Genomic DNA, 60,948 nt, shown 5'->3' on the forward strand with positions numbered 1-60,948 from the left:
CTCACCCCACTTCTGCCGCCTTCTTCCTGCAGCAGGGCTATAAGACGCACCCTAATTTTCCTCCCAAATTTGGCTGAAAAAAAAAAGTGCGTCCGAAAAATACGGTAAATACTAATGAGGACAGGAAAGAAATTGTCAGTGAGATCCTTCTCCGCACAGCCCCTCATCACCACCACCCCTTCTCCGCACAGTCCCTCATCACCACCACCCCTTCTCCGCACAGCCCCTCATCACCCCCCCCCTTCTCCACACAGCTCATCACCACCACCCCTTCTCCGCACAGCCGCTCATCACCACCCTCCTTCTCCGCACAGCCCCTCACCACCCTCCCTTCTCCGCACAGCCCCTCATCACCTCCCCCCCTTCTCCGCACAGCCCCTCATCACCTCCCCCCCTTCTCCGCACAGCCCCTCATCACCACCCCCCCTTCTCCGCACAGCCCCTCATCACCACCCTCCCTTCTCCGCACAGCCCCTCATCACCACCCTCCCTTCTCCGCACAGCCCCTCATCACCACCCTCCCTTCTCCGCACAGCCCCTCATCACCACCCTCCCTTCTCCGCACAGCCTATAATCACCACCCCCCTTCTCCGCACAGCCCCTCATCACCACTCCCCTTCTCCGCAAAGCCCCTCATCACAACCCCCCCTCTCCGCACAGCCCCTCATCACCACCCCCCTTCTCCGCACAGCCCCTCATCACAACCCCCCCTTCTCCGCACAGCCCCTCACCACCACCCCCCTTCTCCGCACAGCCCCTCATCACCACCCCCCTTCTCCGCACAGCCCCTCATCACCACCCCCCTTCTCCGCACAGGCCTTCATCACCACCCCCCCTTCTCCGCACAGCCCCTCATCACCACCCCCCCTTCTCCGCACAGCCCCTCATCACAACCCCCCCTTCTCCGCACAGCCCCTCATCACCACCCCCCTTCTCCGCACAGGCCTTCATCACCACCCCCCCTTCTCCGCACAGCCCCTCATCACCACCCTCCCTTCTCCGCACAGCCCCTCATCACCACCCCCCTTCTCCGCACAGCCCCTCATCACCACCCCCCCTTCTCCGCACAGACCCTGATCACCACCCCCCTTCTCCGCACAGCCCCTCATCACCACCCCCCTTCTCCGCACAGCCCCTCATCACCTCCCCCCTTCTCCGCACAGCCCCTCATCACCACCCCTTCTCCGCACAGACCCTGATCACCACCCCCCTTCTCCGCACAGACCCTCATCACCACCCCCCTCCTCCGCACAGCCCCTCATCACCACCCCCCCTTCTCCGCACAGCCTCTCATCACCACCACCCCTTCTCCGCACAACCCCTCATCGCCACCCCCTTCTCCGCACAGCCCCTCATCACCTCCCCCCTTCTCCGCACAGACCCTCATCACCACCCCCCCTTCTCCGCACAGACCCTCATCACCTCCCCCCCTTCTCCGCACAGCCCCTCATCACCACCCTCCCTTCTCTGCACAGCCCCTCATCGCCACCCCCCTTCTCCGCACAGTCCCTCATCACCACCACCCTTCTCAACACAGCCACTCATCACCACCCTCCCTTCTCCGCACAGCCCCTCATCACCACCCTCCCTTCTCCGCACAGCCCCTCATCACCTCCGCCCCTTCTCCGCACAGCCCCTCATCACCTCCGCCCCTTCTCCGCACAGCCCCTCATCACCTCCCCCCCTTCTCCGCACAACCCCTCATCACCACCCTCCCTTCTCCGTACAGCCCCTCATCACCTCCGCCCCTTCTCCGCACAGCCCCTCATCACCTCCGCCCCTTCTCCGCACAGCCCCTCATCACCTCCGCCCCTTCTCCGCACAGCCCCTCATCACCTCCCCCCCTTCTCCGCACAGCCCCTCATCACCCCCCCCTTCTCCGCACAGCCCCTCATCACCTCCGCCCCTTCTCCGCACAGCCCCTCATCACCTCCCCCCCTTCTCCGCACAGCCCCTCATCACCACCCTCCCTTCTCCGCACAGCCCCTCATCACCTCCCCCCCTTCTCCGCACAGCCCCTCATCACCTCCCCCCTTCTCCGCACAGCCCCTCATCACCTCCCCCCTTCTCCGCACAGCCCCTCATCACCACCCTCCCTTCTCCGCACAGCCCCTCATCACTACCCCACCTTCTCCGCACAGCCCCTCATCACCACCCCCCCTTCTCCGCACAGCCCCTCATCACCACCCTCCCTTCTCCGCACAGCCCCTCATCACCTCCGCCCCTTCTCCGCACAGCCCCTCATCACCTCCGCCCCTTCTCCGCACAGCCCCTCATCACCACCCTCCCTTCTCCGCACAGCCCCTCATCACTACCCCACCTTCTCCGCACAGCCCCTCATCACCTCCGCCCCTTCTCCGCACAGCCCCTCATCACCTCTGCCCCTTCTCCGCACAGCCCCTCATCACCACCCCACCTTCTCCGCACAGCCCCTCATCACCACCCTCCCTTCTCCGCACAGCCCCTCATCACTACCCCACCTTCTCCGCACAGCCCCTCATCACCTCCGCCCCTTCTCCGCACAGCCCCTCATCACCTCCCCACCTTCTCCGCACAGCCCCTCATCACAACCCCCCCACCTTCTCCGCACAGCCCCTCATCACCTCCGCCCCTTCTCCGCACAGCCCCTCATCACCACCCTCCCTTCTCCGCACAGCCCCTCATCACCACCCTCCCTTCTCCGCACAGCCCCTCATCACCACCCTCCCTTCTCTGCACAGCCCCTCATCACTACCCCACCTTCTCCGCACAGCCCCTCATCACCACCCTCCCTTCTCCGCACAGCCCCTCATCACCACCCCACCTTCTCCGCACAGCCCCTCATCACCACCATCCCTTCTCCGCACAGCCCCTCATCACCTCCGCCCCTTCTCCGCACAGCCCCTCATCACCACCCCACCTTCTCCGCACAGCCCCTCATCACCACCCTCCCTTCTCCGCACAGCCCCTCATCACAACCCCCCCTTCTCCGCACAGCCCCTCATCACCACCCCCCCTCATCAACTTCCCCATGCAGCCCCACTCAAATAACATAAACCCTTAATAACATAAACCCTTTTCCTGTGAAAGCCCCCCTCCCACCCCCACCCCCACCCCTAAGCAGCATACACAAGTAGCAGCGGCCATTTGCCTGTGCTACCCTCCAGCAGGCAGCCCCCATACAGCACCATCATCCACACTTCTGTGCCCCCACAATTCCTCCTCAGCCCGGCCCTCACACTGAGTCCTGTGTCCTCAGCCCATCTGCACACAGCTCCATCCAGCAGCCTCTCCCGTGACGGTAGCGTCTAGATTGGAGTTGATTTCTTGAGGGGGAGGAGTGATTTCATTCTATCATGACGTCACCAGAAGGGGCGGGGCATTCTCAGTCCAGTGGACACTATTCCACCTGCTGCTGCAGCAGTGCGCACATTGTGCCGGGACAGGAGGACTGGTAATGAGGAGCTCGTGTTCAGCGTTGTGCTGTGAGGACTGACATGGGGAGAACTGACCATGTGAATAAATGCTGTGGAGGCATAAAGGGGGCTGCCTGGCTGGTGTGAGGGGGCATGGGGTGTGTAGAGGGACATCCAGGGGGCTGTGTGGCTGGTGTGAGGAGGCATGGGGTATGTAGAGGGGTATCCAGGGGGCTGTGTGGCTGGTGTGAGGGGGCATGGGGTATGTAGAGGGGCATCCAGGGGGCTGGTGTGAGGGGGCATGGGGTATGTGGAGGGGTATCCAGGGGGCTGCGTGGCTGGTGTGAGTAGGCATGGGATATGTAGAGGGGTATCTGACTCGCCCCCTGGGCCGTGGGACACTCGGATCCGGGCAACTGGGCAATAATGGGGGTAGTAGTAGCAACCCGGTCCTTGGCTCAGGGTGGTCAGACCAGTGGCAGTCTTCTATATGTTTTGCAATGTCCGACTACGCCACCCGTGGATTGCGGTCAGGGCTAACCGCCGCTGTAGTGCAGACCGCTGGGGCAGATGTAAATGTGCAGCACTGAATAGTACAACTCCCCACGGGAGGAGTATGGCCCCAGGGCAGTATATAGATGGATGATGGAGGGGATGATTCCGACCGCAATAGCCAGGAAACGGAGGCCTCTTAAACAGTTTAGGGTCTTTATTAGAACAGGCGCGACGACCCAAAAACAGTCCCGGCTAGGAGGGGGCCTGGATGTCTGAGAACAAGTGGGAAGCTGGCCCTGATCACGGTGAGGGTGTAGGCCTACCGTGCTCTCTGCGCTCTTTCTGGCTATTTCCCTCCTCGTGGTGTAATAGCCCACGTTCCTGAGCTCGCCGTGTCTTCTCGCCCGTATGGCTTGCAACTTGGGTCCCTTTCTACTCCCGGCCTGGTACGGCTTTGCTGGTCCCTTCTGCTGTGGCGGAACCTCCGGGCTTCTTAGGCCAAGGAACATACAATCCCCTGCGGACTGGTTATTTGCTGTAGGACTTGGAATCCTCACAGCCTCAGACACCAAAGTCCGGTGGATTCGTTTCTCTATCTGCCAGGACAGGCTTGCTTCGCCTCTTGCCCCTGGCTAGTGGCTCTCCTACTGCCACACGGCCTCTTAGGCTGCAACACAACTGTCTGTCCCTGCTCTGGGACACCTCTTTTTTCAGAGACACGTTGTCCAATTCTCACTAACCCTGCCCCCAGTTCCAGCTTTTATAGGGGCAGCCTGCTCCCCCTACTGGCCTGGGACAGGAGGTACTGCATGCTAATGGTCCTTGACCAGAGAACCTCCCCCTTGCTCTCAGACACTGCTTTATTATACATTTGTGGCACCCAGGCCAGGGTGACACATATCCAAGGGGCTGCGTGGGTGGTGTGAGTAGGCATGGGATATGTAGAGGGGTATCCAGGAGGCTGCGTGGCTGGTGTGAGGAGGCATGGGTTATGTAGAGGGGCATCCAGGGGTTGGTGTGAGGAGGCATGGGGTATGTAGAGGGGTATCCAGGGGGCTGTGTGGCTGGTGTGAGTAGGCATGGGATATGTAGAGGGGTATCCAGGGGGCTGCGTGGGTGGTGTGAGTAGGCATGGGATATGTAGAGGGGTATCCAGGAGGCTGCGTGGCTGGTGTGAGGAGGCATGGGTTATGTAGAGGGGCATCCAGGGGCTGGTGTGAGGAGGCATGGGTTATGTAGAGGGGCATCCAGGGGCTGGTGTGAGGAGGCATGGGGTATGTAGAGGGGCATCCAGGGGCTGGTGTGAGGAGGCATGGGGTATGTAGAGGGGCATCCAGGGGGCTGCATGCCTGGTGTGAGGGGCATGGGGTATGTAGAGGGGCATCTAGGGGGCTGTGTGGCTGGTGTGAGGGGCATGGGGTATGTAGAGGGGCATCCAAGGGCTGGTGTGAGGAGGCATGGGGTATGTAGAGGGGCATCCAGGGGGCTGTGTGGCTGGTTTGAGGGGCATGGGGTATGTAGCAGGGTATCCAGGAGACTGCGTGGCTGGTGTGAGGGGGCATGGGGTATGTAGAGGGGCATCCAGGAGGCTGCGTGGCTGGTATGAGGGGGTATGTAGAGGGGCATCCAGTAGGCTGCGTGGCTGGTTTTAGGGGGCATGGGGTATGTAGAGGGGCATCCAGGGGGCTGTGTGGGTGGTGTAAGGGGGCATGGGGTATGTGGAGGGGCATCCAGGGGGCTCTTTGGCTGGTGTGAGGGGCATGGGGTATGTAGAGGGGTATCCAGGGGGCTCTGTGGCTGATGTGAGGGGCATGGGGTATGTAGAGGGGCATCCAGGGGGCTTCGTGGCTGGTATGAGGGGCATGGGGTATGTAGAGGGGTATCCAGGGGGCTGGTGTGAGGGGGCATGAGATATGTAGAGGGGCATCCAGGGGACTGGTGTGAGGGGGCATGGGGTATGTAGAGGGGCATCCAGGGGGCTGTGAGGGGGCATGGGGTATGTAGAGCAACATCCAGGGGGCTGGTATGAGGAGGCATGGGATATGTAGAGGGGCATCCAGGGGGCTGGTGTGAGGAGGCATGGGATATGTAGAGGGGCATCCAGGGGGCTGGTGTGAGGAGGCATGGGATATGTAGAGGGGCATCCAGGGGGGGGGCTGTGTGGGTGGTGTGAGGGGACATGGGATATGTAGAGGGGCATCCAGGGGGCTGTGTGGTTGGTGTGAGGAGGCATGGGATATGTAGAGTGGCATCCAGAGGGCTGGTGTGAGGGGGCATGAGGTATGTAGAGGGGCATCCAGGAGACTGCGTGGCTGGTGTGAGGGGGCATGGGGTATGTAGAGGGGCATCCAGGGGGCTGCGTGGCTGGTGTGAGCGGCCATGGGGAATGTAGAAGGGCATCTACGGGGCTGTGTGGCTGGTGTGAGGGGCTTGGGGTATGTAGAGGGGCATCCAGGGGGCTGGTGTGAGGTGGCATGGGGTATGAGGACGGTGGCCGACACAACTTCCTTAAAGACGATAGCACGTCATTTTAAAATCTGTCATGGGAGAAATCCTAAAACATTTATGGTATGTGGTATCGATGTCATCCATAGTGGCATTAGGGGTGGAAATGTAAAAAACTTCTGGCTCAAAGGGAAACCAAATGGATAGTGGAACTGGGAACAATGACGCCAAATGGCCTTAATGAGACCCTGAGCGTCACCTCATTTCTTTAATAGATATAATCTTTGTGGTATTTTTATACAATTGTATGTGTTGATTTTAATTTGTTTTCTTTGTCATTTGTAACTTTCTCCCTCCATAGTCTATATGTACCATCTGTATGGATCACCTACATATGGTAATCAATATGAGGATACTACGAGCAACAATTAAATTGGACCAAGAAAATTGATTTTTGTACTGACAGAATCGTGTTGCAATTATAGGAAAATGATACTGCTTACTCTAACACATTTTTGCATTATTACGTACTTCCGTTCTATACTTGTCTAAATGCATTGCTGTGTTGTTCTCTTTGGCGAGCACGTGGGTGCTGTGCCTCCCCTAGCCTCTGCGTCATGCACGGCATCTGCATGGTGTCTGCGCATGTTGGGGGGCCATGGCAACGTGTCCTGGTTCCCTGTCATGCGTGGTTCACCTTGATGGCTGTGCATGACGCATCTGGCTCGGGCGGTTCAGCGCGCATGCACTGATGGACCAGGAGATGATTGGCCCTTTCCGGTCACGTTTCCGCAGGCCCTAAAGTATATTTAAACAGACATGGAAGGTCCTATTAAACAATCCCCCCGAGGAAGCCATAGGATATACCACGCGAAACACGCATTGGGGTCCTTGTTTATTCTGGGTGCTGATCTAATATGGGTAAGAGTGCAATATAATTCTTTAGCATTTTTTCATAGGGCACTATAGGCCATATGGCACATGGTACATATCCATAGTGATGAAATATGCCATAATTTTGTACCAGTGCATAAATGACTTGAATACGAGCACTTCTTGCACTTTGTCCCAATAGATATTTAACATCTATTATTATGTTGTATATGTGTCACCCAGTTTGGTTGTCTGTCTGTCGTCCTTTTTAATCATGTATGTCTTTTCTGTATATTGTTTACAATAAAGTTTTTTGATTCTTTGCCATATACTCTGTATTTGGTTCGTTTTTGCTATATAACAGCAGAAACAAGTCCGGGGGCGCCTCCCGCCAGAGAAAATATAGAAATAGTCCTTGGATGATTTCAATGGATCCAGCAGATGAGGGACACAACACAATCCCACGTGGCAGCTTCTATCAATCCACACAAGCCACGAGGATCTGGCCGCAGCCTGAGACCCTCCAGCGTCAGGAGGCACCACGCAACTGACTGGGCCAAACATGAGTCTATTGTTCTGTCTACTGGGATCAGCCCTTGGATGGGGGAAGGGTTCACACCCTCTAGATGCAACAAGAGATGTTGACCTAGGCCTGATTACATTGCAGTCCATGAACACAGGCCGGGGGAGGGACACGCTGTTGGGCTGTGTGCCCACGATGCGTTTAAGCGTTTCCACACTGGCAAAAACGCTGCATAAACGCTTAAACGGATGGTAGAAGGCCTGCCATGTTCCCCAATGATAATCTGTGCTGTGCACATGCTGCGGAAATTTCCGCTGCGGATTATCATTCCGGAAAAATACGCAGCATGTCCATTAATTTTGCGGACACGCAGCGTAATTGCCGCCATTAAAAGACTTGCATTGAAACGCATATTATCTGTGTCAGCACATTTGCACACACGGATAATATGCGTTTCTATGTGCGGATGGTACCCGGGTGTGGAGGACAGGAGACTCTCCTCCAGACCCGGGTACCACAGTACCTGTTAAAAAAGAATAAAATAAAAAATATATATTATACTTACCTTCTGATGGCCCATGGTGTCTTGTCTTCACTTGCCGCAGATCGCGGTGGACTGAAGGACCTGCGCTGACGTCATAGTCATGTGACGGCAGGTCCTTCAGTGTACCGTGAGCTGCCAGCAAGTGAAGACAAGACACCATGGGCCATCAGAAGGTAAGTATAGATTTATTTTTTACCATTCTTTACGGTCACACTATATAAATCCATGCTGGTTGCATGGATTTATATAGTGTAACCAAGTTGTCAAGCACTTTCCAAGTGATGCTAAAATCGTTTGGAAAGCGCTTGTCAACCCGCATGCGGAAATGCATGTGAAGAACGCTTCACATCCGCATGTCCCTGGCAGGAAAACGCATGTACAATCCGCATGTACAATCCGCATGTACAATCCGCATGTACAATCCGTATGTACAATCCGCATGCGTTTTTTCTGCCAGGGAGATGCAGAAACTGAGCATTTCTGCATCGGGGGCCCATAGCCTTACACCCTTTACACTAAAGCAGGTTACATTACATAGAGTACATGAACACAGGCAGGAGAGGGACACACTGTTACAGTCATATTGGATAAAACATAACTTGCTGAGGTTAGGACCACCAGGGACCCCAATGTTACTTAGGAAAGACTATGTCCATGTTTAATAAAATAATTTTCACGTATGCATAGCACAGGTCTGTCCGTCCATTCATGGATTCTGTATGGGACTAATAAAAATAGGCCATCACAGCACTCGGCTATGTCATTTATGTACATAAATGCATACAAAATATTAACTACTCGAGCTAAATTGCTGCATTGTCACCTTAAAGAACTATGCACCTGATTAATGTCTTGATGAGAGGGTGGGGGTGAAGGACGCAGCTCCTGATTCATTAAGAGACATATTCATCAGAAGCGTCTGATGACTGGACAGTGCCTCCATGCTATGCCACTGACTGGAGTAGGACTTGTAGCGACCACCGCTGCTCATGATGAAGTTGCCAAACAGCAGTCATCACAACCCTGCCCACTTACCGATAAAAATGGCATTAGAAAGCAAAAAGTTGCAACATTTTTACATAGTCTTCAGTTGCATCCAAATTATACGATTGAGCATTTTATAACAGAATTCTGGAGTAAAAACTATGATGAATAGGGTCCTATGGGTTTTGTTCTGTTTAAGCTGAGTTGATTTAGGTCTGTGCTATGACGTCAATTCAAGTTAAGAAACCCTTTTATCTACAGGTGCATCTCACTAAATTAGAATATCATTAAAAAGTTACTTTGTCAGTTCTTCAATACAAAAAGTGAAACTCATATATAGAGTCATTACAAACAGAGTGATCTATTTCAAGTGTTTATTTTTGTTAATGTTGATTATGGCTTACAGCTAATGAAAACACGACAGTCATTATTTTAAAATCTGAAATGTTGTCCTACTGAAATGTCTGGTCAGTAAATGCCCTCAATACTTGGTCCGGCTCCTTTTGCATCAATTACTGCATCAATGCGGCAATGTGGCATGGAGGATCAGCCTGTGGCACTGCTGAGGTGTTATGGAAGCCCAGGTGGCTTTGATAGCAGCCTTCAGCTCATCTGTATTGTTGGGTCTGGGGTCTCTCATCTTCCTCTTGACAATACCCCATAGATTCTCTATAATAGATTCTCTATGGGGTTAAGGTCAGGCGAGTTTGCTACCAATCAAGCACAGTGATACTGTTGTGTGTAAACCAGGTATTGGTACTTTTGGCCGTGTGGACAGGGGCCAAGTCCTGCTGGAGAATGACATTTCCATCTCCAAAAAGCTTGTCGGCAGAGGGAAGCATGAAGTGCTCTAAAATGTCCTGGTAGACGGCTGCGCTGACTTTGGTCTTGATAAAACACAGTGGACCTACACCAGCAGATGACATGGCTCCCCAAACCATCACTGATTGTGGAGACTTCACACTAGACCTCCAGTGGCTTGGATTGTGGCCTCTCCACTCTTCCTCCAGACTCTGGAACCTTGTGGAGTGTGTCAATAACTGCCTTCTGGACATCTGTCAAGTCAGCAGTCTTCCCCATGATTGTGGAGCCTACTGAAACAGACTAAGGGACCTTGTTAAATGCTTAGGAAGCCTTTGCAGGTGTTTTTTGTTAATTATTCTAATTTACTGAGATAATGACTTTTGTGTTTTCATTGGCTGTAAGTCATAATCATCAACATTAACAGAAATAAACACATGAAATAGATCACTCTGTCTGTAATGACTCTATATGAGTTTCACTTTTTGTATTGAAGAACTGAAATAAATTAACTTTTTGATGATATTCTAATTTAGTGAGATGCACCTGTATTATTAGAAGTATCACACCAGTACACCTGTTTTCTCATTTGCAAGATTTAAGTAAACCTTGTATGATATCTTTTTCATTTGTGAATGTCCTTATACTTTCAAGCAGAACCTAGACACCCCACAATGCAATAACCCATCGATCACTACAAGCCCTCCGTTTTCCATGGATATCCATATTATGGACTGTGTATACGTTTCTTATGCCTGAACTGTGCACCCCTCGGTGAAGACAGTGAGTTTTTTGGGGGCAGCTTATGGTCGTCTCAGGATATGAACACCCCCGGATCTGCTTGAAAATATAACAAATAAAATGTTGAGAAAAAATTTCAAATATCACGTTGACCCTTCAAGTCACTGTCTTGTAAATCTTTATCAGTTCTCCACAGAATAAGTGATTGGTCTGAAATCACTCAGGGGGTAAAGAGACTCTGTCATCACAGAATAACTAATCAAACCAATCGCAGCCCCTCAGTGTATCATGGCACCCTGTATTTTGATTGGCAGATATAGCTTTATAGACTCGAGCGGGGGTCTCAAACATTTGGCCACAGAGGCTGCTTCATGCAGGAAGCAGGCACCGTACACCTTGAGGATTGTGGCACGTCAGCACTTTTTCAGTGGAACATATTGCAGGCGCCGTGCACAGACAAGCTCTTTGCTCAGCTATACCAATGCCAACTGTGGGTCAATCACAGGCCAGCAGCTAATGTCCGCAGGGGACCAGGATGGGAACAGTACTAGAAGATGAGGATCAGGATCTTGACATTACTGCAAAGAGACCTTACTACAAAAAGGGGACCAGGAAGGGACACGTTACTGTGAGATAGGGAGCCGAATGGTGAGATTGCTACAAGAAGGGGACCAGGTTGGAGGATATTTCTACAAGATGGCCATGATAGGGGACAATAAAACAAGATGAGGACGATGATGGGGGACATAAGCACAAGATAGGGACCATGATGGGGACATTACTACAAGATATTGGCCAAAATTACTATATAGCGCTAATAGATCGGATTACAAAAAGGGGCTAAAATGTAAAAGAAAACAAAAAAAATTCTAATTATTGGCTTAAATTTTTTAGTGCCAATAAAAATGTTTTTTTATAAATAAACTAAAATAAAGCCAACAAAGTGCACACTTGTTATCGGTCATCTATAATGACCCAAGCTATAAAATTATTATACCCCATAACAGCAAATAAATAAATCTGCAAAAAATATTATAAATCTACATCAGGGTTCCCCAACTCCAGTCCTCAAGGCCCACCAACAGGTCATGTTTTCAGGATTTCCTTAGTATTGCACAGGTGATAATTCCATCATCAGCACAGGCAATAGTTACATCACCTGTGCAATACTAAGGAAATCCTGAAAACATGACCTGTTGGTGGGCCTTGAGGACTGGAGTTGGGGAACCCTGATCTACATCACACAAAAAGAGAGAAAGAAGGAAGCCCTCAAAATAAGAGAGCTTATACGACCAGAGTTTTTTAAAGAAAATTGCTGCTTTATTTAGACATTATTACATAGTTAAAAACATCATGGTGCTGCATAAAGAGGACACTGCTGACTCTGATTGTAATCCAACTTTATAAGAGTGCATAAAGATATCAAGGGTACATGATTATTACATACAATTTATGTCTTAGCAATAATACCAACTCAAATCATTATTCCTCCATCTCATTTAGATTAAAGTGACCAGTGCATAGAGCATAGTGCAAACATAGTTTCTTCATTGGGTTCATATAATCCCCATTGATTTTGGATCAAAATTTATATATCCATGAAACCAGCACCCGGCCCATCTAGTGATTTAGTCTTTGACTAGACCCCACCTGATATTAAGCCTCTCTCAAAGTTGATCTACATAAACTCCGCAATATCCCATGATAGTATATATTGGTCATCAGTACTTACTGGCGGGAATGTCAGAGTGCTGCCCGTGTCCTCACGCCCTTACGCGCGTTTCGCCCTCGCTTCATCGGGGGGCGTGTGTTTTGAATATTATAAACCAGTGATCAAAAAATATTATAAACAAGTGATCAAAAGGTGTATACAACCCCTATCAAAAATTATGGAATCACTGGGCTCAGAGGATGTTCATTCAGTTGTTTAATGTTGAAAAAAAGCAGATCACACACATGGCACAAAACTAAAGTCATTTCAAATGGCAACTTTAGGGCTTTAAGAAACACTAAAAGAAATCAAGATTAAAAATGTGGTACTCAGTAAGGGTAATTTTTTTCAGACCAAGCAGAGGGAAAAAATTATGGAATCACTCAATTCTGAGGAAAAAATTATGGAATCATGAAAAACAAACACACAAAAGAACACTCCAATACATCACTAGTATTTTGTTGCACCACCTCTGGCTTTAATAACAGCTTGCAGTCTCTGAGGCATGGACTTAATGAGTGACAAACAGTACTCGTCATCAATCTGGCTCCAACTTTCTCTGATTGCTGTTGCCAGATCAGCTTTGCAGGTTGGAGCCTTGTCATGGACCATTTTCTTCAACTTCCACCAAAGATTTTCAATTGGATTGAGATCCGGACTATTTGCAGGCCATGACATTGACTTTATGTGTCTTCTTTCAAGGAATGTTTTCAGTTTTTGCTCTATGGCAGGATGCATTATCATCTTGAAAAATGATGTCATCATCCCCAAACATCCTTTCAATTGATGGGATAAGAAAACTGTCCAAAATATCAATGTAAACTTGGGCATTTATTGAAGATGTAATGACAGCCATCTCCCCAGTGCCTTTACCTGACATGTAGCCCCATATCATCAATGACTGTGGAAATTTGCATGTTCTCTTCATGCAGTCATCTTTATAAATCTCATAGGAACGGCACCAAACAAAAGTTCCAGCATCATCACCTTGCCCAATGCAGATTCGCGATTCATCACTGAATATGAGTTTCATCCAGTCATCCACAGTCCACAATTGCTTTTCCTTAGCCCATTGTAACCTTGTTTTTTTCTGTTTAGGTGTTAATGATGGCTTATGTTTAGCTTTTCTGTAAGTAAATCCCATTTCCTTTAGGCGGTTTCTTACAGTTCGGTCACAGACATTGACTCCAGTTTCCTCCCATTCGTTCCTCATTTGTTTTGTTGTGCATTTCCTGTTTTGGAGACATATTGCTTTAAGTTTCCGGTCTTGACGCTTTGATATCTTCCTTGGTCTACCAGTATGTTTGCTTTTAACAACCTTTCCATGTTGTTTGTATTTGGTTCAGATTTTAGACACAGCTGACTGTTAACAACCAACATCTTTTGCAACATTGCATGACGATTTACCTTCTTTTAAGAGTTTGATAATCCTCTCCTTTGTTTCAATTGACATCTCTCGTGTTGGAGCCATGATTCATGTCAGTCTACTTGGTGAAACAGCTCTCCAAGGTGTGATCACTCCTTTTTAGATGCAGACTAACGAGCAGATCTAATTTGATGCAGGTGTTAGTTTTGGAAATGAAAATTTACAGGGTGATTCCATAATTTTTTCCTCAGAATTGAGTGATTCCATAATTTTCTCTCTCTGCTTGGTCTGAAAAAAATTACCCTTACTGAGTACCACATTTTTTTTCTTGATTTCTTTTAGTGTTTCTTAAAGCCCTAAAGTTGCTATTTCAAATGACTTTAGTTTTGTGCCATGTCTGTGATCTGCTGTTTTTTCAACAACATTAAACAACTGAATGAACATCCTCCGAGGCCGGTGATTCCATAATTTTTGCCAGGGGTTGTAGAATGGAGTTTCTGGACAGAGGACGTCCTTATACACAGTACATTGTGCCCACAAATCATGGACCTCAGTGCAGCAGTTCAATCTTGTCATCTCTGTACTGAGACATATAGATTGGAGTTGCTGCAGGGTGTTTTATTATTTCTTGGCAGACATTATACAAGATTACAGCCACAATTCATGAAGAAACAAATTTTGCATGCCAGTATTAATAAAAGGTGAGAGGTAGAAAGACACTTCTTTTTTGTTAAATTAAAAAATTAGTTTTTTTTTATATTATCACTTTTCATAGTTTAAAAACTTACACAAAGCTCTGATTGTTCATGTTTGACAAAATTTAACTTTTCTTGTCTGTCCACCAGTCCTGGCCAGCACCAGCATTTTGAAGAGTGGGTGGACATTATCATAATTTACATCACAAAAGTGGCAAAAATGATCACACAAATGTTGTCTAGCTCGGCCCACTGTTCAGAAATGTCGGTGCTGTGGCTGGGACTGGTGGAAATACAGTAAAAGTCAAATTCGGGCAAAACTGAACAATCAGTGCTGTGTGTAATTATGTATGTCACAAAAAGTGACAATACATCCATCCATTTATAAATCCTATGTCACTAGATTGGAATTTATGAGGAGCTCCTGGAATTAACTCCATTCTGGAGGTTTCAGTCATGAGCCGTCTAGATTGGATTTGATCCTATGAGGACATCGCTCCTGCAACTCCATTCTTGTCAGGTCAGCAATGAACTGTACAGAATAGAAGCTACATGGAGATCATCTAAAAACCCACTCCGATCTAGACGGCTCACTAGTGAATCAGATAGAATGGAGTTGATTGTTTGAGAACCACAAAAAATCAACTCCAAACTAGACACAACACTCCCGTGACGGTTGCGTCTAGTTTGGAGTTGATTATTTGTGGTTCTCAAACTATCAACTCCATTCTAGTTGATTCACCAGTGAGCCGTCTAGATCGGAGTTGATTTTTTGAGGCCTCATTTTATCAACTCCACTCTATCGGCTCAGCACTGAAGTGACTGGATCGGAGTGGATATTTTGTGGTCCTCATTCCAGCAACTCCACTCTAGACGGTTCACTGGTGAGGTGACTAGATCGGAGTTGAATTTTTGAGGCCTCACTGTAGTCACATGTTTTTGAGGACCTCATTTTAGCAATTCCACTCTAGCTGATTCACTGGTGAGGTGACTGGATTGGAGTTGATCTTTTGATGATCTCTCTGCAGCTTCTCCATTCTAGACAGTTCAGTTTCTACAGTGATGTTCCTCAAAAAATCACCTCCAATATCCAGGATGGAGCAGATTCCTGGATCCTCAGAGCCTGCAATGTAGTGGAATTGGAATGTACACACATTGTAGATATATATCAGCTTTATAATTGTAATGATTTCATGTTTTTATTTTTTAGGTACTTGCTGAAACTGTTATATTTATTATGTATTTCCAAAGGGCAAAATTTTATTTTTTTTATGATTAATCAAACTTGCATTTTATTATCGCTTTTTATAATATAATCACACACAGCGCTCATTGTTCAGTTTTACGCGGGGAATAACGTAACAGAGCGCAGCGACAGACTCCTCATAATTTACAACAGTGGATCGGAATGGATTTTTTGAGGACCTCATTTGAGCAACTCCATTCTAGCTGATTCACTAGTGAGCCATCTAGATCGGAGTGGGTATTTTGAGGATCTCCCTGTAGCCTCCAAACTGTACAGTTTGGTGCTGAGGTGACTGGAATTGAGTTTTTAAAAAAGTGGCTGAGCATCGCAGGGATAGACGTAACAGAGCGCAGCCAAGAGAGTCCTCATAATTTACCACATTGGATTGGAGTGGATTTTTTGAGGACCTCAAGGAGCCTCTGTGGCCAAATGTTTGAGACCCCCACTCGAGTCTATAAAGCTACAGCTGCCAATCAAAATACAGGGTGCCATGATACACTGAGGGGCTGCGATTGGTTTGATTAGTTATTCTGTGATGACAGAGTCTCTTTACCCCCTGAGTGATTTCAGACCAATCACTTATTCTGTGGAGAAGTGATAAAGATTTACAAGACAGTGACTTGGAGGGTCAACTTGATATTTGAATTTTTTTCTCAACATTTTATTTCAGTTATATTTTCAAGCAGATCCGGGGGTGTTCATATCCTGAGACGACCATAAGCTGCCCCAAAAAAACTCAGTCTTCACCGAGGGGTGCGCAGTTCAGGCATAAGAAACGTATACACAGTCCATAATATGGATATCCATGGAAAACGGAGGGCTTGTAGTGATCGATGGGTTATTGCATTGTGGGGTGTCTAGGTTCTGCTTGAAAGTATAAGGACATTCACAAATGAAAAAGATATCATACAAGGTTTACTTAAATCTTGCAAATGAGAAAACAGGTGTACTGGTGTGATAATTCTAATAATACAGGTGCATCTCACTAAATTAGTATATCATCAAAAAGTTAATTTATTTCAGTTCTTCAATACAAAAAGTGAAACTCATATAGAGTCATTACAGACAGTCATCTATTTCAAGTGTTTATTTCTGTTAATGTTGATGATTATGGCTTATAGCCAATGAAAACACAAAAGGCATTATCTCAGTAAATTAGAATAATTAACAAAATACACCTGCAAAGGCTTCCTAAGCATTTAACAAGGTCCCTTAGTCTGTTTCAGTAGGCTCCACAATCATGGGGAAGACTGCTGACTTGACAGATGTCTGGAAGGCAGTCATTGACACACTCCACAAGGTTCCAGAGTCTGGAGGAAGAGTGGAGAGGCCACAATCCAAGCTGCTTGAGGTCTAGTGTGAAGTCTCCACAATCGGTGATGGTTTGGGGAGCCATGTCATCTGCTGGTGTAGGTCCACTGTGTTTTATCAAGACCAAAGTCAGCGCAGCCGTCTACCAGGAGATTTTACAGCCCTTCACGCTTCCCTCTGCCGACAAGCTTTTTGGAGATGGAAATGTCATTCTCCAGCAGGACTTGGCCCCTGTCCACACGGCCAAAAGTACCAATACCTGGTTTACACACAACAGTATCACTGTGCTTGATTGGCAGCAAACTCGCCTGACCTTAATTAACCCCATAGAGAATCTATTATAGAGAATCTATTATAGAGATAGAGAATCTATTATAGAGAATCTATCGGGTATTGTCAAGAGGAAGATGAGACCCCAGACCCAACAATGCAGACGAGCTGAAGGCTGCTATCAAAGCCATCTGGGCTTCCATAACACCTCAGCAGAGCCTTAGGCTGATCGCCTCCATGCCGCATTGATGCAGTAATTGATGCACAAGGAGCCCGACCAAGTACTGAGTGCATTTACTGAACAGACATTTCTGTAGGACAACATTTCGGTTTTAAAATAATTTTTCAAGCTGTTATAAAAGTATTCTAATTTACTGAGATAATGACTGTCGTGTTTTCATTAGCTGTAAGCCATAATCAACATTAACAAAAATAAACACTTGAAATAGATCACTCTGTGTGCAATGACTCTATATATGAGGTTCACTTTTTGTATTGAAGAACTGACAAAGTAACTTTTTAATGATATTCTAATTTAGTGAGATGCACCTGTAACTTGAATTGACGTCATAGCACAGATCTGCAGCAACTCAGCTTGAACAAAACCCATAGGACCCTATTCATCATAGTCTTTACTCCAGAATTCTGTAATAAAATGCTCAATCGTATAATTTGGATGCAACTGAAGGCTATGTAAAAATGTTGCAACTTTTTGCTTTCTAATGCCATTTTTATCGGTAAGTGGGCAGGGTTGTGATGACTGCTGTTTGGCAACTCCATCATGAGCAGCGGTGGTCGCTACAAGTCCTACTCCAGTCAGTGGCATAGCATGGAGGCGCTGCCCAGCCATCAGACGCTTCTGATGAATATGTCTCTTAATGAATCAGGAGCTGCGTCCTTCACCACCACCCTCTCATCAAGACATTAATCAGGTGCATAGTTCTTTAAGGTGACAATGCAGCAATTTAGCTCGAGTAGTTAATATTTTGTATGCATTTATGTACATAAACATGGACAGTCTTTCCTAAGTAACATTGGGGTCCCTGGTGGTCCTAACCTCAGCAACTTGTTTTATCCAATATGACTGTAACAGTGTGTCCCTCCCCTGCCTGTGTTCATGTACTCTATGTAATGTAACCTGCTTTAGTGTAAGGGGTGTAAGGCTATGGGCCCACCATGCAGAAATGCTCGGTTTCCGCATCTCCCTGGCAGAAAAAATGCATGCGGATTGTACATGTGGATTGTACATGCGTTTTTCCTGCCAGGGACATGCGGATGTGAAGCGTTCTTCACATGCATTTCCGCATGCGGGTTGACAAGCGCTTTCCAAGCGATTTTAGCATCACTTGGAAAGTGCTTGACAACTTGGTCACACTATATAAATCCATGCAAACGGCATGGATTTATATAGTGTGACCGGAAAAGAATGGTTAAAAATAAAAAAATAAATCTATACTTACCCTCTGATGGCCCCCGGTGTCTTGCTTTGCTCCGTTCTGGCTGCCGGCAGATCGCGGTACACTGAAGGACCTGCTGTCAGCGTCGCGAGACCGGTCACATGACTATGACGTCAGCGCAGGTCCTTCAGTCCATCGCGATCTGCTGGCACGGGAGGACGAGCGCAGCGGGAGCCGCCAGAAGGTAAATAACAATTATTTTATTCTTTTTTTCAGTGTCTATGGTACCCAGGTCCGGAGGAGAGTCTTCTTTCCTCTAGACCTGAGTACCATCCGCACATTGAACGCTTGTATTCCACATGTGCTTATCTAGTGAAGCGGAATGCATGCGTTCTAATGCAAGTCACTGGTGGCGAAAACACAGCGCTTCCGCAAAATAACAGGTAGTGCTGCATTTTTTTCCGCAGCTCGCGGTACACTGACGGACCTGCCGTCACATGACTAAATGACGTCAGCGTAGGTCCTTCAGTCCACAGCACGCTGCCGGCAAGTGAAGACAAGGAGAGCGGGGTCCATCAGAAGGTAAGTATAATATTTATCTTTTATTTTATTCTTTTTTTTTACAGGTACTGTGGTACCCGGGTCTGGAGGAGAGTCTCCTGTCCCCCACACCCGGGTACCATCCGCACATAGAAACGCATATTATCCGTGTGTGCAAATGTGCTGACACAGATAATATGCGTTTCAATGCAAGTCAATTACGGCAATTACGCTGCGTGTCTGCAAAACTAATGGACATGCTGCGCATTTTTCCGCAATGATAATGCACAGCGGAAATTTCCACAGCATGTGCACAGCACAGATTATCATTGGGGAACATGGCAGGCCTTCTACCATCCGTTTAAGCGTTTATGCAGCGTTTTTGCCAGTGTGGAAACGCTTAAACGCATCGTGGGCACACAGCCCAACAGCGTGTCCCTCCCCCGGCCTGTGTTCATGGACTGCAATGTAATCAGGCCTAGGTCAACATCTCTTGTTGCATCTAGAGGGTGTGAACCCTTCCCCCATCCAAGGGCTGATCCCAGTAGACAGAACAATAGACTCATGTTTGGCCCAGTCAGTTGCGTGGTGCCTCCTGACGCTGGAGGGTCTCAGGCTGCGGCCAGATCCTCGTGGCTTGTGTGGATTGATAGAAGCTGCCACGTGGGATTGTGTTGTGGCCCTCATCTGCTGGATCCATTGAAATCATCCAAGGACTATTTCTATATTTTCCCTGGCGGGAGGCGCCCCCGGACTTGTTTCTGCTGTTATATAGCAAAAACGAACCAAATACAGAGTATATGGCAAAGAATCAAAAAACTTTATTGTAAACAATATACAGAAAAGACATACATGATTAAAAAGGACGACACACAGACAACCAAACTGGGTGACACATATACAACATAATAATAGATGTTAAATATCTATTGGGACAAAGTGCAAGAAGTGCTCGTATTCAAGTCATTTATGCACTGGTACAAAATTATGGCATATTTCATCACTATGGATATGTACCATGTGCCATATGGCCTATAGTGCCCTATGAAAAAATGCTAAAGAATTATATTGCACTCTTACCCATATTAGATCAGCACCCAGAATAAACAAGGACCCCAATGCGTGTTTCGCGTGGTATATCCTATGGCTTCCTCGGGGGGATTGTTTAATAGGACCTTCCATGTCTGTTTAAATATACTTTAGGGCCTGCGGTCACGTGACCACAAAGGACTAATTATCTCCTGTACCATCAGCGCATGCACGCTGAACCGCCGGAGCCAGATGCGTCATGCACGGCCATCAAGGTGAACCACGAATGACAGGGAACCAGTACACGTTGCCATGGCCCCCCAACATGCGCAGACACCATGCAGATGCCGTGCATGACGCAGAGGCTAGGGGAGGCACAGCACCCACGTACTCACCAAAGAGAACAACACAGCAACGCATTTAGACAAGTATAGTAACGCAACTACTTAATGCAAAAATGTGTTAGAGTAAGCAGTATCATTTTCCTATAATTGCAACACGATTCTGTCAGTAAGAAATCCAATTTTCTAGGTCCAATTTAATTGTTGCTCGTAGTATCCTCATATTGATTAACCATATGTAGGTGATCCATACAGATGGTACATATAGACTATGGAGGGAGAAAGTTACAAATGACAAAGAAAACAAATTAAAATCAACACATACAATTGTATAAAAATACCACAAAGATTATATCTATTAACCCCTTTGCAACCCATGACGTCTTAGTACGCACATTTTGCATCCCCCAGTTCAGTGAGGGCTGCTGCACTGAGCCCGCACTGAACCGAGTACATGTCAGCTGATTCTTACAGCTGACATGTGCCCGCAACAGCCCCGGGTGGAATCGCGATCCACCCGCGGCTGTTAACATGTTAAATGCCGCTGTCAATCTCCGACAGCAGCATTTAACGCGCGCTTCCGGGTAGCGCGTCATAAGCCCCGCCCATCGGCGACCCCGTCACGTGATCGCGGGTCACCGATGGGTGGGCATGACAACCCAGGGTCTGCAGCAGACGCCTGTGGTTGTCATGATCTGGTCGCTATGAGCGCCACCTAGTGGTCGGCGCTCATAGCACAGGACCATTTCTGCTGCATGCAGGGGATCTGCTCGTCCCCTGTATACAGCAGAGCCGATCAAATGAGTGCTGCTTCTAGTCTCCTATGGAGACTATTGAAGCAAGCAACAAGTTTTTAAAAATATTAAAAAAAATAAAAAAATAGAAGTTTAAATCACCCCCCTTTTGCCCCATTCAAAATAAAATATATAAAAAAAAACCCTACATATTTGGTGTCGCCGCGTTCAGAATCCCCCGATCTATCAATATAAAAAAAGAATTAATCTGAACGGTAAACAGCGTAACGAGAAAAAAATTCTAAACGCCAGAATTACGTTTTTTGGTTGCCGCAAAATTGCAATAAAATGCAATAACAGGAGATCAAAACATCGGATCTACCCCAAATGTTATCAATAAAAACGTCAGCTCGGTGCGCAAAAAATAAGCCCTCACCTGGCCCCAGATCCCGAAAAATGGAGATGCTACAGGTCTTAGAAAATGGCGCCATTTTTTTTTTAATCAAATTTTGGAATTTTTTTTCACCACTTAAATATAAAAGCACCTATACATGTTTGGTGTCTACGAACTCGTAATGACCTGTAGAATAAGAATGGCAGGTCAGTTTTAGCATTCAGTGAACCTGGTAAAAAAAGTAAATAAAAAACAACTGTGATATTGCACTTTTTTTTGCAATTTTACCGCACTTGGAATTTTTTTCCCGTTTTCCCGTACACGATATGGTAAAACTAGTAATGGCGTTGAAAAGTACAACTCGTCCCGCAAAAAATAAGCCCTCACATGGCCATATTGACCAAAAAATAAAAACGCTATGGCTCTGGGACCAAAAAACGAAAAAGCAAAAACGACAAAACCCAAGGTTGCAAAGGGGTTAAAGAAATGAGGTGACGCTCAGGGTCTCATTAAGGCCATTTGGCGTCATTGTTCCCAGTTCCACTATCCATTTGGTTTCCCTTTGAGCCAAAGTTTTTTTTACATTTCCACCCCTAATGCCACTATGGATGACATCGATACCACGTACCATAAATGTTTTAGGATTTCTCCCATGACAGATTTTAAAATCGTGTGCTATCGTCTTTAAGGGGGTTGTGTCGGCCACCGTCCTCATACCCTTTGCCCCCTCACACCAGACACCCAGCCCTCTGGATGCCCCTATACCCTCTCACACCAGCCACGCAGTCTCCAGGACGCCCCTCTACATACACCAGCCCTCTGAATGCCCCTCAATATACCCCATGCCCCCTCACACCAGCCCTCTGGATGCCCATCAACATACCCCATGCCCCCTCACACCAGCCACGCATTCTCCTGGATACCCTTCTACGTACCCCCTCACACCAGCCATGCAGCCTCCTGGAGGCCTCTACAACATTTATTCACATGGTCAGCTCTCCCCACCTCAGTCCACTCTGGATCCGCAGCAGTCCTCACAGCAGAACACTGAACACGAGCTCCTGAGCAGAGCCATAGCCAGGGCACAGGATGTTGCACACAGCTCAGTACAGGAACCTCAGCAGAGTCCTGGAGTCCTCTCCACAGCACAACTGCAGGAGCTCCTCATCACCAGTCCTCCCGTCCCCGCACAATGTGCGCACGGCTAATTTCATGAAATCACTCCTCCCCTCAAGAAATCAACTCCAGACTAGACGCTACCCTCCCGTGAGGTAGCGTCTAGTTTGGAGTTGATTTCTTGAGGGGGAGGAGTGATATCATGAAATCATGACGTCACCGGAAGGGGCGGAGCCTTCTCAGCCCAGTGGAAATTAGCAGTGCAGCCGCAGCAGTGCGCATGTTGTGCGGGGACGGGAGGACTGGTGATGAGGAGCTCCTGTAGTTGTTTCTGTAGTTGCTCCTGAGTTGTGCTGTGGAGAGGACTCCAGGACTCTGCTGAGGTTCCTGTACTGAGTTGTGTAACAACCTGTGCTCTGGCGAGGACTCTGCTCAGGAACTCGTGTTTTGCTGTGAGGACTGATGCGGATCCGGAGTGGACTGAGGTGGGGAGAACTGACCATGTGAATAAATGTTGTAGAGGCCTCCAGGGGGCTGCGTGGCTGGTGTGAGGGGGCATGGGGTATGTAGAGGGGCGTCCAGGGGGCTGTGTGGCTGGTGTGAGGGGGCATGGGGTATGTAGAGGGGCGTCCAGGGGGCTGTGTGGCTGGTGTGAGGGGGCATGGGTCATGTAGAGGGGCTTCCAGAGGGCTGCGTGGCTGGTGTGAGGAGGCATGGGGTATGTAGAGGGGCGTCCAGGGGGCTGCGTGGCTGGTGTGAGGGGGCATGGGTCATGTAGAGGGGCGTCCAGAGGGCTGCGTGGCTGGTGTGAGGAGGCATGGGGTATGTAGAGGGGCGTCCAGGGGGCTGCGTGGCTGGTGTGAGGGGGCATGGGTCATGTAGAGGGGCGTCCAGGGGGCTGCGTGGCTGGTGTGAGGGGGCATGGGGCATCCAGGGGGCTGCGTGGCTGGTGTGAGGGGGCATGGGTCATGTAGAGTGGCGTCCAGGGGGCTGCGTGGCTGGTGTGAGGGGGCATGGGTCATGTAGAGGGGCGTCCAGGGGGCTGCGTGGCTGGTGTGAGGGGGCATGGGTCATGTAGAGGGGAGTCCAGGGGGCTGCGTGGCTGGTGTGAGGGGGCATGGGTCATGTAGAGGGGAGTCCAGGGGGCTGCGTGGCTGGTGTGAGGGGGCATGGGTCATGTAGAGGGGCGTCCAGGGGGCTGCGTGGCTGGTGTGAGGGGGCATGGGTCATGTAGAGGGGCGTCCAGGGGGCTGCGTGGTTGGTGTGAGGGCGCATGGGTCATGTAGAGGGGCGTCCAGGGGGCTGCGTGGTTGGTGTGAGGGCGCATGGGTCATGTAGAGGGGCGTCCAGGGGGCTGCGTGGCTGGCGTGAGGGGGCATGGGGCATGTAGGGGGGTGTCCAGGGGGCTGCGTGGCTGGCGTGAGGGGGCATGGGGCATGTAGAGGGGCGTCCAGGGGGCTGCGTGGCTGGCGTGAGGGGGCATGGGGCATGTAGAGGGGCGTCCAGGGGGCTGCGTGGCTGGCGTGAGGGGGCATGGGGCATGTAGAGGGGCGTCCAGGGGGCTGCGTGGCTGGTGTGAGGGGGCATGGGGCATCCAGGGGGCTGCGTGGCTGGTGTGAGGGGGCATGGGTCATGTAGAGTGGCGTCCAGGGGGCTGCGTGGCTGGTGTGAGGGGGCATGGGTCATGTAGAGGGGCGTCCAGGGGGCTGCGTGGCTGGTGTGAGGGGGCATGGGTCATGTAGAGGGGAGTCCAGGGGGCTGCGTGGCTGGTGTGAGGGGGCATGGGTCATGTAGAGGGGAGTCCAGGGGGCTGCGTGGCTGGTGTGAGGGGGCATGGGTCATGTAGAGGGGCGTCCAGGGGGCTGCGTGGCTGGTGTGAGGGGGCATGGGTCATGTAGAGGGGCGTCCAGGGGGCTGCGTGGTTGGTGTGAGGGCGCATGGGTCATGTAGAGGGGCGTCCAGGGGGCTGCGTGGTTGGTGTGAGGGCGCATGGGTCATGTAGAGGGGCGTCCAGGGGGCTGCGTGGCTGGCGTGAGGGGGCATGGGGCATGTAGAGGGGCGTCCAGGGGCCTGCGTGGCTGGCGTGAGGGGGCATGGGTCATGTAGAGGGGCGTCCAGAGGCCTGCGTGGCTGGCGTGAGGGGGCATGGGTCATGTAGAGGGGCGTCCAGGGGGCTGTGTGGCTGGCGTGAGGGGGCATGGGTCATGTAGAGGGGCATCCAGGGGGCTGCGTGGCTGGTGTGAGGCGGCATGGGTCATGTAGCGGGGCGTCCAGGGGCCTGCGTGGCTGGCGTGAGGGGGCATGGGTCATGTTCATTGTCTTCCACAGGAAAAGGGGTGATGGTGCATACACAGGGCTGCTTCTTGGGTGTGCTTGCACAGTGAAGGGGGTTATGCAGGTATGTTGCTGCATGTTGTTGGCGGTTGCACAGGGAATTTGCTGATGTTGCCTGCACAGGACTGCTTGCAGTGTGTTTTGCATAGTCATGATGGCGCTGCATGTTGGGGATTGCACTGGGAAAGAGGTCATGTTGCAAAAGGTTAGTCTAAAAAAGGGGGTGATGTATGGTATTTATCTTACAGTTAGATTGTGCTGATGATACATGCATAGGGCTGCACTTAGGGGGGCTTTCACAAGGAAGGTGGTGGTACATATAAATGTCTGTGTGTAGGGGGGAGGATTGTGTGATGACTCAGCATCTGGCCGTTTGTGTAGTGTGAACTGTTCTTGATTAGGCCAGTCTACAAATATTGTTCCTTTGGTAAATCAAGATAAGTTAGCCATTGTTTCATGTCACAGGACCGGAGTCCTAATTTGTGTGTAACTTTGTAGATTGTCTGACACGTGGATTTCCTCAATCCCTCTCCCTACATAATTCAGAATAAAATTATGAAAACTGTGGTATAAAAAGGAATTTGCTTCTGTTACTATCATACATTCTACAGGGCTTCAGCCTAGGATCCATGGATCCAGCTGGAAGATCATACAATAGTGAACAGTAAGTACACCTGGGTTAAACATATCTCACACAAGTGTAGTTGGGGATTTGTGTATCTCCTATCCCAGGGCTCCTTTCAGCAGGCCAGTGAATCTGTTCCACTTAAGGCCCCGTCACACTAAGCAATGCAGCAGCGATCCCGACAACGATACGACCTGTCAGGGATCGTTGCTGCATCGCTAATACATCGCTGGTGAGCTGTCAAACAGGTAGGCTCACCAGCGATCAGGGGAATCTTTCCACGATGCCCTGCTCCGGTTACCAGCCTGCTGCTGAAGCAGGAGCAGGCTCGTAACCATGGTAAACAGCGGGTTACTAAGTGCGCGCGTGCCCCTAGTAACCCGATGTTTACCATGGATACCACTCTGCTACGGTGCGCGGGAGGTTACCGTTCACCTTAGCAGAGTCGTATCCATGATAAACATCGGGTTACTAGGGGCACGCGCACTTAGTTACTAAGTTACTTAGTTACTAAGTGCGCGCGTGCCCCTAGTAACCCGATGTTTACCATGGATACCAGCCTGATCGTTGGTCCCGCTGGTCACACACAGCGATGTGTGCTGGCCAGCGGGAGGCCAACGACCAAAAAATGGTCCAGGACACCTTGCAGCGATCAGCGACCTCACAGCAGGGGCCTGATCACTGCAAAGTGTCACACATAGCGACATCGCTTGTGAGGTCGCTGTTGCGTCACCAAAACCGTGACACAGCAGCGATCTCGCTATGTGAGACGGGGGCTTTACTTCCGCAGCCCTTTGTAAGCAATGAATGAGTGGAGCTGTAGCGTTTCCAGTAGGGTTCTCCACTTCACGGAGGCTTACTCCCCCATGGTCACACTGCTTTGCAGTCTTGCCACGCTCCCTCTTCTTGCGGATTTTTTCCTTCTCTGCCTGCCAATCAGTTTACTTTTTTCTCTCAGCTAAAGTTTATACCGCGAGTGCTCCCACCCCAATTTTGGGGGAAAGTGTGTCTTTCAATCCAAAATATACTTTAATTTTTCAGCCACCTCTTGTGTTCTGAATGCTCCACGAGGTATTTCGGTTTTCCTTCCTGATGCACTCCGTCAGTGCAGATCGCATAGAAGATCCAAAGAGCAGACACCCTCCAGTTACTCTTCTGGTTCTCCCTGGACTTCCACATTTTCCAGGTTGACATCTGTCTATTGCTCTTCATCGTTCAAGCTGCAGGCTGTTCAGGCTTCTGACTAAGTTGGACTCTGATCTAGACTCTGACCGGGCCATCCAAGCTTCAGGATATGGTGAACAGTCTGATCTTAGTAGTCAACCAGACACTTAAGGTCAAGGAAGATGAAGTGCTTCCCACAGAGCCTTTGGTATCTTTCAAAAGGCAAATCATACCCCTCGGTTGTTTTCTTACCACAATGAGTTTGAAACTATTTTATCCAGGGAATGGGACCATCTGGAAAGGCATTTTCAAAGTAGGCGAATAGAAATCCTATTTCCCTACCTCCTAAAGGTCTAGGCCAGGGGTGGGCAACCTCTTTCCTGCCGTGGGCCATTTTATTATCATTCAGGGGCCTCACAAACTTATCACCTGTACACTTCCCCTACTATATTAAGTCAAACAATTAACTCCCCCCCCCCCCCCTCCCCCTACTTTGGTGGCTGGAGCTGCTTCTCTTTGGTTTGGCTGTGATGTTGGGTATTATTGATCTTGTTGTTTTGCACAACTGCTTTTCCAGGTTTGACAGCCTGGAGCGCAGTCACAGACAGCCCTGGGCTAGCCTACCTATGGATGTAAACAATTCTATTTATGTGTTGTAGTAACATGGTGGTTCAACAACACAAAAATATTGTTGTTGCGGCACTATTACTGCATTGTCCTTATTCCAGCCCAGGTTTTCTTATCTGGCTGCCCTCCGTAAACCTTCCTCTGAGAATCAATGCTTGGCTCCATCCATTGAATGACCAGTGACACCAGTGTGTTTGGGAGGCAGGGGACGCTCTCTGTACTTTTGCTGTGACAAGCTATTGCAGATACACAGCTGCAAGGACATGAAGTCAACCTAAACAAGTATAGATGACCTAAAGATTTAATGTAGATATTATTCTTTGCCAGATCTACCTATTTTTTTATTTTTCTTTAAATTCACTATAGGTACAATTGAAATGGCTGAAAACAGCTCTGGTTTGCAGTTGGGACAAGCTGTTGATTGTAAAGAAGTGGATGTAGACAACAAGAAGGTATTTTTTTTTTTTTTGCTTTGGGGGTGTTTTGCACCATCCCTTTTTTTTTTTTTTTTTTTGTTTTTTACACATCACTTTTCTTCTAGGAAGCAGTAATGACTGATAATCAGGTCAAGGTCTCTATTTCACCTGATGGAGTGGGTACCGAAGGAACTGACGTAGAAAATATTTCTAAGGAGACAGACAAAATCAAGGTATCATTTTATATTTTTAAAAAATTATTTTGTTCCTTATGTTAAAGGTAATCTGTCATATGACTCATGCTGCTCAAAACAGTCAGCATGAATTGCATTCTAGCTTGACGATTGTATCCAGGTTTACTTTTTCTTTGCAGTGTTTCAAAGCTTCACAGAAAATATACCATATTTTTTTGATTATAAGACACTTTTTTGTTTGAAAAATGGGGGTGCATTTTATAATCCAGATATAGCTTAGCGGGTGGTGTATCTGGGTCACAGGAGGCATGGTTTCTGCTGAAGGAAGTGAGCGAGTGCAACGTTGGGCAGTGCTGCAGGTAGGAGGGGGGGGTGTCGGGCGCACGAGGTTGGTGCCATTGATTTTCAGGCAGTCAAAGGAATGGTGTTAAGGAAAATGTCTGCAGAGGCAGTGCTCTCACAGATTGAGTTATCTGCTCTCTGCTGCCATTTTCATTAAGCCCGTCACTTCCACTGGTGGGCGATTAATGTCGCACGCCTCATGCCGGCGACATGCCCCATGCTTGAGCCTGCAGCGTTGTGCCCCCGCTAACTTCCTTCAGCATGGACCCTGCCTCCTGTGACGTCGCTCCATTGCGCCCCCCTCTCTCCTTGGTAAGCTACATTGACTATAAAATGGACATTGAGATTATAAGACAGTCCCCAAAAATATATATTTTATTTAAATTTGGGGTTCATTTTATAATCTGGTGCAGCTTAAAACCCTCAAAAATAGAATTATTCTTACCGTTAATTCAGTTTCTAGGAACCTTCCATGACAGCATATGGAGGTTGTCTCCACACCCTAATGGGGACAGGAAGCACAAAGAGGTTAAAAGCCCCTCAACAAAACAAAGCACTGGCAGTGTGCAGAGCTGTGGAGTTGGAGTCTGTATAAAACTGGACCGACTGACTCCTAGAATATATAATGAATTGGATAAATTTGTTTAATATAGAAAGAACATATCTATATTCAATCATAATTAAAAGCCTGATGTTCACATTGTACTATTGGCCATGACTAATTAGCCGTACTTTACTAGGTGTTTCGAGAGTCTTCAGAAATCCAAGTGATACAGACCTTTGAATCCTTAGATGCTGTAGCACAAGCTATTACTGATTTTGAAGAGAGCACAACATCAAATTTCATTGTTTTAGAAAAACAAAAAAACTTTGGAGATGAAGGTATGTGTTTTAAACTAAAATTACATAATTTATTAAATGAATTGTGTTAGTATGATGTTTGACGTTCATTTATGCACATTGCATATTTTTATTTTATGTAAACATAGTAAAGTTACTTAATTTTTAGGTTGTGTGGGTGGAAACACCTTTGCTATTTTCTTTTTATTTTTTTTTTTCCCTTTCTTTCAAAAACCATAAGTTATTTATTTTTATTTTTCCATCAATATAGCCAAATGAGGGCTTGCAGGACGAGTTGTAGTTTTGAATGACATCATTTATTTAACCATATAGTGTACAGAAAAACGTTAAATTTCCAAGTACGGTTAAATTGCCCAAAAAAGTCAATTTCACAACTTTTTTTTTTATTATAAAAATCTGTCTACAATCTTCACTATATGGTAAAACTGATGTGACTGTATGATGCCTCAGGTCGGTACGTGTTCGTAGATACCAAACGTTTACTTTATGTAAGTGGTGGTAAAAATACCAAAGTTTTTAACACAATCACAACCAAGGATGTATATATACGTCCTTGGCCATGTCCCGCCCCCTCACGCTCTCAGATGGCATCATCACCCACATCTCAGCTGATCTGATCAGCTAACATGTGTAGCTAACAGCACCGATCTGATCAGCGATCGGATTTGTGCTGTTAATCCTTTGGATCGTGTTGGCAATCACTGTCGGGGATCGCACCGTTCCCCATAGGCTGTTACCTCGACCAACTGGGGTCCTGTGATCTCCCCGGATGCTGTCTGCAATAGCTTCCTGCCAGCAAAGTCTGAGTGACGTTGCCGCCAGAAAAGGATAATTTCTCTTGTGTACAGACGTGCAGTAGCTAATCTGAACATAAGAGAAGCGATCGTAGTCTGCAACGCTGAGGTCCCCTAGGGGCCAGTGTAACAAAGAAAAAATCAAATTTTTTTACAGATATGAAAAAAAATAATAATTTCAAATGCCCCCCTTTTGCCCCATTGAAAATAAATATTAAATACACATTTTGGTCAGAAATGCCCGATCTATCAAAGTATAAAATCAATTCATCAGATCTGTAAACTGCGGAGCGGAAAAAAAAACGCCTAAACTTCCAGGGTTTTTTTTTGGTCACTTCAACATTGCAATACAATGCAATAATGGGCGATCAAAACATCGGATGTACTCAAAAATGGTATCGTTAGAAGCGTCAGCTCAAGCCGCAAAAAATAAGCAATCACCCTCATCCTGAAAAATGAGAACGCTACGGGTCACCGAAATTGGCGCAAAAGTGTAATTATTTTTCTTTAAAAACTTCATTTTTTTTCCACCACTTACATAACAGTAAAAGCAGGGGCGTGACGGGACCCGGATGTACAGGGGCCCGCCCAGCGCCCGCCGATCCCAGCTCCTGTTTAATTTTTTTTTCCCAGCCAAGACATTTTCCAAGTTTGCGTTCCGACACTCCGTATTTTTGAGGATGCGTTTTCACTGCAAAGCGGATCCTCAGAAAGAATGAACAATTATTTTTGCGCTTTTGAGGATGTGTTTTCCATTGCCCACATTGTAGTATGGGCTCAAAAAAAGCACATCCTGAATAGCGCACTGGTGTGAATGGTGATGTGTTTTTTTTTTTGTTTTTTTTTTTTTAGAAAAGCACATCTGTTTTGCGGATCCTCAAAAAAACGCAGCGCAAATGCAGCATGTGAATGTAGCCTTCGATTGCGCTGTCCTTGTTTGACGTCTTGATCTAAGGGGTTAAGAGGTGTGGGTTTATCTCCTATGCACCCACAACTGTTAGCTACACATATCAGCTGATCAGATCAGCCAGTATGTGCAGGGAATGATGTGAGCCAGCATAAAAGGGAGGGAGGCAACCTAGTATGTACCCAGTACGTCACAGGTCGTAGAGGTGTTAACAGAATATCTCCTTGGGTGTTTCATGTGTTTTGTGACTAGTTCCCATTGTTTCTTTTATTGTTACTACTGATCAGACTTGTGGAGGTTCAGGTTCTGGTGGCTCAGCTTGACTTCTTACGCACCTTTCGCATCAGCGTTTTGAGCCTTTTACGGCAGATCTGGCAGCTTTGTCGCATAATGGGTCACTTGTGGCAAGCCCCATTCATTCCCTATAGGACTTGCGGTTTTGCCGGGTCCGGCACTTGCAGCAATTAAAAACGCTGCTAGCGTTTTTGTTTTTAACTTGCCGCAAGTGCCGGATTTGCCGTATCTGGCAAAACTGCAATTGCCGCACCCGACCACAAGTCCCATAGGGAATGAATGGGGCTTGCCGCAAGTGACCTGTAATGCGGCAAGGCTGCCAGATCTGCTGCAAAAGGCTCAAAACGCTGATGTGAAATCAGCCTTACAAAGTTCTGTTCTGCAACCAAATTTGACCTGAACCTCATTGAAAGTCACTGATTGGGTCGTTCGGCTCTTTGCCCACACAAAGCCTGCCATAAGCGAAACACGGGGGGAGGGAGGGCAAGGCTTTGTAATTTTTTTATTTTTTTTTGGTACACACTACATCCGATCACTCTTATTTTACCCTCAAAGCAGCAGATCAAACACTGCAATTGGCTCGCACTGAGTGTACCCGCAGCAAGCGATGCCCACTCCTGTGATTTGCATACTTAAAGCACCGGAACTCTGAACACAGTACCAAACACAGACTTCCCCAAACTTTTCTAACACCAAACTATAAAAGTCCAGTTCACTCATCCCTAATTGTTCCCATTTCAAATTTCTCACTTTTTCAGATTAACTTGGTGCCAGTAGGCACGTGTATCCTTTTGAGAAGTAGCTGTTTTTTTCTTTTTTTTCTTTAAGTATATTTCTCAGTGTCAGCCTTGTAGATGGCAGAGCGTGGTTACTTGTCTCCCAATGACTGATTTTCCAGTAAGTTCACAAACTTATCCATATAAATGTTTTAAAACTTGTATTGTTTTAGCTTTTAGACCTTCTTCTAAAATCTCAATACATTGGCACGGTCCACGAGTTAAAAATGTGTCTCTACTTGAATATACCGGAGTACCTTTTGGCATTGCTGGAAGAAAAGTGTTATGCTGCCATCTTGGAAAGGATTTGGCTCTTCCACAAAAAAAGCGATATGTCCAGGCGACACATCAAAAACAGGTACAATTAAATTTGTATTATAAAGTAGTTCAACTTATTATATTGGCTCTTTACTAATCCTGATGATATACTGGTTAAAATTTCAGAGTGCACCTAGTTAGCAATATCCTAAATCTATCTGTTATATAGATATTATTGCACATTGTGCATCATAGGTGTGCGGGTTTCATAACACGGTCATGGAAATAAGACATTACAAATCTTGTCCTATAACTCCAGTACAAGTACCTGCCTTGTTACATAAATACTGTATCAATCCAAACTTCCTTTATAGTTATTGCCTCAGAACTAAACTTAGTATGTAAAAGCTGTATCTTAACCAAGCGCAATAACTAAATATCCTACCACAACAAAATTCTGAAAACATACAGAAGTCAGCTCCCCACTTCCATGAGTGCACGCATCATGCTGTGAGGCATGTTCCAGATGCAAATAGATATGTCTTTCCGCAACAAAACATCAGATTTTTTAAATCCTTTTTTGCTTGATGGATTGTGACTGAATTGTTGTAATTCAGCTCATGGCTTAAAGTTTTTTAGATTTTAATGGATCTACAATGCTGGATTTATCGTTATTTACAGCCCAATATTGTTCCCAAAATAAGTCTAATAGACAGATTACCAAGGTTCAGTTCTCAGAATAGGGAACAAAGTTCATTACCTAATTTCCTTCACAGAAGTTACCCTGATACAAAAAAAAATGGTGTACCCAAAAATGAGGTTAGGCCATAATTACGCTAGCATAAGCATTCACAGCTCATGAATATAGTGTTAGATCCATGGTCTGTGCAAATATGCAGCACCAAGGTGTGTGTTCTCATTTTATTATATATATTTTAGTATAATATATACAAATTTTTTTGACTTTCGATATAGATGTCTTCATTAGATTTTATATTTATGTACTAAAATAGATTATGTAATAAAAATGTAAATATAGTGTTACAATTTTATAGATGTATGTCTTTTTTAATGACTAAAAATGTTTAAAACACTACACACATATATTTGCCAGTCAACTTCCTATGAACGAGAAGAACCCTGACAGTCTGTCCAAAATCACTGAGAACTATGCATTGTCACGTGGTGGCTGTGTTTGTACCACAGTTGTGTGCGCTCCTGTACTGTGCAGATGCATATGACTAGGCCTGGATGAATGGACACAACACTCACCAGACCTTACCCAGATGCAGTTTCTTTTTTGGAGTTATCAAAGATTAGAGGTTGTCCAGTACCATAACTTTTTTTTTTTTGTTCAGAAATCTTGCTATTATGTGCCTCTCCATTATTTTATTTTAGCAATATTATCTTTTGATCATGCTCTAACAATACATCCTCATTGCTGATAAATCTCTGATGGGGTTAATTGACATCTTCCTCCCCTGACTTTCTGCTTCTATTACTACAATTTCCATCATGCATTGCACTGGCCTGTGAGGCAACTCACTCAAAACTCCACCGAAACCACTCCTTCCCGTATCTTCATCCTGCTGCATCTTAGTCCTGCTTCACATGTCTATGTATCCAGTACGTGTGGTGTCCATTTTCACAAGTTCTGGAGACACGTTCACACGCATACGAATTAAAATCAATGAGGATCTTCATAGCTGTATATTTTTACAGACCATGTCCCTGTTAACCATGCACGTGTCCATGTGATCCACACGGAGACAAGTCAGTTTTTTTTGCAACTAGCACAGATGACACACCGCACACAAATGTGATCCGTGTGACATCTGTCTGACACATAACGTAACAAATACATGATAAAGAAATGAATGGTTTGTGTAAAAGATGTGCAGAGATAGATAAATGATGATGTATAGAGATGTTCTGCTGTAGGAGGCCATCTGACATCCTATGGGCCTAATTTTGCTTAATTCTGTATAGAGTATCACATGCACAGCTACCCACGCTTATAGTCACACCAGTCCTACTCCGTGGATTATGGTACAGTGGCATAATCTATGGTAGCTAGACCCCTCTAGTCTTCATTTCAGGTGAATTAACAGCTTGGCGTTACCTTTATTTTTCATGTGTAAGCAGTGGTGCGGCCATTTTTCCAAAGTCTCCCAGGAGCAGTTTTTTACACATGACAAAGCCAGGCTTCATGTTCCTCAAACTAGTATGAGCAACCTGTGTGGCCTAAATATATTTGCGTCGCTGCCGGGTCCGTGGAGTCTTCTCGCGTCGCTGCCGGGTCCGTGGAGTCTTCTCGCGTCGCTGCCGGGTCCGTGGAGTCTTCTCGCGTCGCTGCCGGGTCCGTGGAGTCTTCTCGCGTCACTGCCGGGTCCGTGGAGTCTTCTCGCGTCACTGCCGGGTCTGTGGAGTCTTCTCGCGTCGCTGCCGGGTCCGTGGAGTCTTCTCGCGTCGCTGCCGGGTCCGTGGAGTCTTCTCGCGTCGCTGCCGGGTCCGTGGAGTCTTCTCGCGTCGCTGCCGGGTCCGTGGAGTCTTCTCGCGTCGCTGCCGGGTCCGTGGAGTCTTCTCGCGTCGCTGCCGGGTCCGTGGAGTCTTCTCGCGTCGCTGCCGGGTCCGTGGAGTCTTCTCGCGTCGCTGCCGGGTCCAGGTGGCAGAACCTTCCCAGATGACCATTTAAAGGGAACCTGTCAGGTCGTTTTTTACTCCCTAACCTATCACTACCTGTCCCTGCACCTTCCTTTTTCACAGCCAATATAGGGCAGTTTTAGGTCAGACGAAGATGGTTAGGGATGTGCTAGGAAGGTGCAGGGGACAGGTAGTGATAGGTTAGGGGGTAAAAACGACCTGACAGGTTCCTGTTAATAACCTTAGTGATGGCAGCTGAGGCTGTAAGAGCAGGGATGTCTGCACATGGTGTTCATACTCCATACTAAATAAATCAAGATGTTTTGATAGTTTCATTTTTTGCCAAATTTACATACTAGCAAGATGTCTATCATTCCACCACTTTTCTTCTTGGGTCTCATTCACAGTGATCTTTTTTGATCCGTTTTGTTTTGTTTTTTTTCCTCCTTGGAAAACTGCACCAAAAACGGATCAGTCACTGCGTCTGCCAGCAAAGTGAATGTGATTTTCAATTTGCCGTGCAGACGTCAGCGTTGTTGACTGCTGTATTAGTGGCGCAGAAAGTGCATCCACAAAATGAGCGTCAATTACTGCTCCATTTTTCTGCTGCGCTTTCTTCATTATACATAAAAAAAAAAAAAAAAAAAAAAAAAAAAACAACAACACAGATTGGTATTCACACAGTCCCTTTGATGTTTTTTTTTTTTTTATTTTATTTTTTTTTTTTTACTGCACTTTCCACGCGACAAACGTTCAGTGGACCTGGCCATGTGACTGTCAGGTGACCTGTTACTGTGCAAAACCTGGAAACAACTCATCGCTGGACACCGGACATTGGGGAAGGTAATAAAGTGTCTGCCTGTGTCCTCCCTGCCCTTTATGGATTAGTACTGCATTTTTGCTTTGAAAAAGCAAAAGTGCAGCATTAATAAAATGGAGCAAAAAAGCAACACAGACGCATGATGCATTTGATGCTTTTTTTCCAAAAATGATCTGTTTTTTGATGCAGAAACTGCACCAAAAACGGAGCACAAACGCTCTGTTTGAACTAATTCAAGGTTGCGTTTTGTATTTAACTACAACTCTCTAAAATGAACATTGTTAATATCACATTGTTAATATCACAAAATTAAAAAAAAAAATGGTACCAGGTGTCATCTTGTCTTGATTATTTTTTTTTTATTCTTATTTTTTCTTTCTCAAATTAGCTGTGAAACATGACAACTCCTTAATGTGATTCGTCTCTACAGATTTTGATATAAAGATGTTTTGGGCTCCTCTTAGTCTTTCGACTTACAAGACAAACTTTCCATTCAACTTCCTGCTTTGACATTGTAGAGCAAGAGCGAACCTGTCCACCCGCAATACTATGGCTACAACATACTTTAGAACAAATGACGTTTTAATCAACGCTTCATCTGTGGGCTTAGTCTCCTATATCAATGGCACACATTTGTAGAATGATTGAACTCTTGCTAGCCGGGTTGTTTTTTTAATTGAAAAAAACAATAAAACATGATGATCATCAGATTGTGCCGGAATAATGTTAATACATACATACACCACAGCAAAAATATGGAATCAGGGCAAAATGCTCCAGATCATAAACTCAATTTAGATAATCAGACTCCAAATTAAAACTACACCTTTATAAACAGATAACAGAATTATTAATGTATACTGACCACATAGTACACTTCAAAGTTCATAAATACTACACACCATGTCCAGAATAATACATGCCGACCCCTCATATACTCAGTACATTTGATATATAACATTAAACCTTTATAAATGATAAACAAGACACACAATCTGAACTTGCATCGTAGTTAAGTCTTCTTTGTCTCTGGTTCCGGATGGCAATATGTCTGACGTCCATGTTATGACCTGGTGTGCGGTGGGCAAGCTGTTCAATTACAGTGGAAACACCATTCACTCAGTCAAATCTGCTTGTCCTACATCTTCCTGCCCTCTTCCTACAAAGTTTCTTTGAGATGACCACACTACAATCAGCACAGTACATCAGATTGCACTACAATCAATTATGGATCCACTTAATATGAAGATGATATATAAAAAGGTAATGACATTTATAAGCATACTATTACTGTTTGTTATTTAAAGGTAAGCTGTCATCATGATTTCTAATGCTATTTACAGACCTGCAGGTTTGATGTGCAGTCAAATTGCGTTACAAGTCATGTGTTACCCATAATGCATCTACACATTAGCCTATTTACATCTATTACATACTGAAAATGTACTGCTCTAGATAAACATCCTATATGGGTACTTCCGTGTACGGTTTTAAAATTTATGCTTTTAGTTTATGTAACATTTATCATGGTTTTTCCAAAAATTATGAATTCACCCCCCCCCCTTTCCTCCTCCCTGAAGAATGCCTTACCTCCTAGTGGCCACCAACAATAACAAAAGGTCATGTATTCCCCCAATGTCACATGAGAGAATTTGGATATTTTGTCTTTGAAAATATTTTGGTTTTAATCTTTGTAAAATTTCCATGCTCTTCCTGCAGACTGGTGATCATGGTTACATAAAATGTAGAAAGCTAATCCAGGCCACTAAAAAAATGGATTGTCCTGCCAAAATATATGTATATCATATCATAAGATATCCGGATTTTCAGGTATGTAACAAAGTTGATGTGTAACCTCCTCCCAATAAACAAATTTTACATTGTGTTTTAATTAATTCCTTGCACCACATTTATAATTTGACATATTTGTGGCTGAGTGTGTCTTGTTTTCTCAAAGCTTTATTTTTTATAGTTACAATTTTGAGCCACATTTTAGTCCATTTATCTTTTTTTTTTTAATGCTGAGCACTGCTTGATGCCTCAACTATTAGTTTCTAATATGTGAATGTTCCTTTTAACTTTTTTATAAAATGGCTTAGTTTCACAAAATAGTCAAGAGAAAGGAAACTACATCTATGTATTTTTCTTTTTTTTTTTGTTTTTTTAGATCACAAGAAACACAGCTTGGCACAAAAGAATGGCATCTAAAAAAATGAATCAAGAGATTACAAAAGACAACAAAGTTTTACACTGTTATGTTGTTCAGTTTCCAAAACTGTCAGAGCATAGAAACCACCCTATAGCTGGAGAGGTAATGGATTGTGTTTCAAAACATGTTGACAATTGGAGGTTAGATCACCGATTCAACCCACCTTTATCAAAAAATGTCCATATTGTCTTTAAAAACTTTTTATATCATAATATGGATTATTATTCATAACTATCTAATGGGTGGTTCCCTTTCACCAATTTGGTCGCCATTTACTATAGTACCTGTGTTAAACAATATCTACAGTGCTAGAGCGGATGAGCTGTGTGATTGGCTGCCGTGTTCTTCATGTAATTCTACATCTGTCATTCTTTCTACATTGCACATAATTATCCTTTTAGATTTATTTGGCTTCCAAATAAAGTATATTAAATGGACATACTTATAATGTGCCAACACAAGTGGCCCTCATAAGTCTACCTCTTGCTAAAAAATTCATATCACTTAATGGATCACTTTATTGTGCTTTAATAAAGCAAACTGGACATTTTAAGTCGCTTCACGTGCCTACCTCAACCGCCACAGTGTGACTGTGTATAATATACATGTATATATGTGTCTCTATCTCTATCCTGACTGCGCATGCATGACGCTCAGTCTGGCTCCAGACAGAAGCAGGCATGGACCCTTTACAGGTAAGAGGAGTGTATGGCACTGGAGATCGCGGTATGCGTAGACACAACGCATACTGCGATCTCTGGCGCCATACTGACATACTTACCTGACCGGGAGGAGCGTTGCCACGGTGCCTCTCTTCTGGCCGGAGACCGGGGGCAGGAGTGAGGTGTTGGATTGGTGCATGCGCATAGCGCTATCCAGCACCATTTTACTGAAGACACATTTGCAGTGTTCAGCAAAATGGCGCCGGACAGCGCTGTGCTCCGGTGCCGCACTCCTCCCCCGGCCTGCGGCAGAACAGGACGCTGCAGCGCTGGAGCACAGGGAAGAAAGGTGAATATAAGTGTGGTTTTTTTTTTTTTTTTTGTGTACAGCGTGAAAGGGATGAGGGGGCCACACATACCGGGATTGGGGTGTGAGGGGGGCCACGCATACCGGGATTGGGGGATGAGGGGTGCCACGCATACCGGGATAGAATGGTGGAGACAGGAGGGGGGCAGCACATACCAGCATGGGAGACCATATACCAATAAAAATGCTCGCCACCCGGGCGTAGAAGGGTTCAATTGTTAGTACTGTATATATTATATTATTGTGGCGGTTGAGGTAGGCACGTGAAGCGACTTAAAATGTCCAGTTTGCTTTATTAAAGCACCATAAAGTGATCCCCAAACAATAAAAAATAAAAAGGGTTTCTTTGCAGTAAGACAGGATACACAGTCCTAACAATGGCATTTCAAGGTTAAAGCAGCACACAAAAAAACATGGAGCATGACACCGCGGAATTCTTACCTCTACAAATACAGATAATGAATTTCACTTGGAGTTTGTCCACCATATCACACCCCAGGCTGTGGATTTGTGAGTAGTCAGACCCAACCATCTCTGACTGCTCAGTAACCTATCTGACACTTTCTAGCTAGCTTAAATCAGATGATAACCATCTGATCCATATCTTCCATCTGTATGTAAGTTAATATGAGATTTTGTTGTGTTTACTTTAATTCTGGATTCGATATAAAGTTTGTTTTTTATATGACTGATAAAAAAAATGTTGTAATTATTTTTTAGGTAGCTAATATCCGTGAAAAAATCGACCCAAGAGTTGTGGACAAAATTTTGGAGCTTTACCAGAGTGGTATTCGTAAAAAAAGAGATATCAAAAAACTCGTGGAGCATTTTGTCGTTCAAGAGCTCTTCACAGGGCTTGATCTTCCACAATCCTCAAGACGAAGATATTATCCCACGTTGAAGGACATCACAAATATAATGGGTCGAACTTCTAAAGGGACCACTACCTCTGTGTTTGACCAAAGCAAGGTATTGGATTTGGTTTCTAAGTGGCAACAAGAAGATAATAGAGCCAGCATTTATTGTCGTCCTCATTCTGTAAAGGGGGAAGACCAAGATGAGCAAAAATTTCTTTTGTGCTATCAAAGACACTGGCAAAAAAGACTCCTTTCAACCTATGGTAATAGTATTACACTGCTTGATGCCACTTACAGGACAACAAGATATGCACTACCTTTATATTTTCTTTGTGTACGCACAAATGTGTGCTATACTGTGGTAGCTGCTTTTGTGGTTCAACAGGAACGGACTGAATATATCATAGAAGCTTTGAAAATGATTAAGGACTGGAATCCAACTTGGAACCCATCTTGTTTCATGCTTGACTTTTGCTTAGAAGAAATAAATGCCATCGCACAAGTATTTGCAGGTAATTTTAAGATAAAAAAAACTTTATAAAAGGTTATCTTTTAACATCCCAAGCATTTGTCACTAACATTATTTACACAAGACCTTACACTTATCACTCTAATCCCTACATTTTTATATAAATATTTTTTTTTGCTTCCCGTAGTATTTGGATTGAGAAGAGTGTTACAGTCCTTGAAAGATGCGTGTGGATGCACTCACTTTTCAGCAACATCCATCACTAATGGAACAGGAGGCAGGGCTGCAGTTACTTTATGTAGTTTATTGTATCTGAGGACATCCAGGATCCATGTTGATAGAAGCTGCGGGAGAGGCCAGTACTGTGCCATCTTTTGTTTTTATAGCTTCTAACTGTGAAACATTACTTCTTCAGGGACCAGACATACAAGTCAGTGACATCAGCACTAGTCCACAGGTTCTATCACCACCCTCAAACAAACTATTATCACAGGATGTTTCTAGTGTCACTGATTGCTTTTATCTACGCTCCTTTTGACTTCATTTGAGGGTGGTGACAGAAGCAGATTGTTGGTGCTGTTCTCACCTCTGACACCTTCCTTCACCCAAGATGCAGGACTAGAGATGGGCGAGCCTTTGGAAGCTCGATGTCACATGTTGTCTGCTCCGCAGTCCACGTGAATTGCTCCACGCGTGACACTCTAATTCGGTTCGTCGAACTTGCACTATTCGATGAACAGTTCGCCGAGCTTCTGAATCCCATTGAAAACAAAAGGAGGCAAAATCAAGGGTCTACAAAACACATTATAATGGGCACAAAAGCTGCCAAACACAGCTCAAATTTGGGACAGACACAAGGAAAAGTGCCATCTATTTTCCAGAGTTAAAATTTTCATCATTATGCATGCATGGAAAAGGCCTGGCCCAGTATTTCAAGCTTCAGATGTAGGCATGGTGCTCAGCCCTGCTAAATACAGGAAACAGACAAGGAAACCCCCAAAACGAGTCTCCACATTTCAAAAAATTAGGGCCAGGTACCACCAAAATGGCATCAAGTGGCCCACAATAAAATTTGGAGAATGGCAATATCAATGCAGCATACTGAAAAGTAAATTGTCTACTCAGAGCAGTCCACTACTGGGGTGGAAAAGTCCTTGGAGATCTATGACTTCATCTTGATGAAAGTTAGGTGGTCTACACTTTCAGGGGACAGTCGGATGTGCTTATCCGTCAGGATGTCGCCAGCAGCGCTGAAGACATGTTCTGAAAAAATGCTTGCTGCCGGACATGACAAAACCTCCAAGGCATGACTGGCAAGCTCAGGACATTCTTCCATTTTTTTGAAGCCCAAAATGCAAAAGGGTCCAACTTCTCCCTTCCTGCCAATGGCATGGATATTGAACTCTAGATACTCCTGCACCATCCTCTCCAATCGTTCACTACGTGTCAAAATTGTACTCATTTATACTGGTGGATAGGCTGGTTGAAAAAATTGGTGAAACGTTTCCAAGAAATTGCTGACACAAACATTAGCAGAAGCAATGTATGGTGACGACTCAACGTCCCCCCGGTTTGTTAGTGTAGATTTGTCATGCGTACGGTGTCCCTCAGTACTGTGTTGGGGAAAATCAGTCCTAAGATTGTATACAAGCAGCTTTTTTTTTTTTTTTTGGCTACTCCAGCATGCGTCCCTGTCCAGGGCAGGAAGTATCTGTCTAAACTTACTGTTGAACCGCGGATCCAACAGTGTCGCAAGCCATTATTTGTCGTTAATTCAAATCCTAACAATACGGGCATCATATTGCAGATAGTGCAGCAAGAAGGCGCTCATGTGTCTGTGTACATGAGGCTCAAGTCCTTGTGTTGCGGAGAGAGAACATTTCCACTTGCTTCCTCCGTTCTCTCCCGCCAACCTGGGACAACAGAAAGGGAAATCATTTCTTCCTTATCTCCTGACTGTTCTGTGCCCAACACCTCTTCATCCTCATCTTCCTCCATTTGTTCCTCAGCTCCTGCATCTTCACCACCAGTTTGTCTGGTACCATTAGCTCCTCTGTCGCTCTACTCCACCTTGACATGCCACCTGGCTGTGTGACTAGAGTCCGGACCTTTTGAGATCTTCATCCCCTTTCCACGTCCTCCTATTCTTGCTCCTCCTCTTCCTGTGGTACCACCACCTCATCCTGTAGATTTTTCCAAGTTTTCTCCAGCATGTAGATGAGTGGAACAGTGATGTTGATGACTGCATCGTCAGTGCTAACCATCTTGGTAGCCATTTCGAAACTGTGAAGGAGGGTGCAGAGGTCCTTGTTCTGTGCCCACTCTGGAACATTCATTTGCACCACATTCAGCTTGCTTTGAGTCACTATACGCATCTTTACTATGCCAGGGCTTGTCGCTGCTGCCACAGTCGCTGCAACATGTGCAGAGTGGAATTGCACTGTGTTGGCATATTGCATATGAAACGGTTAACCGGTTGTCCAAAAGACCTCTGTAGCGATGCTAGTAGATGAGCCGTGGGGTGAGAATGGCGGAAGTGAGCACACAGCGACCGTGCCTTGTGAAGCAGCTCATCCAGGCCGGCATAGTGGCATAGGAATTGCTGGACAAGGTTGAGGATGTGAGCAAGGCATGAGTGTAGAGCCACCACCAGGTTTGCACACTGCCTTCCCTGGCTCCAGGTTTAGCAAAGACATCCATTGGTCAAACTCGGCTTGCATAGCTGTCTACAACTCTTCAGCTGTGTGACTTGCATCTCCAAGGCATTTTAATTTAAACACTGCCTAATGGCGGAGAGCCCTGGCAGTGCAGTACAGAGTTGGGGGGAAGGGGGGAGTTGAACTGTTACAACATTAAGGAAGAAGTCGAGGGTGCAGCTGGAGGCCCTAGAGGAGTTGGATGAGGCAGAAGCATTGGATGAAGAGGTGCAGGCAGAAGTTTGTCCCAAGTCTTGAAATCCACAAGACTTGGAGTAGCCCCATCCCCCGCCTGGCCTCGCAGCCACCAGAGTCACCCAGTGGCCAGTGAGGGAGATGTAACGCCCCTGGCCATATTTGCTCGTCCAGGTGTCAGTAGTGATATGCACCCTGTCAGTGTTTCTCAAGGTACAAGTAATGTCTGCGACATGCTAATGTATCGCAGGCACAGCTTTCTTTGAAAAGTAGTGGCGATTGGGAAACTGATAATAGGTGTCTGCAACGGCCATCAGCTTGCAGCAACCATCTATATCCACCAGCATTTCCGTGGCCAACAAATGGGAGATGGTCAACTTCAAACGGGATGTGTTGAATAAAATAATCTTTTCAATGACCACACCTGCGGGACTGAGGGCTGGCTGCTGTACTGACAGAGGGTGGATTAGGATGTACCCGACAAACTGCTGCACTGTGAAGGAGGTGCAGGCTGAGATGTTCTGGTGGGTTTACAAACAAGTGGTGTGCTCGGTGTCTGTAATCAGTCCAGAGAAACAGTTGTGGCTGAGGATGCAGCGCTTGTCGGGCTTGCAGCCCTCAGTCTCTGTGGGAACATGCTACTGACTCGCCCCCTGGGCCTTGGGGCACTCGGATCCGGGCAATAGGGGGAACGATGGGAGTAGTAGTGGCAACCCGGTTCCGTGGCTCAGGGTGGTCAGGCCAATGGTAGTCTGCTACGTTCTGCTGATAATGTCCGACTACGCCACCCGTGGATTTGCGGTCATTAGGAACCGCCGCTGCAGGGCAGACCGCTGGGGCTGATGATATATGCAGCTGGGATGGTGTGACTCCCCACGGGAAGAGTGCGGCCCCAGGGCAGTATAATGGATGGTGGGAGCAATGGTAGTGAGAGTCCCGGTGCCGATAGTGCTGGAGGAGCAAGGAGCACACAGACAACAAGTTGCAGTCCAGGGTCTTTACTAAAATAGGTAAACTGACCCATAAACAGTCCCAGCTAGGAGGGGACCTGGATGTCTGAGAGCAACGGGGAAATTGGCCCTGGTCAGGGTGAGGTTGTAGGCCTACCGTGCTTTCTGCGCTCCTTCTGGCTATCTCCTCGTTATAGGGTAACAGCCCACGCTTCCGAGCTTTCCGTGTATTCTCGCCTGTATGGCCTGCGACGTGGGTTCCTTTCTGCTCCCAGCCTTGTACGGCTTTACTGGTCCCTTCGGTTGTGGCAGGGCCTCCAGGCTTCTTAGGCCAAGGAATATACAGTCCCTTGCGGACTGGTTCTCTGCTGGAGGATGTAGAATCCTCCCAGCCTCAGACACCAAAGTCTGGTAAAGTCAGTCTCTTATCTGCCAAGACAGGCTTGCTTCGCCTCTTGTCTCTGGCTTGTGGCTCTCCTCCTGCCACACTTCCTCTTAGGTGCAGTGCAACTGTCTGTCCCTGCTCTGCTCTGGGACAAGTCTCAGTGCTGAGACAGGCCATCAAGTTCTCCCTAACCCTGCCCCCAGTACCAGCTTTTATAGGGGCAGCCAGCTCTCCCTACTGGCCTGAGACAGGAGGCATTGCATGCTAATGTTCCCCTGACTAGAGAACCTCCCCCTTGCTCTCAGACACAGCTTTAATTACACTTGTGGCATCCAGGCCAGGGTGACACACTACCTAACCTCCTTTTCAGCAGCAGAAGGGAAGGAAGGGAGACACAGATCCATTACTAGTGGGTAGGCGGAGCCCCACAGGATAGTTCACCTCAGATTAGAAAAAAGTGATGACCGGCCCCTTCAGCTTAGGCTCCTCCTACTCCCATGTCCTTCAGTCTAAAATTTGAGGTCGCAGAGGATAGTCGCTGCCTTGGCAGCTCCTCAGAAAAAAAATTTCTTTTATCATTTCCGGAGACCTGGACCCCCCGTGGTCTAGAGGTCTCAGGGGGTCTCGGCGCTGCTGGGACCCCTGACCCTCCCCTGGCAGATCTGCGTACCCCCTAAGGAGGTCCCCGCAGAAGCCTGCCGGCCCCGGGGGATACAGGGCTCTCCCTGGCGGAGACGCACACCGCTTCTGTGGGGTCCCTGCACGCTCCGCCGTGGGGGGGAGCAAAGGGCCACGGCGCCACATATCCCTGGGGGTCCCTGTGGCGCTCAGCTGGGTAAGTGCTCTCAAGGTCTGAGTGCTTCAGCGGCTGCGGCGGCAGCCACTGTTACAAGTGGTGACTGCTGTTTTGTCCTTGCAGGAAGGATATCACCGCTGCATACGGCGTTTGTGTAACTCTCTGCTAGCAGGGGAGCAGGGACGGAGGAGCCGCGGACTCCGTTAGTATGCGGCGTGGGGCGTGGCTTCGCGCCTCTCTGCTGCCTGTCATCTTAGTCTCAGGCAGGAAGCGTGCGCTGGAGCTGACCCAGCCCCTTCTTCTTCCGGGTCCTTCTGAAGGCGTCCATACTTCGTGCAGCGCCTCCTGCTCCCTGCTCTCTACACCACCAGACACCGGGAAGAGCAGTCACCGCGGCCAGCTGGTGAGTCACTTCTGCCTTTTAAGGCAGAAGATTCCTTTTTCTCACTATTGCAGCGCAGAGCACCTTACTGCTGGCCTGTTAAGGCAGACAGGGTGTGCTATATCCGGCGCTGCTACCTCTGCTGAGGAGGCTCTGGGACTCGCACATCTCTGTCCTTTTAAGTCAAAGGTGTATTGCGTGGTCAGCAGCGCTAACCCCTTCTGAACGGGGTCTGGCCTCATCAGGGCAGTTAACCCTTTCTGGATGTGCATGCTTCTGGGATCAGAGGGTGAATCACCCTAGTCTGTTAGGTTAACTTTTGCTCTGCAGGCAGCTGGGGTAGCTCTTCTCCCTCTAAGGAGGAGCTTTAACCCTTCAGTGCTTGGTGATTTTCTGTGTAGGAACAGGCTGTGGTAGCGGAATCACACATCCTCGGTTACTGTACCCATTGTAAGGGGTTATTACCGCCTTATCTGCGACGCTCGCAACTGTGTGGGGGCATGTCGTATCAGGGACTAGGGGGCGCGGACCTCTCCCCCGGTCCGCTTCAGGATCGGTCACGCGTATCTGATGCGCCGGGGTCTTCGACGGCATCAGGTTCGACACTGGTCGTGGGTCTCAGTGATGTTAAAGTGGAGGCGCTCACACGCTCCATTGACAGTCTATCTGACCTCCTGGGTCATTGGGTATCAGCTAAGTCCCAACCGACGTCACGAGGCAAGAAGCGCCACAGGCCTGTGGTGGCGCTGTCTCCTCCGCGCAGTGTCGGAGGCTTCGGAATCACCGACAAACTCTGCTGGTGAGATCTCAGATTCTGATGAAGAGGATCGGCAGGGTCGCTCTGCTTCTCTTTCGGGCCGCGTGGACTCTTTTATTGGGGCTATGCGGGAGGCGTTACAGCTGTCTGAAGAGGTGACGAGGCTCCCTGGCAAGTCGGCCCGGCTGTATCAGGAGTCGCGTCGGGCTCGTTCGACGCTGCCGGCGCACGATGAACTTAACGAGGCGGTGGAGAAGGAACTCCTGTGTCCGGATAAACGCTTCCAGGAGATGCGGTTTTTTGATGCCCCGTATCCCTGCTCCACGGAGACTATCGCTAATTGGGTTCCCTCTCCTGAAGTGGACGTACCATTGTCTCAGCTGAGCAAATCTTCTTTGCTTCCTGTTTAAAGGGAAGGCGAGTCTACAGGAACCTTTGGACAGAAGGACAGAGTTAGCGGCGAAGTCCATCTACGAGGCCGCGGGTCATGGATTCCGAGCGGCCTTGGGGGCCATGTGGGCTGGTGAGGCTTCTCTGCGGTGGTTGGATCAGCTGCGGACGGCGTGGCAAGATGGGACTCCGCTGTCTGAGGTGGAAAGGCTCTTCCAGCTGTTGGAAGAGGCGGCCCGATATGGCAGGGACGCAGTGCGGGATACTACTTCGGTTCTGTCCAGGGCTCAATCCTCGGCCATCACAGTCAGGAGAGCACTGTGGCTTAAACAGTGGACTGGAGACGCAGTATCCAAACAAGGTTTGTGGAGTCTGACGTACAAGGGCGGTCAGCTTTTTGGTTCGGACCTCACGGAGCTGATGGCCAAGGACAAGGATACGGCTTTGCCGCAGCGGAAAGCAGCGGCTTCTACATCTGGCAAGTCAAGTGCCGGTAGTGGTTGTCGGTACTTTCGGCCCAGGGGACGGTTCGGTCAGCCCTCTTGGAGATCGGGTCGTCCCTCGTCTTCCAGAAAGACAACCCAGAAATACAGTACACCCTGGAAACATTTCCGTCAGGACAAACGGGAGGTTGACAAAAAGCACGCTAAGGCGGACTGACGCCAGGAACCCACTCGAGGGCTCTCGGGTGGGAGGTCATCTGCTACAATTTGGGTCGGTTTGGGCGTCCCACGTATCGGACACCTGGGTGACGCGGGTTATGTCGGCAGGCTATTTCATAGTTTCATTCTCGACCCCCGGACAGGTTTCGTCAGTCTCACATCCCGTCCAAGCCCAAGCTGACTGCTGCGGGAGGTCGACTCTCTTCTGCAGCAGGGTGTGGTGGTTCCGGTTCCGCCGGAGGACCGGGGAAGGGGGTTTTACTCCAACCTTTTTGTGGTCCCCAAAAAGGAGGACAAGTTTCGCCCCATTCTGGACCTCAAAGAATTGAATTTTCATGTTCGTACCCGGAAATTCCGTATGGAGTCTCTTCGCTCTGTCGTGGCGGCCCTGTCACAGTACTATTTCTTGGTGTCAATCGACATCCGCAACGCCTATTTGCATGTCCCTATCGGCAGGGCTCACCAGCGCTTCCTGCGTTTCGCCATAGGTCAGGCCCATTACCAGTTTGTGGCCCTACCATTCGGGTTGGCCTCGGCGCCCAGGGTTTTTATAAAGATTCTGGCGCCGCTCATGGCGCTCCATCGAAGGCAAGGAGTTACGATTCTCCCCTACCTGGACGACCTGTTAATTGTGTCGCCCACAGCGGAGGTGGCGGTGACAGCTCGCGATCTCTCCCTTCAGCACCTGGAGGACTTCGGGTGGCTGGTCAATTGGAAGAAGTCGTCATTGGAGTCGTCGCAGTCAATCCTGTTCTTGGGGATGCTTTTCGACACGGTATGGGCAGTGGTGTCCCTGCCTCCGGACAAACAAGCGAACCTTCGTCACAATGTCCAGGCTATGAGGTTGGCGATGGCAATGTCCCTTCGGAAGTGTATGCGCCTTCTGGGTCTGATGGTGGCGGCAATGGAAGCGGTACCGTTTGCACAATTTCATTCCTGGGGTCTCCAAAATCTTATTCTGACCCGTTGGGATCGATTGGCGGCTTCGCTGGATCGCTGTCGGTATCTCCCGCAGGGTGCGAGAGTCTCTTGGATGGTGGTTACGTCCGGAGGCTTTATCCCTGGGGAAATCCTTCCTCCTCCCACGGTGGTCGGTCATTACCACCGATGCCAGCCTGACTGGCTGGGGGGGGTTTGGAACGATCTCTGGGTTCAGGGGGTCTGGTCGTCAGAGGAGTCGTCTCTGCCTATCAACATCCTGGAGTTGAGAGCAATATTTCTCTGCCTCCGACATTGGACAGTCCCTTTGAGCGGTCTGCCGGTCCGGATTCAGACGGACAATGCGACAGCTGTCGCGTATATCAACCATCAGGGAGGGACGAGGAGTTCCAGACTCATGATGGAGGTCTCTCGGATCCTGGTATGGGCAGAGTCCAGGGTTCCAGCCATCTCCGCGATTCACATCCCAGGAGTGCTGAATATCACGGCGGACTTCCTCAGTCGCGAGCAGGTGGATCCCGGAGAATGGAGTCTTCATCCGGAAGTTTTTGCACTGCTGTGCTCCCGCTGGGGGACTCCCCAAGTGGACTTGATGGCATCCAGGCTGAACGCCAGGATTCCGACGTTCACGTCCAGGTACAGGGACCCGGAGGCTGTGGCGGTAGATACTCTAGTAGCCCCGTGGGACCATTTCGAGCTGATCTACATGTTTCCGCCGGTATCCTTGCTTCCTCTGGTGATCCGGCAGATCAAACTCGAACGAATTTTGGCGATTTTGGTGGCGCCGGATTGGCCGCGGAGGGCGTGGTATTTAATGCTGGTCTCTTCTGGCGGCGCCTCCGTTTCCACTGCCTCTTCGCCCGGACCTGTTAACCCAAGGGCCCATTCGCCATCCGGACCTGAAGTCACTTCGTTTGACGGCGTGGCACTTGAGACCGAGATCTTGACCCGTCGGGGGTTTTCGGCCGAGGTCATTGCCACCTTGCGGGCGGCCAGAGGTCCAGCTACGACTAGCATTTATCACAGAACTTGGGAGGCCTTCTATTCGTGGTGTTCTGGATCGTCAAGGAACCCGAGGGTTTTTTCCATTCCCAACGTCTTGGCTTTTCTGCAATGTGGTTTGGCCAAGGGTCTGGCGGTTGGTACCTTGCGGGGTCAGGTATTTGCACTATCCGTGCTTTTTCGGAAGGCTATTGCCTCGCGCAGGGATGTGCATTCGTTTTTTCGTGGGGTTGCACGTCCGTTTCCGCCTCGGAGGGCGTTTGTGGCTCCTTGGCGGCTCAATCTAGTCTTGGGGGCTCTTCAGCATGGACCGTTTGAGCCTATGGATTCAGCTACGCTTTACTTGCTTTCTTGGAAGGTGGCCTTCCTGGTGGAGGTCACCTCTTTGAGAAGGGTTTCTGAGTTGGCGGCACTGTCTTGCTCGCCCCCTTTTCTGGAGTTCCACTCAGATCACGTGGTGCTTCGTACCCATTGCGATTTTCTGCCTAAAGTGGTGTCGCGTTTCCACGTCAATCAGGACATTGTGTTGCCCTCCCTCTGTCCGAAACCGAAGAGTCCAAAGGAGCGGGCCTTGCACGCGTTGGATTTGGTGCGGACGTTGAAGTTCTATCTTACAATCACGCAAGGGTTTCGGAAGTCGGACACTCTTTTTGTGATTCCTGCTGGTCGTCGGCGTGGTGTGCGGGCTTCCAAGGATACTATAGCTCGGTGGATACGTTCGGCTATCCTGGAGGCGTACCAGCTCAAGGGCGAGCCTTGTCTGGTTAAGGTTCGAGCTCATTCCACGAGAGCTGTTGGTTCGTCGTGGGCTTTTCGTCAGGGGGCCTCGGCAGCGCAGCTCTGCCGGGCGGCTACCTGGCGCTCCGTTCACACTTTTACTAAATTTGATAAAGTGGACGTGAGTGCTTCCGCCGATGCGGCCTTGGGACGGAGGGTCCTGCAGGCGGCGGTTTTAGGTTATCTCTTTATCTCGTTTTCGGCTCTTGTTGCGCGCTTGCCTAAGTTGTTGGGGTGTTGGCGATTCTGCCACGGTTTCCCACCCTTGAGTTCTGGACTGCTTTGGGACGTCCCCCTAGTAATGACTGTGTCTCCCTTCCTTCCCTTCTGCTGCTGAAAGACGGATTTTGGTAAGACCTTACCTGTAAAATCCTTTTCAGCGAAGGAAGGAAGGGAGACACAGCACCCTCCCATGGCAGAAGTGTATTATTGTTTTCCAGATGCGGCGCGACTCCTCTCTGATGGCGGTCATCTGGGCTGGGGTCGGCGATCTAGGGCTCTGTTCCAGCATTGCCAGCTCATCGCAGTTGTCAGGTCCAGTGAGTAGTGCCTGGGACTGTGTGTTTTTTCTGTTATATGCATAACCTGTTCTCTCGCATTTCTGAATTTTCGGAGGGGGTTGTGTTGTTCCGCTGGTGTTGTCTGCTCTTCCTTAGCTTGTGTACGGACTGAAGGACATGGGAGTAGGAGGAGTCTAAGCTGGAGGGGCCGGTCGTCACTTTTTTCTAATCTGAGGTGAACTATCCTGTGGAGCTCCGCCTACCCACTAGTAATGGATCTGTGTCCCTCTTCCTTCCTTCGCTGAAAAGGATTTTACAGGTAAGTTCTTACCAAAATCTGTCTTTTTTCCTCCTCTGCTGAGCTGGTCAGCTGCGTTACTCTGGGCTCATTCCAAGTCAGATCTAAAACCTCATCATCCGCTCTGTTGTCCAACTCCTCGCCATGAGTCGCCCTCCTACACTTGCTGCTCTGAACGTACAGTGCGGGTTTTCCTCAGGTATCTGACTCTCATCATCGCCATCAACTCTACCCCGGGGGGTTAACGTCTGGCAACCAGGGTTTTGATTTCTGCTAGAACCTAATTTCCTCTATCTCCAGAGAAAGATTGCAAAAGATTTTGGGCATCGGTTCAGATGCTTTCCTCCTCTGGAGTATGTTTGGAGCAGACCTCTGATGCCCATGGAATATAATGTGTGAACATCTCAGCAGAAGCCGTCATCTGTGTTTCCCCAGTCATTTGTGCGGTTGGAGACTTGTGAGTGTGACACATGGGTAATTGGGGCGCCACCTCTGAGGACTGTACTGTTTGATGATGGGGTGGAGGAACAGGACAGGCCACTTGATGCAGTGGTTTCCATTAACTGTAGCAAAAGCTCTTTCTGGGCCTCATCCACAACTCGTATTTCTCTGCTGCTGGCAAACAGAGACTGGAGTAGGCCATCCAGTAACAGAAGTTGTCACTTCGCTTGGGATACGACGATAAGCCAATGTTTGGTTACTACTGCTTTCAGTAATATTACCAGTAGCACCTACCCCCACATACACCTCCAACACCAAGACTAGTTCCCCTTTACAATAAACTTTTTCCCCTTCCCCTTTCCACCACGACCTCCGGATTAGGGATGGGCAAACTGTTTGGGTTCGTGACCGGGGTTGCGGCGATAAAGTAAGCCAATAGTTAATAATGTTAATATACTTACCGGGTGCGCATTCTCTCTTCCTGGTGTGACGCATCGCTCCGTCACTTCCAGGCCGCACCTTATCATCTTGGTGTATGTAATTGGCTGTGGCAAGTCACGTGACTATTCTCCCTGGAATTGACACAGCGTCGCGGCACAGCTGAACGGGATAACGCGGACATGGTAAGTATAATCAGCCTGATTATTAGCCATTAACTTGCTTTAACACTGCAACCCCAGTCACGAACCCAGGTAAAAACCACAAGTTCACCCATCCCTACTCAGGATTTCCCACTCGGCTTTTCTGCACACAGATTTGGTAAGCACTTGTTTGAGGCCAAATTCAACCTTTTTAGGGGAAACTGATGGATATGGCAATCGCTTCCTGAATGCAAAAAAAACCGCAGCTTTGGCAACACACACAGGTTTAGGAATTACACTTGTTCTCGGCACAAAATGCTAAAAAGCGATGGAGTACTAGCTATCTAATTGTGTAACGCGGATGGAGCTGTACGGAGTGCAGCAGCAATGTGTCTAACCAGTAACACTGAAAATGGTGGCGACTGCAAATGTCTGCTTCTTATATCCCTACAGACGTGATTTTGGTATCTAAAGAAACAGCCATAAAATGACACAAGCCCTTGTGTCTTCAACTTATGGATGTTTTATTCGCCCTGATTGGCGGCTGACCTGCAACATGCACACAGAAAATGCCGTGCAAGAGAAAAAAAATAGTCTGACACTACTGTTCCCACACCCCTCCTCTCAACAAACACATGCAAACACATCCCACCCGCTATCCTACCCGTTATCCTACACAGTCAGAAGGTAGAAGAAAAGCATCACTTAAACGCAGTAATGCTTTTTTTAATCCGATCACTCACTGAGCAAACCTTTGTTCGCTGACTTTTTTGGAAATTGGTCTTGTCTGACCAACCCAAACTGAATCGGCCATGTTCTTGCCGAATCTGAAATGGGCAAACACGTTCGAGCAAAGTTCACTCATCACTATCCAGGATGTCTTGTGACGGCTGAGAGTCAAGACTCCTATAGTAAATAACTGCAGCCCCTCCTCCTGATAGCATTGTGTTCCAGTACAGGTGAGGGATGATGAAGAAATGTAATTGCAACCCTGGTCTCCTGTGACATCCTGTTCTTTGACAAGACAAAGTGAAGGAATTCCCTCTCTCCCCTCGCCGCCACCCCCCCCCCTCCTCAACCCCAAAAAAGGGGGGGTTAGCTAGATAAGTATAAGTGTTTTGTTAGTTTAGAGTAAAGGTAGTTACATTGACAATGGTTTAAAAATAGATATTTTGAAATGAAATGTTGGGTACTGGCCCACACATTTTTAAGCAAATCTTCATTATTGTGGTGCTCTGGACCTTTTTTGGTCATGCATAGGTTAGAACGGTTATCCACTACTTGGAGACCGTTTCAGCACTGTCTCTCCTGGAGCTCTTGTAACATTGCTTGCAGGGAGGTATTGTGTGACATATCCAGTGTCCACTGCTGTTACTTCAGGTTTCTGATTTCTTAGGAGGGGTGAGTGAAGCGGTTGCTAATTGAACACATTGGATGTCATGCAAGCACTGGGAGAGCCATTGCTGACCTCTGGAACAGTGCCAGAAATTATGTAGGTATTATTTTGTTGTGGGTAAATTTAGAAACTGAGAAGGGGTTGGCTGAGTAGAGGACAGCCCCTTTAAATATTAGATACAAGTAATAGTTTAGTTAATTTGTAACTTTCTTTAAAATATTATGTTTAGATGCTGACATAAAGTTGTGTGACTTTCATCGGGAGAAAGCTTGGACAGAATGGGTTAACCAAAAAGTGCATGGTGTTCATGAAAATAAAAAAGAAGTTCTGGCCTTGCTTCGGGGCATAGCTCTTGCTTCTTCAAGAGAAGAACATGATACAGCCTTGGCTACTCTAACATCTAGCAATGTCTGGAAGAGAAATAAGATGTTGAGAATGTGGTTCTCACATAAATGGCTACCGGATATAAAGGTAAACCAACAAATATCTTTTGATTTTAGATTTATTGATACTATAGATTTATTTTATGGGTCATTATGATTATATTAATATCCAATATTTCAAATCTGATTGAAAATACTACCTAATCACAGGCAAGTAAATTTTTACTCAAAACAACATATATTTTTTGCATCAAGTACAAAGAAACATAGTTTTTACAATATGCAGAGCAGGGTTAAAGGCTTGCTTGGCATAACAAGCTGTATGTTATCTATATCTTGTAAGTAAAATCTGTCTTCATAACACCATTTTTTTATTTTTAATTGTTACTTTATAGGGCTGCTTTGCCGTATCAGTATGCTCTAACATGATTTTTTTTTTCTTACAAGAAATGGGCACATGTGTATCGTACTGGGACACAACAATTTGGAATCAATACCAACAATGGTCTAGAAAGGCAACATCAGACTTTGAAGCATTCTTATCTATCAAGTCTGAAAAACTGTAATTTAAGCCAGTTGATCCGTGTTCTGCATTTTGAATTTTTCACAGATATGTATCAAAAGTAAGTCCTTTTCAGTACTTTTTAGTGTATGCCTGTAATCATACATATCATGAACTTAACCTTACCAATAGTGTTAAATATTTTTTAGCTGTTTTCTTCTCCCATTTACCTGCATTTTTTCACATAGGTTTTTTTCTAGTTAGTAAATCAATTTAATCTTTGAATATTCCTTTTTAAAGGGATCCTGTCATCAGATCCATGATGCCCGAACTGCAGGCAGCATACATGATACTGGCTAGATTATATTGCAGATGTGTTATCTTACTCCAGGATGTTGCAGCATTTCTTAGTAACTCTGAAAAGCATGCTGGGAACCACGTGTCTCAGATTACAAGTGCAAACAGCAGGTCCTTCCCCAAACTATTCTCCCTGTCCTGCTCTGTATGACTGACAGGTCTCTCCCTATCAGTTTTTGAAGTGTGATGTACAGAAGCTTTCTGTGGACAGACGTGCTTCAAGCACTTGTCATCTAAGACACATGGTACCAGCATGCTTTACAGAGTTACTATGAACCAAGATATCTACAATATAATGTAGCCAGTATCTTTTATGCTGCCTGTGATTCAGGCATCATGGATCGTATTTCGGGTTGCCCATTACTTAAAGCACAATTTATCTTTTTTTTTTTTTTTTTTAACAGTACAGTGGTGCTTAAATGCAAGGCCTCTGGCTCCAGTCTTTACACTCACCTGCCTCAGTTTTCATCTGTTTCCAGCGTTACTACAGTTAGTGGAGATTTGGGATCTGCCAGCAGCTCCAGTTTTTTATGGGGTTGCTGTAGGTCACAAATCAATACATCTTTACGAGAGCCTAGATCTGCCTCTCATACTGCATTGAACACTTGTGAGGTTACTTCGGACTTCTATACAAAAGATGTTGCCATAGGAGTGACGCGGCACTTAAAGGATGAAGCCACGGGTCGGGAGGGTAAGTATAAGACAAGAGGCAGGGGAATTAAATTTAAAGCACCACTCCAGTGGTGCAATAAATAAAAAAAAAAAGCATGGAATGTTGCTTTAAAGCCAGAAACACACTGGGTGAAATGCATGTGAGATACTCCCACGAGTCTCACATGCCTCAACTGGCACGACCACCGGCTCTCTGGACAGGATCGGGTCAGCAGCTTTACAGAAACACATGCACCTGATACACTCCTGTCCAGAGAGCTGGCGGTCGTGCCAGGTGAGGCATGCGAGACTCTTGCGAGTATATCGCATGCATTTTGCCCAGTGTGTCTCCAGCTTTAAGGGGTTGTCCACTTGTAGGACAACCACTTCTTATTCTCCATGTGCGCACCCATCTAAAAAGAAAAAAATACCCTTGGGCCGGCACTGTTCAAGCGATGTCAGAACGATCCTTCCTGGAGCCTAGATGACATTGTTATGACAAGCAAGGTCCGAGACTAGTCACCTCCACCTTCATTCTCCTTGCCTTGGTATGCAGGAGCAATTGATATGAAGTGGGTGGCAGATGCAGAGTTCACTTAAGAATTTGAAGGTGGGGAGAAGGAAACTGGTGATGATTGGTTGTGAAGCTCACATGTCATAAAAATGGCACCTGGGCTATGGAAACGCGAGTTCGGACATCACTGGAACCGGACTGGCACTAGAGGGGAGTATAGGCTTTATTATTCTGGGGTTGAACATGGGGAGTGAGAAGGAGTAGTCCAAGCATTGGACAACCACTTTATGCAAAACCAAGAATGGGACCAAAAAGTCCAAAATATAATGCTTTTTTTTTTCACATAATTTTTGAAGGCTATGTTTTAAAACTTCATTTATTACTATTAAACAGGTTCTTGTATTTGTTTTTGTTTGTTTTTAAATGACAAAACAAAAAATGGGTGTATAGATACCCCAGAGTGAGTGTTTCAACTTCAAATTATTTTTTTTTTCTGTTTGTTGTAGCAGACTAATGAAATTAGAATTTTGTTTTAATCACATGAATATCCACATCATCCATTGGCAAATGATAGATTTTGAAGCCACAACCTCTCTACTGATGCACTGTACAGCCAGCTGTCAGTCAGTGTCGGGATGTGTTTACAGCCACTGCGCACTATTTACTGATGCACTGCTAAGGAAACATCTTCAGTTGTTCATGGCTAGGGATGGGCGAACTGTTTGGCTTTACCCGGGTTCGTGACCGGGGTTACTCCGTTAAAGCAAGCAAATAGTTACTACACCTAATATACTTACTGGGTAGGCGTTCTCTCTTCCTGCTGTGAAGAATCGCTGCGTCACTTCTGGGCCGCCCCTTATCTTCTGAGTGTATGTGATTGGCTGTGGCCAGTCACGTGACTATTCCCCCCGAAAGTGATGCAGCACCGCAGCAGAGCTGGAAGACAACGCAGACTCGGTAAGTATAATCAGTATGGTTATTAGCAGTTTGCTTTAACAAAGCAACCCCGCTCACAAACCCGGGTAAAACCGAGCAGTTTGCCCATCTCTACTCACAGCAGCAGGGCTTTCAGTGCGGCTTCCAAACCCTATTAACCTGTCAATTCACCCTATACCTTCAGGTTAACAGCTTTTTTTTTTTTAACTGACTTGTTTTATTTTCACAGATACGTACAGATGAATTTAACGAGTTCTGACTATTACCGAAAATACGTCGTAGAAGTCCCATCGTTTTTAAAAAATCGGCCTCGTGGATTCATTGACCATGTAATGCAGCGTTACTACAGTGGCCTTGATTTGTCACACCTTAAATGTTTGGACTCTGATAAGGGACTTTTTGAAGTTAAAAGCGAGTCTGCAATTGACTTAGAAAAAATGCATACTGTTTGTGTTGGATTGGATGGGCCCACTTGCACATGCAAAGACTGGCAGAAATTTCTGCTACCATGTAAACACATGTGTTTAATTTTGCGTGTTGCAAATTGGCAGTGGCATGACATTAATCCAGCATACTCTGAAAACCCCCTTTTTATCCTGGATAGTGATTGTTTTGTGGACACAAACACTAGGCATTGTGACAATGGTTTACAAGAACACGAGTGTAGACCACAAAATAGTGTCCGTTCAGATCCAACACTGCACGAATTGCCCTCTAGGAGGAGAAATCGGCTGACCTATTTGATTCGCCATTGTGTCAAAGTGTTAAAAAGATTTATAGACTCAGTATATCTTTTGGACAATCAAGACTTTGTGAAACATCTCACTGTTGAATTAAGTAATTTGTATTTACAATTACGGGAACAAATCCCCCAAGAAGGTGGCTTGCCACTGAAACCAGCACCAAAAATAACAGTCTCAAAAGCTATACAGGAGCTTCCTGTAAGAAAATATGGGAAACAAAAAAACATGGACATTCACAGAGTAGGATCTAAGGCAGAGAATAAAACAGCTGATGTATGGGAAACTGTGAATGTAGATGGACAAGGGGCTACCCCACAAACACCCCCAACAGAAAAGCTGGATTGTGTGTGGGTCACTGTAAAGAATATAAAATTGAGCTTCAGGGATCGTGCCTTGATAACCGAGCAAGAATGGTTAGACGATAATATAATTAATGCGTGCCAGAATTTAATTATAAAAGCATGCCCTAAAGTATCAGGTTTGATGGACACAGTAGTGTTGGCCCATTCTGACATTCCTTTGGTAACTGGCAGCCATATCATCCAGATCCACCATGTTGGCGCACATTGGCTAGTTTCAGCATGTAACAACAATTCGGTCACTGTATTTAACTCATTGCACTCCTCTTCCATTTCTGACACTCTGAAAAAACAAATTTTGAAAATGTACAAACCACTTTTCCACGGCTGTAATAAAATTCTGGATGTTACAATTATGTGTTGCCAGAAACAAAATGGAGCAAATGATTGTGGGCTTTTTGCAATTGCCAATGCAGTGGCATTAGCCGAAGGTGTAGATCTAAAGAGTGTAGAATTTAACCAGGCTGAGATGCGCAGTCATCTAATTTTATGCCTAGAAAAGGGTCGTTTGGAATTATTTCCTTATGAAACCAAGCTTCGTCAGAAAATATATAAAAAAAGGTTAACTCTTACAACTTACTGCCTTTGCCACGTGTACAAAGCACATGAACATATGGTGGAATGTTCCTTGTGCAAATCATGGTTTCACTTAGCATGTGTAAATATCAAAAAAGATGACAAACTTGTTACAACAAGAAAACGCTTTTACTGTCCCATGTGCCTAGAGAATAAAAACAAAAATTTACTTTAGGTAGGGTTGGGTGTTTTTGATATAGATAGAGATTATATATATCTATCTCACACTTAGAGCTTGTCCACCTTTTGTGGCTAGTTGCTAGTTACTTTTCTTGAATTCATACGTTTATGACCTAGAAAAAAATATTTAGCAAACTAGTTGTAATTGAAAATTTTGCACTATTTATCTCTTATGGCTGCTGTATTACAGTGTCTATTGTGGCTGCAGAATAAGTTAATAAGGTCAGGCACATAAAATAAAGATTAATCAGATGTGTTGAGGACCTATTTTTGTGGTACTTACTATTATACAGTTGACACTTTATCCTCACAGACTGCACAGTTCTCCACTCCATGCAATGGCTGCTGGTGAAAGCACATGTAACTAGGCCCATCCATCAGTCTTCTCCTGTAGATTTGAAGATTACAATTGGACAAGGCTGATAGAAAGGTCTGGTCAAATGCCCGGCCTCCTCTTCAAATGTCTGTTAAATAATCATACTGTCTTCCAATGCTGACCTTAGGTTATAGCAAACTTGATGGAACTAATTTTAATTTAATATTTACGAGTTGGATTTCTTTTTCTTTGCACTTTACCACTTTAAGTGGCTTGAAATAGTTGTTTACTATTCTATTTATATATGCATATTATGTGTGTGTGTATAATATCTGTTGCACATTAACATATTCGCTACAAACAAAAACAGTAAAGGGTTTATCACATGAACAATATACACTTTAATAGGTCTTGGAATAATGATACAGGTATGTAAAATTTGGCTTTATGAAAATTTATTCAAATCCAATGACTGACTTTTATTTTTTTTTATGCCCTGACCCCCCCTGCCCACCCAAAAGTATTGATTTTGCCCCCCTAAAAAATGCACACAAAATTGCGTATAAGCTACATGTACAAGAGACCTCTTTATTGTACCCACAAATTTACACTATTATATATAAAAATGTGTTCACCAGTCATTCGGCAACATTATTGGAAATTAATTTTTGCTCCTATTCCCTTCAAAGCTTCTCTCGCTCCCTTTTGTCTTATACAAGGCTGTGGACCTTCTCTGTGAAGCGCCCAGTAGTCGTCCCCCATCATGTTCACCTTCCATCACCTTATTCCACAAGGCTGTATACAAGTCCCCAGGCCAGTCTGTAATAATTTAAAAAACAGCATTTATTCTCACTGGAGGGGCAGCCTGGTCTGTTGGGCCTTGCTGATCTGGGCACAACGCCTCCTATTTTGTGAATGGCGTCCTGGTCTGCTTCATTTGGATAACGCGTCCTATGTCATATACACAGTCTCCTCCATTGCGCTCCTGCGCAGGTGCACTTCTCTCTGCACTGCTGAGGGCAGAACAAAGTATCTTAATGGGCCGGGAAAGCTGAAAGAAAGCCGGCCTTATCCCAAGATCTATTGATGAAAATGTATTTTGTTTGGAAAAACCATTCAAAGCAGATCCTGCCTCCTTGTGTGACCTGATCCATGTGATCTCTGCCATTACTCCTGCGCACCATGACACGCAATATCAATTCAAAGTCTTCATATCTCAGAAGTCCTCCATTGATTGTGGATGATCCGTGCCATCTTAGTGTACTACATACAGACCTCATTCTAATGGCAGGAACTATGAGCAACATGTTTTGTGTAATGTTACATTTGTTTGTTACTTTTTGTATTTTACAAATGTCAGTAACTTCTTCATATAGATGTTTTTTATATGTAACTAAAATCACAGGTTACTCTGGTACAAACGTTTTGCCTTTGTCAATGTTTTGTTATTTATATTTTTTTTAATTAAACAGTTTGAGAGAAGCTTGTTGTGGCATTAATGACCAGTAACTGATAGAGATCAAACTATCAAGGTGTATAAACGTTATATTTTCAAAAAATCCAGAAGTATCTACACAAATGTCCACAATAATAGATCTGCAACAATGTGGATCGTGTTCCTCCTGCAGACTATTTTATTAGGTCACAGCAGTGTTTCTTTGGCAATCTTGGTGCATCACAACCTTCTGTGGTGGTTTTGCATTCCAGGTGGCCT

The 60,948-nt window shown here is 46.7% G+C and overlaps 1 protein-coding gene and 2 long non-coding RNA genes across 4 annotated transcripts; 1 reads left to right on the plus strand and 2 right to left on the minus strand.

Annotated features, from left to right (window-relative positions):
- Positions 1-20,136: 20,136 nt before the first annotated feature.
- LOC141258289 (uncharacterized) lies at positions 20,137-23,041 on the minus strand. The gene is made up of 2 exons (XR_012318270.1): positions 22,841-23,041; positions 20,137-20,976 (listed from the first exon to the last, which is right to left on the minus strand). It is a non-coding gene; the product is annotated as an uncharacterized lncRNA (long non-coding RNA).
- Positions 23,042-28,954: 5,913 nt separating this feature from the next.
- On the minus strand, positions 28,955-59,583 carry LOC141257368 (uncharacterized). The gene is made up of 3 exons (XR_012318055.1): positions 59,202-59,583; positions 56,922-57,060; positions 28,955-29,155 (listed from the first exon to the last, which is right to left on the minus strand). It is a non-coding gene; the product is annotated as an uncharacterized lncRNA (long non-coding RNA).
- On the plus strand, positions 32,507-60,716 carry LOC141257367 (uncharacterized). 2 transcript variants are annotated; one of them, XM_073671845.1, is made up of 9 exons: positions 32,592-32,643; positions 35,944-36,029; positions 36,395-37,269; positions 37,726-37,836; positions 38,174-38,317; positions 39,965-40,613; positions 53,947-54,188; positions 54,548-54,723; positions 57,290-60,716. In XM_073671845.1, the coding sequence occupies exons 3-9, from the start codon at positions 37,234-37,236 to the stop codon at positions 58,911-58,913; spliced, it is 2,982 nt and encodes a 993-aa protein (XP_073527946.1). In that variant the 5' UTR covers positions 32,592-32,643; positions 35,944-36,029; positions 36,395-37,233; the 3' UTR covers positions 58,914-60,716. The 2 variants fall into 2 exon arrangements, with proteins under 2 accessions (XP_073527947.1, XP_073527946.1); XM_073671846.1 differs by lacking the exon at positions 35,944-36,029 and having other exon boundaries at positions 32,507-32,643.
- Positions 60,717-60,948: the final 232 nt, after the last annotated feature.

This window comes from Phyllobates terribilis, unplaced genomic scaffold, assembly GCF_046119375.1.
Source record: "Phyllobates terribilis strain yellow unplaced genomic scaffold, ASM4611937v1 Scaffold_3__8_contigs__length_932513732, whole genome shotgun sequence".
In the NCBI taxonomy this organism is placed as follows: Eukaryota; Metazoa; Chordata; class Amphibia; order Anura; family Dendrobatidae; genus Phyllobates; species Phyllobates terribilis.

Excerpts from the sequence above, each read along its gene's own strand:
- LOC141257367 (XM_073671846.1), top strand. The coding sequence starts at position 37,234 with ATGGATCCACTTAATATGAAGATGATATATAAAAAG. Across the intron at positions 37,270-37,725 it reads TGAAGATGATATATAAAAAG|ACTGGTGATCATGGTTACAT; the intron begins GTAATGACATTT and ends CTCTTCCTGCAG. Across the intron at positions 54,724-57,289 it reads TTCACAGATATGTATCAAAA|ATACGTACAGATGAATTTAA; the intron begins GTAAGTCCTTTT and ends TTATTTTCACAG.